General features: G+C 54.0%; 2 protein-coding genes across 2 annotated transcripts; one reads left to right on the forward strand and one right to left on the reverse strand.

Annotated features, from left to right (window-relative positions):
• Positions 1-6,549: 6,549 nt before the first annotated feature.
• LOC119108042 (monocarboxylate transporter 12) lies at positions 6,550-38,813 on the forward strand. Its single transcript, XM_037231626.1, has 11 exons — positions 6,550-6,582; positions 16,231-16,324; positions 23,497-23,733; positions 24,637-24,780; positions 28,850-29,055; positions 29,278-30,020; positions 30,080-30,363; positions 30,882-31,048; positions 32,294-32,516; positions 33,706-33,831; positions 37,580-38,813. The coding sequence occupies exons 2-11, from the start codon at positions 16,300-16,302 to the stop codon at positions 37,816-37,818; spliced, it is 2,394 nt and encodes a 797-aa protein (XP_037087521.1). The 5' UTR covers positions 6,550-6,582; positions 16,231-16,299; the 3' UTR covers positions 37,819-38,813.
• A 5,387-nt stretch (positions 38,814-44,200) lies between these two features.
• Positions 44,201-48,694, reverse strand: LOC119107786 (uncharacterized). The gene is made up of 3 exons (XM_037231334.1): positions 48,666-48,694; positions 44,792-44,965; positions 44,201-44,429 (listed from the first exon to the last, which is right to left on the reverse strand). Exons 2-3 carry the CDS (start codon positions 44,883-44,885, stop codon positions 44,224-44,226), a joined length of 300 nt encoding a protein of 99 aa, XP_037087229.1. The 5' UTR covers positions 44,886-44,965; positions 48,666-48,694; the 3' UTR covers positions 44,201-44,223.
• Positions 48,695-71,318: the final 22,624 nt, after the last annotated feature.

The following is a 71,318-nucleotide window of genomic DNA, read 5'->3' on the forward strand; positions in this document are numbered from 1 at the left end:
AATTGCTCAATGTCCCAGTCAGGGCGCGTGCGATATGTAGTATAATAATAAATCGCTGGTACTTTCAGATGAAGTGTCAAGTTATTGGTGATAGAATATACAGCAGAAATGCAACCATCGATTCGGGTACATGCCCGACCTACCAGCCAATTACCGGCCGCCTTCCCGCTTCATCTGGCGGGTCGGGCCGTAATCCTAAAGTACAGTTGGTAAATTACATATGGAATATCTCCACACATGCCATTATTTTCCCCATTGCTTCAACAAGGTGTCTCATGTGTGCCATGATGGGTTGCAGCATTCTGAGATCTCTCAGCTAACTGTACGCCTTATTCCCGACCTTTCCGAGGCTAACATTTAACATATTATGCGCATCCATCGAATTAATGCAGCCGACGTGTTCCTCATTTGTGTCCGAGACGTGCCAGCGTGAGAAGGCTGCCGCGCTTCGGCCGGTCTTGTGCGCGCACTACAGCGTCCACCCGTGGCCCAGCATCGGTCCGCTAGGCGTCCAGGCAAGCCTCAGGCAAATATCTCCCGTCTGCCGATCGAGCCCTACCAACAGAAGTATGCTGTGCAAGTGCTTCTTACTGGCTGCAACGGCTGAGCGAGCTGCTGAGTCACGTGGCCGCTGCACCCGAGAGAAGTCGACTCCCAGATTAGGTAATACAAAGCAGGCGATGCAGACAATTGAAATCCACTGAGTCAGTTGTACAGTACATATGACATGCAGTGGCACATGGTTGCCCTCTGACTGGTATCGCAGTCTACGTTGCAAAGGTACTGCAATGTAACCAAGACAGCCCGGTAGACAAATGAAGCCGTGAAACTCGAGGCTCATGGAAATTAAGCTGCCCCATGCATTCATTTTATCACTGCCCTTTTGCATTGCACCGTATCGAACTTAATTGTTACTGTAATCAAGATTTAGCAAATGCCTATTGTCAACCCCGCTTAGTCAACTCATGATACTCCGTGTCAGGGTGGAGGTGACGGCCCCAACGTAGCGGAAGAATATTGGCCGCAAAGCTAACCATTCTTATATCTCCTCAAGGGACCAGGGAAGGAGTTAGTGAGCCGGAAGCTGCCGATTGTTACCACTTAACGTTTGGCGACCATATTGCCGCAGTCCAGTTAGGCTGGTACCGTATCTCGATACGGCTGAAGGCGTATCATGATGTAGAACACACACATGGCCAACACTGGGTGCTGTCAACATTACTATGTGAGCAATGGTGACGAGGTACTCCTGGTGCGCGCGCTCTCCAAACAGTTGTTGGGCGTCGCTGGTGCGCTGACGCAACCGCCAGCGCCGCTCCAAACCAGAGCCACTGAGAGAACCAAAAAACACCGCCACGCCGGGCCTGTTCTTACAACAGGACGAGCGACACACCCACCGGCGGAAAGTAAAACACGCGGCTCTTTGCCATAATAAACACGCGGAAGCAGTAAAGCTCCATCCGACTTGCGGCGGTTGGTTGCGGTCCCAGATGGCCCGTAAGCACATAAACCATACGCTATATGCTGACAATGTGTGTATGCGCGAGGTGCTGTCCGAAAGTTATGGTTACCGCCGTGATAACAAGTCTGTATGTAAACTGAGCACATGCGCGTGTTATTTCTGATTAGTTTGGACAATAAGTCGTTGCTGTCTAATTGCATCCGATGGCCGCCGATTGCGCGTACGTAACTCGTTCAGGGGGGGGGGGGGCGATTTGATTATTTTGAAATACACTTGCATTCGTTAATTCTGCGTAGTGACGGTGAAACAACAGCAGTGAGTCTTCAGTGAAGTTTATAAACCGAGGCAGATACAACAGCAATATTCATCCGCAGGGCATGTATGCATGCATTCACATATGTTTGCAGTTGAGAACCCAACCCCCCAACCCCTAGAAAAAGCGGATGTTGACGCCCTTCCCCCGATTTACGTGACGTTGTTGCAGGGACGAAACGGGGGGCGAGAGACGAGTCACAAAACTTCAACAGGGGTCACAAAAACCTCGGCAGTCACAAAGCCTCATTAGGGGTCACACAACCCCATCAGCGGTCACAAAACCTCAGCGGGGTCACAAAACCTCGGCAGCGGTCACAAAACCTTGGCAGAGTCACAAAACCTCAGCAGGGGTCACAAACCTCAGCAGGGGTCACAAAACCTCAGCAGGGGTCACAAAACCTCAGCTCGGCGGCTCCCCTGAGCCTGCGCGAGTTGGCGACACTAAGCGCGTGCGGGAGTCGCCGGTAAGTCTGATAGCAACGCTCATATATGCATGTATAAGTAGGAATGTGTCACCCAGGCTGTGAACTAATGAACAAGCTCAAACAGACGTAGGTGGAAGACCAACCCGGCTCACATTGATGCTCCTTAGCGAATTATAAACGGTTTATAATGTATGGCGTTCTTGTTTTCCTGACTTAATGGATGGGATCTGAGATTTTTCAAAGGGCGGAAAGTGTAGGGGATTGCGTAACACAAGTTTATATAGAGTTTGGCTTGATCCCGGGAATTGAAAGTCCGAAAAGCTTAACTATGGAGCGGCTAACAGGGGCAAATGTCATGTGTCAGACAAACAGTATAACTCTAGAAATAGGTACCCTGCGAACTGTGTTTGCTTTGGACTTCTCTTTCAATAGCTGAAGGTGGAGAGGCATTAGGTGGCCAGTAACAGGGACTTTATTGTTAAATAATCTTCAAATTTGCCCTAGGATTGCAACGATGCCATGGGTTTGCCCTATGTTTATGTCACTGGGTACGGCTTTCGGTTTATGCGTTACTTTGCAGTTACATGTTGGATGAAAACAAGGTGTCGTATCGGGTTTTTTATAGCTTACGTTGCTACCATCGGAGCTTTCCGACGCACGGAGCAGCTGACCTGCCATTTTGCCATGGGGAAGGACGGGGGAAGGGTGCGCCACACAGCCTCATCTGCTGAGTGTGCTGTAAAGCTCCAATGACAACACTCATCAGATGAGTCTTAATGATGCCGCCTGTCTCTTCCTGGCAGAATGGGCGGGCGCTGCGAAGAATGGAGCCCATCACCTCTCGTTTCCTAGACGTGCTTCTTAATTACTACGCTACCGGCAGCCGTTAGTCGGCGTTATGCTGCACATTGTGACCTTTCTTCTTATTTTCCGAGCAAACAGTCCTCTGCCAGACCAAAAAGGTCGGGAAGGTACCACCTTCCCGAGAATGTCACCAGATTTTAAAGGGCAAGGTTTGCTGCCTGGCGTAATACGCGACTTTCCACGCTCGGTCATCGATGAGCGGACTCAGGCGGGCCACTTGGAATAACGCACCTGTGAAGATCTGGAGCCGCCTTTCGAAAATCCTTGTGTGTGACTATAGGCATGCATGTTGTCCGCAGAACTAAGCTCTAAATCTCAGCGTACGTCTGCTCTAAAGATCAATAATTTCTGAAAGGACTGTTGCTGTGGCGAACTGTTGTTTCAGCTGTTGTCTTGGCGTGCGGGTCACCACTCTTAAGATGTTAGTTATGTTACACAGTTCAATTTACGTTCTACAAAATCATTGCTTTTAACCAACTTCGTTACAAAATTGCTATAGTCAGGTGAGCACCATGGTAATCCGCATTAGCAGTTAGTGGAAGCGAAGAAATCATATCTAAATCTCTGTGGTACCTAATCCGCCACAGTATCCCCGGCTGAGACATAACAGATAAGATAGAGATCATAACGCCTTTATGAAAGCGCGCGCCAAAAGTTGCCATGTGTCAGTCTGGTGAATGTTTGGCAGTTACTTATGTACGGAAAGATTAAGGAACTTGAGACGAGGCATTAGTATCACGGATGGATGAACCGGACTGTCATCACCGTCCGTCTAGTGTCTTGTTATGTATTCAGTAGTTTGGCCAGGTAATTTCCTGGTCGTCACTAGGTGCTATTGAGTCATGAGAAGGACTGGATGGTGTTTGGCTTTCAGCCATATACGCATCACATGCTCTGCTTGGAATTGTTGGGATCGAGCCGGGAACGTGTGATCACGAGCCCAGTGCTCCACCAACTGAACTAACCGGAAAGGGCAGCATGTCAGTGTTGGAACTTGTCATTAAATATCGCCTGTGCATGGGCCGTACTGGGCTGATGGCTGCGTTTAGCGTACCATTGGGGTTGTTAGCAAATGTTATGTGTGATGCCTCCGCAATGTTTACGATTTCAGAGTTTTTGTGCTGAATTATCGATTTCAATTGACCAGAAGGTGCTGGTTGAACGCCGGTTTAATGGAAGCATCGGTTTTTAATTGACAAAGAATCATTCATGGTCATATGCACAGCTCGAAACGTCGAGTTCTCCAATATAACCACTGTTTGCTCCTCAACGTAGGTCGTCTAACCAGTATTCCTTGGTATATCGAAGGTCGATAGCTAACATAATAACTCTAACACCGCCAAAAACAGGAGTTAACAACACTTCTTTGTTATGTCGGGTCATGTCAAGCTGTAAAATTTCAGTTTGATCTCTGTTGACGATGGTTATATCATCCCATGCTGATCGGTGGCTATGCGTGTTCTACCACATTGGACCAAGAGTCCACCCCGGATGGTTTGCTTTTGTGCTCTCCCTGTCCGATCAACACAGGGTTGTGTGCCTTTGTGGAACCTGGCACCACTGCGTATGTCGTATATGCACTTATTCTTTTGTTCCTTGGGTGTCGGTGGTCTGGCTTTGGTTAGTGCTCTTCGGAGCGTTGAGCTGCTTCTGAAGGCTCCTAGCTATGCACTGTCTGCAGATTTTGCTGATGCTTCCTGGTAAGCTCTTTCTCTGAGTTAGTGGTACCGTTTCTGTTGGCTTTCCTTCGGCTCCCGTCCCTTGGACCGGGGTGTTCGATTACGAATCCAGTGCTCTACCACTGGGATCATCGGGAAGGTTAGTGCTCCCGACACACTGGGCTGACCGAGGAGGCCAGCGCCTCAGGTCAGCTTGGTAGGTCGAGTGCCTGACTCGTGATCAGAAGACGCCGGCTCGAATCCAGGCAGTGCCGATAAATGAAACTCTTGTCGTGGCGCTACATGACTGAAAGTCAAACACCATCCAGTCCTCCGCGAGATGTAAGAACACCTCACAACGGCATGATAGTTGACTAGCCGAAACGTTGGGTACTTATCAACAGGTCGAACGGGGCTGCCATTCCGAACAATTATTTCATCGGTGACACTAATGATCATTTCAGTCGGTTGGATGAACAGGCTAATTTCCTCGTGTTATCGCCATGTCAGTACATTATACAAATGAAAGGAAGTGACCTCTTCACGATTGACCCACAGTCGTGTTAAACATTACTCTTCACATCATCACTTCGGTTGACCTCAAAAACAAGGTGAAGCTGGGTCAGTGGAATGCGTTTCAGCATTTGGCACCTTTCCCCGTGGTTGTTGCTATATCCTGGGTTGTACGAAACGCAAGGGCGCCGTGGCGCACGGGCTCCTAAACCAGCTCAAACCGGCCTGCATCGGGATTTCGGGGTAGCAGAAACCTTTTTGTCATTCATTCATCAAGCGCGACGTGACGGTGAAATTGAGGAATAACCATATAAGATAAAAGATGCATGAATAACCATATTATGATATCAATCCTAGCCTAGTGTTGATAGTGGTGTCCATAATTGTGGCCAAGCTTTTTAGAGTCGGAGATAGATTACAATATTTAGCAAGTATCGTTCTGTACGTAATGTCGGTGCGTGTTTGCATCACATTATGGGAACTGTTTCCGAACGTTTATTCCAGTAGGTTTTGGGAGCAGGCCCGAAGGTTGTGACTCATCCTTTGTTCTGCTAGCCCAATCTAGCGTGGGCGATATACATTGAACGTATAGCTCTGCGATCGATGTCGGTTTGTTTTACGTACGTCTAAGCTGGTACGTCAGGTCTGTACGGTGGGGCATCCTGGCATAACCGTCTCGTCAACCTCCGCAGACTTGTTCGCAGATTTAGTCCTAGTCCGAGGAGCTGAGGAAGCGCCGTGTATTTAAGCTGTAAAATGGTTGTTTATACCCTTCAGATGAGGTCTATCATAATATACCGAAGTCTTAATGGTCAGTAATTCGACTATCGGTACGAATTGCGGGCACGCTCTTCGGCGATGACTGGAGATCGCGTGGCGCCTCCGTCGGGCGCAGGAAGGGGTGAGAGCTGACGGTCAGCGTCAGCCGTATCAGTTCTGCCCCGCCGCCGCCGCCGCCTCCGTCCCGTCTGAGCTGAGTCAGGTGAGCGCCGACGGCGTCATGGTGGGGCGATGCCGACTGCAGGCCGGCGCCGCCGCCGTCACCCTGCGCGTGTCCGGCCTCAGGTGGCGGCCGGCGCGCGCCGCGCCCGACGCAGCGCCAGCATCGATTCGACGGGCGCCTGCGCGCTGGCGGCGGCTGGCCGGGCGGGCTCTGGCCGGCCCGGCTGTGAGTGCGCCGTGTGCGGCGAGCGGCGACGTGATGCGCCGGCTGCTGACGTCAGTCCGGTGCCGCGCGGCTGGACGGCGCCGGCCGCCGGCGGCAGTGCGGCCCGCGGCGCCGTCCCAGTAACAGTCATGGGCAAACGTGCCCGGCTCGGAGGCCGCCGAGCACGACTACGAGGAGGTCAGTGTCCTTGTGGCGGCCCGGCGCGCGGCCGTCCACGCGCGCGCGCGCCATCGCTGGCTCGGTGCTGGGGCTCCTTCCCGCAAGAGGAGCTGCCGTGATGCTGTTTGGCACACCGCTGGGCCGCTCCTTTGGTCTCGGGCTCGCAGGACGCGCGCCCCTGACACCGTCTCGAGCAGCGCTGTACTGCGATCCGCTGGTGGACGCCGCTCCTGGGGCCTGGGTCTCGAGGCGAGACTCCGGCGCGCCTGCGCGTGGCGTGGCATAGCATGACACAAAGCGAGGCCTCCAGCTGTAGGAGGTTCGCGGCACCAGAACAGTTGCGGTTGGCATTGTCTCTTTTCAAGATAAACTTTATCACTGCAATTTTCGAAAGGGTGTCACTAATACTACCTTTACGGTCACGTACATATCATCATCCCTGCCGTCCTCTTGTCTTTGAATGGTTGAATGCCCTGAGGCCATGACGTCCCCTTAGTTGCTGTGGTCTAGTCCCGTCTACGAATTGACTATCGGCTTGTCGGCGCTAGACTCGCGGCTGCCATTATGTTACAGATGTTGGTGCTCGCTGATACCGCTTTCAGACGAGAAATGCATTAAATCGGCTGTTATTGCGGGGACCTTACGGTGCAATCAGCGGGTCACGAGCGTCAGCGTCCGCTGGGGACTTACCTGGTGGTGTGGGATGTAGGTCAGTAATTACGGAGTGTAGCCGCGTCCCGACATTTGAGTTGAGCCTGAGAAGTCGAGCTTTGGCAGTTCGAACTGTGGTATCGACCCATGCGTACGTTATTAATGCAATCGGAACGATTTAATAGGATTTCCCGCCCCGGCCAGGAAATGTTGCCGAGGCTGTGCGCATCCCCGGGTCCTGTCAGTATGAGTAAGGGCCCTTTTCCGAACGCTTGCTTCGCTTCAATGCTTTGAAATATTTCGAAATGTTTCCGAAAGTGTGAATAAATGTTCACGTCCGGAAAGCCTCAAATGAAAATTTTGGTTGCACTTGACTGACCTAAATTAGAAACGCAAGCAGCCGGAAACAGTTCAATTGGTAAATATGTGTGCATTTGATAGACATAAATTGCTCGTTATTATTGACTGATTTTCGCAGTAATGTGTTACTGCCGGTAACGAGGATGTCCACATCTAGTGTCAAGGGATCAACGGAGGAACAATAAATGGAATTATCTTTTCAACATTGTGATGCGTCAGTCATCGTTCAGCGCGTTCCGATACTTTCCCTACCAATGGCCTGAAGTGATTAAAAATTCGCACATTATTCACCGCAGATGCAAGTGCTGAGGCTTGCAACCTGCTGACAGTTCTAGCTATGCCTGTCCGCCGCCCGGTGCCGCATGACTCATGCCATTGAGCGGGTCAGCACCGCTCCCGGCCGGCGCCGTCCGGCGGGACGCGGCCACTCGCCTGCCGGCACCTGGTGACCGGCTGACCCGTGAGTGGGGCCCGATCCTTCGCGCCGGCCGCGCCGTGCCGTTCAGACGCGGGGACTGCGCTGGCGGGCCCGGGCCGGCCGACGGGACGCGACGGTAGCCGGCCGCCGCGGGACCCGGCAGCTGAGGACGGCGCCAGGTGACGGGAGGTCGCTCCGGCGCGCGGCGGGACGGACCCTGCCGCCGGCGGAGGCGAGCTGGCCGGATCGATGGCCGCCCCTGGCTCGACGGCATCGACCGCGCCAGCGGCCGTCGCCGGCGAGCAGGCCCGCTTGGTGACCGGTGACCGGTCACCGAGCTCACGACTGCCGCTGCCGGTCCCGCTGTGGGGGCGGCGGCGGCTGCGGGCGAGCCGCTCGACAGCGACCGCCGGGCGCCCGGGCTGGCCGGCCACCCGTCCGACCATTGGCCGCGAGGAAACAGGCCGGCTGGCGACCGTTCGTTCCGTGTCAGTGTGTCTCAGCCTGTGGTGGATGGAGCAGGCGAGGGTGCCTTATGGCGGCGCTGATCCTCGGTACCAGGCGTAGCTCCACGGGTGCCCGTTCTTCCCGTGTCGGAATGCGTCAGTCTGTGGTGGCTGGAGCAGGAGAGGCTGCCTCACGGCGACACCGAGCCTCGGTACCAGGCGTAGCTCCACGGGTGCCCGTTCGTCCCGTGTCGGAGTGCGTCGGTCTGTGGTGGCTGGAGCAGGCGAGAGTGCCTCGCGGCGGCGCCGAGCCTCGGTACCGGCGCCAGCTGGCCGCCGCTCGGCCGCGGGGCCGACTGTTCGCCGGAAAGCCGGTATTGGCGCACCACGGCCAGGCTGCTCATGTTCGTCGCGCAGCATTAACATCGCGACGTGCCATTGATCCGATCGCGACGGCGGATATAATGATCGGCTGATGCGACATCAGCGTGTAACGACCGTGATAATGAGTGCTGCATAAGCCTGGGCTTCAGTGTACGATCCTATATGTCGGCGCTTGGGGTGAGGATGCGTTTTCAATTATGTTTAGATTAATTCTTTTCCTTTTCGAACTAGTGGTGGGAGCAGTTGTCATATGGGACCAAATGGGAATAAGTGCGACGAAAGCCAGCCAGCCAACGATGCTTAACAATTGCACTTGCTTGCCAAAGTAAAAGCATCGCGGATTAAGTCATTGTTTGGGCTGCCGTTCCCGTCTGGCGTGCTAGTATGTACGCCACGTTCGGATCCGCACGGCCGTCGTCAGGTATTGTGGGAGTCTTCTGGATGACTGAACAATACCTTATTTTCAGCCATGTACGCGTCACAGCCTGACCTATTATCTTCTTGAAATTGATGGGATTCGAATCAGGATCCTCTTATTGGGAGTCCATTGCTGCACCAATTGAGCTAACCGGAAAGACGGTTAGTTCTGTGGCTCGAAGGACGGTACGGTTGACCGGTCCCTCCGGGTTTCCTCAGTTGGTGCAACAGGACTCGCAATCAGAAAATCCTGGTTCGAATCCCAGAATTCCAAGGAGAGAATTCGGGTTTTGACGCAGCACCTGGTTGAAAATTAAACATCACCTAGTCGTGCTCACGACTCCACAACATCTGACAACGGTCAGGGAGTTACCTGGCGGAAGCGTTGTATACCTATCAGCACAACAGGCGAGGAGGATGGTCTTAACAATAACAAGTATAACAACTAACAGAACATGTTTGTCATGTTAATACTCATGTATGTTATCACCAATCCCTCGACTCAATCCTTCCGTAATGCTGTAATCTGGCTTCAAAAATATTATTGCGTACGCTTTAACGAAGCGAGACTGGGAGGTGCAAAACACGTTTCATTTCACTACAATACGCACGCACGCACGCACACGTACGCACTCACACGTGCCCACGCACGCACGCACGCACGCACGCACGCACGCACGCACGCACGCACGCACGCACGCACGCACGCACGCACGCACGCACGCACGCACACACACACACACACACACACACACACACACACACACACACACACACACACACACACACACACACACACACACACACACACACACACACACACACACTTTTCTTACCACTCGCTTTCTTACCACAAAGCGATGACACAAAGCCCACTAAAATTGCTACGCAGCGGGCATATACGACCGCACACAATCCACACTTTAAGTCCTCGCTTGACCCTGCCCCCTTTTATGAATACACGCGCAAGCTGGACCCTAGCGCGGGCCGTTGACGGCCATCCAGAAGCCGTTGAGTAGGGGACCTGCAGTCCCCGACGTCCGGACGGCTGGTGGCACGTGTCTTATTCGTGCACTCGTTCTGGTGGTGAAATTGAATCCTTGCGCTCGCTAACTAGATCACAGATGTGTTTGTTTCTGGCTACGTCGCTACCTAGAAGTCCAATGTGGGTCGCACTGCGTCGTCCAGTTATTTTCACCAGTGATGCGACCCCTTTGTGTGACTGCCTTGCAGAAGTGAGCAAGGACCCACGCTTCGGCGTAGTGTTTTGGTATCATTGACACCCAAAGCATGGCGTATGCACATTACTATTACTTCACGTCATTTCTACTTCGAACTCGCTGATTAATGCGGCGTTGGTCCCGTGTGCATGTACAGCTTTGCCAGTCGGACACGTTCGGCTGGATGAACCACGTGACCCGTGGCATAGCTGGCGGTTTGTTTGCGTGCAAGACGTGCCAGTGCGGCAGCCGGCCAAACAGACCGAGCGCGCACCGTCGGCCGAAGACACGGGCTGCCGAGACGACCACGGCCTGTAGCGCGCGACAGTTCCTTCCGAGTCGATCTCGGGCGGGCGGCGCGAGCTCGCTCTAGTGCGCGCCTCTCCCACGCGGGGCCCGTCGTGTGTGCACTGACGCCATCACTCGAGTGATGCCCGTTTGGCGCAGCATCCAAACTGAGTCGCAGAATCGCAGCATCCAAACTGAATCGCAGAAGGGTCGCTGGCGGGGGCGGGCGGGGGCGGAGTTTCCCCGAGCCACGCTACAGGTGCTCTGGCTCCCCGCCAGCTGACCGCTGTCTGCCGGCTCGGCCAGACACAGCACGCCCGGGTGGTTGAACTCGGCGGCGTTGAATCATGCGGCATCTCCTTGTGTTTCGTTCTGGTGCGCCCGCTGGTCGTCGGCGCGCTTCGTCCGTGTTTCGTCTGCTCAGAGCAAAGTACCGCCCTTGTTAGAGGGGATAGGTGTCGCTTAAAGCTGTTTTATTTTGTAAGACGGTACTGTTAACATTCCTTGTCGGATATCCAGGAGAAACGAGATATACATGCATTGATATTTCGTCCACATGCCTGTCAGTCAGCTGTTCGCGGGCGTGAGGCCGCCATCTGTTTGCTACCTGGGGGTCAGTTAGCTGCAGGCGGACGTAGCCAGCTGTCTGTGTCTGCTGTCTGCCTGCTGTCTTAGGGTCAATCGGCTGCGCGTGGATGTGGCCAGCTGTATGTGTCTGCCAGCTGTCTGCTGTCTTAGGGCCAATCAGCTGTTCGCGGGCGTGGGGGCCGCCAATTGCCTATGTCTGCCGGCTGTCTGCCGTTTGAGGGCAGTTACCTGCACGTGAGCGTGGCTAGCTCTCTATGTCTGCGGGCTGTCTGCTGTCCGAGGGTTAGTCAGCTGTACGTGGGCGCGCGGCGGCCGGGTGGGCGTGCCGGCGGAGCTGTGCGGAGTCCAAGGTCCGGCCCGTGCCCGTTTGTACCGGTCTGATCCGGAATTGACGCCCACCCTCTCCCCATCATCTTCTTTCCGAAGTCTTGGGCGCGTTCTGGCTACAGTTTATCTCGAAGAATTATCCGCAACGTCGGGAAATTTTCCGGAGTAATGTTCGGCACTGCCAACACGGAGAAATATCGCAGATAATGATCCGTGCAGGGCAAAAACCCTGGGTAATTTTAAGAACATATTAAGGCGGGGGATTATTTTTCAACATGCCTATCTATGACCGCTGGCCATGTATAGTGCATGTGAGACAAAACTAGTGGATCATTTTCGAACCTGCCGAACGTGAAAGGAAAATCTGCGTGGATGATTATCGGAGAGATTAGCATTCGTTGAACAATCTTCCCTCGGCCGCGCGCGCTTTTGGTGTCCTCGGGAAGATCCTCGTCGGCTTTCTGACAATCAATGGAGGCTGACCGCGTGTCGACCCGCATACTCAACAGAAACGCTTCGTTCAGGCCTTGTCAAAGAAGGTCACTTATGCCTCGCGATTTTTGAGGGCTACTAATTTATGAAGCATGGCCATCGGATGTTTTCCACGACTTCTGTACGCGAGAGTAATGACTTGACTGGGTGAGCTGGGTATCCGTGGCGGCCGTGCCCTCTGTGTTACACACTATGACATTGCTCTGAAAAGTTTTGGGGGTGGTAAACTGCATCTTTTGAATTATTGTGCATCGGGGATTCTTTTTTCGCCACGTCTAACTATGACCGGTTGGCTGTGTAAGGGTCTTCCTAATCAGGTAATGCCTAACATATCATTATCAGATAATTGTGGATGGTAACACTCCGGGAATATTTTATACCGATTTACGTTTGCATGGCATGGTCTACAAACCAAGCACCAGCAACGCACCAGCAACCAAAATGCCTTCAAAAACGAAACGTGGAGATGGTTTGAGACAGCATGCAGTCGTCACGCCTTGGAGTACTCAGGATTCTCGGTCGGAGGTCTGTGTGGCGATGGTTTGAGACATCATGCAGTCGTCAAGCCTTGGAGTACTCAGGATTCTCGGTTAGAGGTCTGTGTCGGTGTCCGATCCGTGGCAGCGCAGCTGGTGGCCGAACTCCGCCCCGGTGGTCCGTCGCCAGGCGCCCCCGGCCTCGCCCCTTCCGGCTTTCCCGCTCGCCGCTCGTCGCTGCGCGGTCGGTATAGTGGCCGCCGTCCACTCGAGCCGTATCTGCAACGGCAGCCGATAGTGACCGGTGGGGGCGATAGGAGCGGCCTGCGGCGGCAGCACGTCAGTGTCCGCCGCGCCGCGCCACGATGGCCTCCTCCGCGTCGGCGCCGGTGGCCGTGCCGGGCCGCCGGACACGCACCACCTCCGAGGCGGTCGCGCGAGGGCGGCACGCCGCGCTCCCGGCTACGCACCATCTCCGAACACCAGGTGGACGACGAGCCCGTGGAGCTGGAGCCGTTCCTGGCCGAGCACCGCAGTCCTGCCGTAGGTAGCCGGTTACGCTGCCCTCTGTAGGCAGCCCGGCCACGCTGGCCCTCTGTAGGTAGCCCGGTCACGCTGTTCCGCCGTAGGTAGCCCGGCCCGCGCTGCCCTCTGTAGGTAGCCCGGCCACGCTGTTCCGCCGTAGGCAGCTCGGTCACGCTGCCCTCTGTAGGTAGCCCGATTACCGCCGTTCCCATGGGTAGCTGGGCTGCAACCGTCATCCATGTGTAGCGCGGCTATGCTGTCCACCATGGGTAGCCGGACCACGCTGCCCCTAAAGGTTGCGGGGTCTTGCTGTCCTCCATGGATGGTGGTGTTATACTGTCCTCCGTGGGTAGCCGGGTCACGCTCTCCTCCGTAGGCAGCCGGGTCACATTATCCTCTGTAAGTATCCGGGTCACAGGCAAGAAAGGTGCGAAAAACGGCAGATACTCCCATAAGATGTATGGCATATTTGAGATGTGAGCTCCAGCCCTCAACATTATGTATTGGCGATTGACAGTCAAGGCAGCGAGCAGCGGCCACAGCATGTGTGACAATTTGCATTCATGATTGTTGTTCTATAGTTAGGTGGTCATAATAAGTGAGGATATTTTCTTGACATGCTGTTCATGCTCTGTGTTTTGTCATTGGCTTGAGTTCCTGGCCGATGTTGGCGGCAGATGGAGGATACAAAAGCTCAAGCCACATTTCCGACGATGTTTTGGACCTAGAGTTAGCTGGAGATCGTTTCATTCTTACTATTGAACGGTGTGAAATGGATGAGAAGCGTCATTGTAAAGCCATAATGTAATAATCACAATTTAATGGCAATGAGCCGTCAATGTAATACAAATACCGACAGCAGCTACCCGTTTGATGATGCCGATGATGATATCACGTTTAATGTGACAAGGTATATAGGTAGGGGGCTAGGTGTTTGCCTGCCTACCTACCTAAGTAGGTAAGATGCTATCAACTATCATCGTTAAATCCGGAAGGCAACAGTGTTCCTCATCTCAGAACCGGTGTTTTCACCTGACCACGATTCATATATGTTTTTTTGATGAGTATTAGTATAAGTAATAATCAAGAGTGAAATTAAACAGTCCCACATAACTCATAACGATATGTGCCTAGGGCGGGCCTAGAATTTCACTAAGTTAAGGCTTCTGAACTTTTGAGGTTACATTATGGAATGAAACACGACAATATTTCATGAGGAGTCCTACCTGGACTGTGCTTTGTTCTGGAATTTTCGTATCACGTGAGCTCGTATGTTGAACAATGGCTTAGCTAGGGTTCGTTCGTAATTTACCTTTGCATTTTGGCTATTGTGTAACTATGCCCTCCGGTTACGCACTGGTCAGAAAGGACGACCCCTCACCGCTGGTGACGCTGTGTTTAGCTTAGTACCCTAAAGGGAAACATCCGTTTGTTCAGGCTTTGTTTTTTCAAAATATTTCTGAACGATTATAACGTGATTGTCAACGACACCCGACTCTAACACGGTGCGTTGTCGAACCCTCCAATCCAGCGCCCATTACTATTGGTAGCTACGGTTACACCCAATCAAAAGAACCCTGCCCGTTTATGCTTAAAACAGTGTATGGGCGACCCGCAGTTATCGTTGAGTAGAATCGGGCTATCGTGCAGCGGAGCATAACATTTTTTTAAAGACAACCCCTGCCTGAAGTAGCATTATGGTGAAGTCGATGACGATTTGGAGCACTTGTTAACGGAATAGGACGATGTTTTTGATGTTTTGGTTCGCGATTACTGAGGTTGTCCCAGGCATAATTTCCGAATTATTCCCGATTTTAATGAAGTATGCTTTGACGTTCAGTGTCTTCACTATTTTTCCTATATGCAAGCAAATGCAAGTCAGCACTAAAGCGAGTCTACCACTTCCGATCAAACCAAGAACTACCGATTTTCCGATGGATGCCGTTGGTGAGTTGACTTGCGTACGCCTCGCAAGTAACCACTTCGTGAATTCGGTGACTCTTGGTTCGTGAACTCGCTTTATGATACTATGTCCTGGCCATCTCGCGATCTGCGGCATGGTTGACTGCATGCTGCTAGTCAATGTCGAGTGAACTCCAAACGGAAAGTGCTGAACAACTCGCCAAAAGCCTCATTTTAGTCGTTTAAATATGTTGAACAAGCGTCCTATCCTTACAACCCATGAGAAACCATGACACGTGTGCCACTTGTCTCGCGTGACAGCCTCGGCTCTATTAGTGGGCTTTCAGATGGAATGATGCGATAGAAACCTTTCATCTTATGTTAGGATGCCGGCCAAGCCGCTAGATACGGTGGCCTTTCGGCTTGACGCGGCGCTAGATTGGAGCAGAGCGAAGGCTCCGGTGCCGCACAGCGGCTGAAATAGAACCGTCGCCGGGTTTAGCACGGCCGTGTCGGCGGCAGGATCGCCCCGGCCGACCCGGCCGCCCCTCTGACGGCTGAGCGTAAGAGCGAGTCGTCCGTCCCCGAGCGCTTCCACCGTCGAAGCCGCCAGCCGTGCCGTGCGAGGCGTGCGGGGCTCGGCCGGGCGCCGGCGCGTGCCGTGCGACCGAGCGTTGCCGGGCGCGGCCCGCCCGCCGCCGTGTCACCGGCGACCGTCGGGACGCGTGCCGACGGCGGCGCCGGAGGTCACCGCCGCAGGCCACCGGCGGTGCACCATCCGCTGGCGGCCGCTGCTGACAGTCGTCCGGCCGGGAAATCCGGTGCACCGTCCGCTGGTGGCACCGCTGACAGTCGTTCCGGCCGGGAAGTCCGGTGCTGCAGACGGCCGCAGGAGCACAGCGCGCGCGCCACTTAACGCTGTCGTCTTTGGTTACGTTCTGGCTTTTGCTGGAGCTTTGTCGTCCGCTCTGCTGTCTTGCTGCGGTTGCCGTCTTGTTTCATCCGGCGGGGCTGTTTTCCCGTTCTTTTATTTTAAATCGCGTGGTTCATGCTGTGCTGTTTTACGCCCTTGCTTTAAGCTGTATCTTTCATTTGCCAGTGTTCTGAGCCGCGGTGAGAGGTGCCACTTGTCTCTGTTTCGCCCGTTCTGAGGCTCGCCCTTCTTTCTGCAGGGCGAGAAAGGCATCGTGATCGGCATTCGCCACGATGAGAACTCCAACCCGTCGTCGCCGTCCTCGCCGATGGCGCCGCCCGGCGTCAGACAAGGGGGGGGACCGAGCGGGCGTCGGCTCCGGGCAGCGAGCCCACGCCAGTGCCGCTTCTCGGGCGGGGGCCGCCTGCGCTGATGGGAATCCGCGTGGCGTAAGCTTCGTTCTGGGTGCTGTGAAAACTATGTGAGACGAAATGATGTAGCGTAGGTGTTCCGGAGGTCGATTGTATGATCTTGCTTATGGAGCTTATTGCAGGAACGTCGCTTTAGCGCCGTAACGTTGCATTCGGCTGAGATGTAGGCCCTCCATTATGCCGCGGACCAGTGGAAATCTGTACAGCCGGGCTGTGGGAGGAGGGCGGGGGCGGGCGATGGTTTTCAGCAGCCCAGGCCGGCTCGTTATCGAGAGATACTGCCGACCGGAACACGGCTGGGCTGGAGACCATCAGCTCAGGCCCTTGGGAATGATCGGATATGGAGCATACCCACCGTTCTCAGGATAGAACGACACCCTTTCGACGCCATGCATGGTGGCCTTTCGTTATCTTTGTGGAACCGGCATGCGTGCAATTTTCGACCGAAGTATTCGACTGCAATCTGTCTTCGTGGCGTCGCTGATCGGTGCCACTGTAGAGAACTCGCGCTCACGTGAGGCTCCACTGAGCGCGGATACCGGGGGTCGCGCGCCGGCGCGCCGGCTGCCGCCCGTCCCCGCCGACCGCGGCGCCGGCCGCGGCGGCGTCCGTGTACACCCGATGACGGTCAGTGGTGTACACTGTACAGGCGCCGCGTGTCTGCCGGCACTCTCGGCCGGCGACTGCGGCCATTGTTGGCTTTAGCCGGCTGTTTTGCTGGCCGAGATGAATGAGACATCTGGGGCGGCGTAAACGGTGTCCGGCCGACAGGGACCAGGCCGCGGCGCCTGACACTGCGCGGCCCACGGGTGGGACGGCGCTGCAACAATGAACACTTAGCCACGAGCTGCCAAACAGCGGGCCGCGTTAACTGCGTGTCGTTGACGGCCGTGTCGGCACCTGTGTGGAGAGCGTTGCAGCTGACGACGGCTGGGAGGACCGCAGCGTTTCGCCGGCCCCTGTCTGGCCGCCCCGGCGAAGACGCTACCGGCGCGGTCAGCCCGTCGACAGGGCACGCGTGGACGGCGGACGGCGGCGGGCTCGCTCACGGGCACTCGTGCCGCATGCGGGAACGTGCCGGTGGCAGTAAGCTGTACACAACGGCATTGACACGGTCACTCGAGGTCAGGATATTATGTTGTAGGGCTACTCTCCGATGGTGTATTAATTCTCTGTTTGTTTGTTTGCCACTATGGCTGTTGGACCATACTCTCTTGATGATGATGATGACTTCATAGCATCACGGTTGCGGGGCAGTTTTCTTCAAAAGGATGCGCCTTCTTTGGACTTACGCCTGAAAGCTGCCTAAAACAAACCAGTGGGATTCAGACTTGGCTTGTTATGGCACCTCGGTTTTGGCTAGCCGGCACCGCGTAAAGGCGTTCACCGCGAGCGAATGGAGTTTGTCTCACTCGGCCCGAATTGCATATCTCCGAAGACAAGAGCATTTTCGTCCGAAAAATTTACGCGCTAATCGATGCGCCAACACACTGAAGCTCTTGTATGTAAATGCGGCGTCGCAGATCATCGGAAATATGTAAACAGTGATTCATGTTAACGAGTGTGAGGGTACGCTCTGGTGAGTTGGCTCTACTCAAAGGAGCTTGCAAAAGGCCCGACATTACAGCATGCGTTTGTCTGCGGGACACAAGCGGAAGAAAGCTTACCTGGTTTTGAGATGAACGTTAGGTCATGATCATTTTTCACTGAGTTAGAGATCAAAATAAACCGATCGCGTTACTCCTGGTTAGCGCGGGCCAGATTTTGAACGTGGGTATCAATCGTAGATTACTTATGATGGTTTAATGACCCCATGTCACCGTCTTATTGGATTACAACGCGTTGGAATATTCAAACAACCATGTACGAGCACGGGACGTGGACGTCACAAGCTGGCAGGGTATGCCGCATGTTTGTAAACGATGTCAGCCACGAAGTAAAAATCGTATATTTGATCGATGAAAGGGCAAACAGCTGCGAGTGGTGTGAGCTAGGGCCAGAAATGCGCGAACATCCTTCTGTCTTTACCCACCATCGACGTTGATTAATTTGCGTGCCTTTTCGAGTGGGGTTGTGACGAAATGAACCGTTGGTTAGATGTCGACAACAATTGGAGAGTGGGACACAACTGGCCTCGCCGCAGGCTTAGTTGCAATAATGCTGATCTATAGGGCGTGATGTCTTGCACCGCTTCGGAGAGGCATGTCCGCTTCCCCTCCCCTTCCGATATTCGCCTTTAACATTTGTCCAAAATGTGCAACAGTTCTCAACAAGACAGCTTATGTGTTGTTCTATGCATGCGCACAGAGATGCACATAGTTCATACAAGTCATGACGATTACAACATGAACGCTTTTCTGATCAAGGATCAAGTGTGGATACGACAGCATTGTAATGGCTGCAGGGACCTCAGTGGACGTAGGGCCCGGCTGTCCTTTTTCAAAGTCTTTCTTTTCCCGTTCCGCACTCCCACTCTTCAGTCACTCTCACAAAACACGAAGTCTTAGCAACGGAAAGTGGCGACGGCTCTCCATGGGAGAAGAACATTGCTGGAAATTGCTCTTGTTGGCAAAGAGAATTACTCCACATGGAACAGCTAGAAAGAGTTCACAGAAAAAACAACAAGATGCTCGTACTGCTCCGTCTTCGCTGCACAGTGTGCGGAGATCTTGTGGCGGTGTGACACCGGGACGGGTTGAGGTCAAAAGGTCAGACATTAGGATCGAATGGCCCTTGATGTGACCTTTGAAAGACCTTTGATGTGGTCGTGGTAAAAACTGCCCAGCTAGCAGTCAAGTTCAGAGCGACAAGCTACGCTGCAGACGCAGTTTCTTCTAGATCCCAGATAACAGGGCATTGGTTTTCCTTTACAGCCGTCAAATTGGCTGTGAAATATATGCAACGTACAGACTGCTGGGTTCGAAGTGGACATTGTCAGAAGTAGATTCTGAGTGAAGTCAGTACCACGTATAATTCACCTGTGTATTATACGCGGTACTGTACCGCGTATAATATGATGCACGTGCCAGATGACCCGTAACCCGCACCGAGCAGGTGTTTTACTTACATTTGTCAAACGATGAGGCCCGACGGATCCCCTTCTTGTCTGGAAACCAAACACGCTGGAGCCTAGCGAAGAACGTCATAAGGTCGGCTACTCAAAAGTGTGCGAAATATTTCTGTCAGTGGGAGTGGATTTGAAGAGTCAGACTAGCCCGTCGAGGAGGCATTACAGAATTAAGACATAGCAATGACTTCATAATTATGTCCTGTAGTGGACAGCGTTAACACATGACAACATCTGAGGTTTTGTCTGCTTTCGTGCCTTTTGTATATGGGTTAGACACCTGAAGTGTAAAACGTCCCAAACGTTCCTGTGGTCCGGACCCGCCGACCTCAGTGGTCATCACGCCGATGGTCCGGACCCGCCGACCTCAGTGGTCATCACGCCCACGGTCCGGACCCGCCGACCTCAGTGGCCATCACGCCGATGGTCCGGACCCGCCGACCTCAGTGGTCATCACGCCCATGGTCCGGACCCGCCGACCTCAGTGGTCATCACGCCCATGGTCCGGACCCGTCGACCTCAGTGGCCGTCACGCCCATGGTCCGGACCCGCCGACCTCAGTGGTCATCACGCCCCCATGGTCCGGACCCGCCGACCCCAGTGGTCATCACGCCCATGGTCCGGACCCGCCGACCTCAGTGGCCGTCACGCCCATGGTCCGGACCCGTCGACCTCAGTGGTCATCATGCCCATGATCCGGACCCGCCGACCTCAAGTGGTCATCACGCCCACGGTCGGGACCCGCCGACCTCAGTGGTCATCACGCCCATGGTCCGGACCCGCCGACCTCATTGGTCATCACGCCCACGGTCGGGACCCGCCGACCTCAGTGGTCCATCACGCCCATGGTCCGGACCCGCCGACCTCAGTGGTCATCACGCCCATGGTCCGGACCACGCCGAACTCATTGGTCATCACGCCCATGGTCCGGACCCGCCGACCTCAGTGGTCATCATGCCCATGGTCCGGACCCGCCGACCCTCAGTGGTCATACCCACGCCCATGGTCCGGACCCGCCGACCTCAGTGGTCATCACGCCCATGGTCCGGACCCGCCGACCTCAGTGGTCATCACGCCCATGGTCGTGGCAGCGAGGAGAGCGGTGGCTGCATCGCTCTTGGCACGCTGAATGGTATGCGTATAGTGGCCGGTTTGTGGGTGCGACGAGCTCCTCTCGTTATGCTAGGGCGGCATCAAAATGTGCTACGGTAGCATGCATCAAACAATTACAGGAAGTCCTTCCGAATGCATATTTTACGGATGGCGTGCGCCATCCACCCGCCCGACCGCGAAAGCAATCCACTTCACCTGCACAGAAGTCATCACTTCACTTGTGATCTATGAGTAGCGGGGACTTAGAGTTGTGACAAAAAGTGTGATAAAGCTTGAAACATGGATAAGACAGTAGTATTAGCCTTTTCCTCGGAAAAAAACAGGAGAAGTGAGATATAGTTAGGTTGATATTTCGGCAACATGCCTCTATCGAAACAATAGCAGAAGTGAAGACTTTTGCCACAGGAGTAGCATGAATAGCAGAAGTGAACACTTCTGCTATTGTTTCGATAAAGGCATGTTGCCGAAATTTCAACGTAGCTACATCTCCATTTTCCTGTTTCTTTTTCCGAGGAATAAGGCTAATACTACCGTCTTATCTATATGAATAATGTCCTCGCTAATACACTGATGAACTCACGTAATTTAGTGCTTGAAACCATGTTATTGAACATTTCAGCACCATGCCTTTGATGCTTTAAGAGCTATTCCTGAGAAACCTGGGCGAGACTCGGAGCCCCTGGCCACCGTTCGGTGAGGGCTCAAACATGTCGAAGCGTTCCACCCTTTAGTTCTCCGCAAAATAACTCATATGGGCGTCTATATTGCTGCGGGTGATGCAAGGGGAAAATTAGGTAGTTTCTTGCTTTGTTGTTTGATGTCAAAATGCGTTCCTATGTGCTTAAGGGAGGGGGAGGGCAACTGCCATATACGGCCATTGTGGTATAATCGCTTTCTTAAGGTCGGAGGTCCGTTATGTAGCTCCCTCACACGTCAACAGGGCGGCGCGACGCCTTGCATGGGCGTTTATGACGGCAATTGCTCACGTAGCATGGCAAGCGCGGTCAACCGGCCTAACGAGATACACTGCCGACGGCCATAACCCAGCACTGGTCTTGATCCCTCCCATGGGTGTTCGCCAGACGCCGTCACGCAGCCAAGAAACAGGACAGTGCTAATTAGAGGCTGGCGACAATCGCGATGTGCTCTGTAGCACCGCAGTGCCGCGGTTTCCGGCCGGTGGAGCGCCTGCTGGTCCCGGACGCCCGGCCCGGGCAGGACCGGTGAAGGGCTTGCTGGTCCCGGATGCTCGGCCTGGGCAAGACCGGTGGAGCGCCTGCTGGTCCCGGAATCCCGCCCTGGTCCTGCCGGGGCCGGGCGTCCGGCTGTCCCGTGGCCTCGCTCGGGTCCAGCGCAGCCGTCTGGCGGGCAGGCGGACCGCTGTGCGAGCTTCCCCGGCTGCAGGCAGCAGCGGCCCGGTGTCGGGGTCGCCCCGCTTGTTCGGCGTCAGCTGTTCGCTGGCGGCGCTATCGATTGCGCGTGGAAGCAGCCTAAGGCGGAGCGGCGCTATGGGAGCGGACCAGCCGACAAAGGCTCCGGGCTTGCCGCTAAGGCGAAGCGGCGCTAACAGAGCAGACCAGCCGACAAAGGCTCCAGGCCTGCCGGCTGGGCCTCGGTCCAAGCATGGTTGTTTGGATTTCTTCTTTCTTGGACAGGTTTGCTTGGTTCATTCGCCTTTCATCCTCATTCGCACCTCATGCTGAACCTCTGCAACATCCATCTCCCGACACGCTGCATGCATCAGCCGCGAACAGGTTTACGGCCCCCGCCCCCTCATGGTGGGGGTCCTGCCCGAACTCCCCGCGGAAACCCGGAAGGGGTTCCTGCGCCGAGCGGTGTCGGTAGCAGGGAGCTGCCAGAACGCATGTAGTTTGGTCTCACCACTCCCCACTTTCCTTCATCTAATAACCACATAAGGCTCATTGCCAGCTGAAAGTGCTTTTGCTTAAAAATCGAGCTCAAGAAAAGCTGTACTTTTCTTTAGAAGGTTATGCCATGTTACGAACGAACCTGGCTGAAATGCCAGGAGCCCTGTAGCATACATCAAGCACACTATCATGGCTGAGGCGAAATATGATGGGCACCAAATGCTGTGAAACGAGGCGTCAAATAAGCGATGAGTGTCTCATAGCAAGGCGAAACTTATGTTGTTATATGCAGCTTGATGCACTCACAGATGACCCACCACCCTCAAACGGAAATGTGCCCGAAAGGGTTCTTTATGTCTGGTTCCCTGGGCAGATAGGAGAATCGCGTCTTGGTACATTGCTTCCGTTAAGTAGAAAAATAATCCCGAATGTTGAGCGTGTGTCACCGATGATGACAAGTAGCCATTGAAGTTCGTTACATCTTGCTTGTTACCTGTTACGGGCCTGTTACGGCTATTGACTTGCCGTGAACGACACCTGTGTCTCCAGATGTCGTCTGGGTCTCTCATTCCGGATAACATGTTGTTACGTAGTTTAAAAAGACGCTTTGTGGCTCCGGTACGGTATGTTGGAGACGCCGTCGTCTCGCCCCGCCTGGGGCGCGGCACTCGTGTGTGCTCCGCTGTACGTGCCTGCCAGTCGCGCCGTTCGGAGGCGCCCGTAGCGCCGGGTCAGCCGGCGTCTCCTCTACTCGGGGACTTGCGGCGGCACGGTGCCCTCTGCTTTACACACACACACACACACACACACACACACACACACACACACACGCAACGCACGCACGCACGCACGCACGCACGCACGCACGCACGCACGCACGCACGCACGCACGCACACGCACGCACGCACGCAACGCACGCACGCACGCACGCACGCACACACACACAGGAGTGCGCGCGGCCGTGCGGTCCTCTCCTGGGCAGCCAGGCGTCCCGTGCGTCAGTACCCCCGCCCCCCTGACCTGTGCCCTCCTTCGTGGGCCGCAGGGGACAGTATCGCCGACGTGCACGTGGGCGAGCTGGACTTCACGGAAGTGCCGACCCCGCCGGACGGAGGCTACGGCTGGGTCATCGTCTTCGCCTCCTTCCTCTGCAACATGATCGTGGACGGCATCGCTTACAGCTTCGGTATCTTCATGCCGGCCTTCGTGGAGTACTTCGGCGAGGGTGTCGGCAAGGTGGCCTGGGTGGGCAGTCTGCTGAACGGCGTCTACCTCAGCGCTGGTGAGAGCGGGCAGGGCGATACCGCTCCGGTGGCTCTGGAGGAGTGTGAATCGTGTGCTCCGGTACGCGGGTCGTTTCAAATGTGTGTTCAGCAGGTGTTGATAGGTCGTGCGGCTGCGCAAAGTTATAACCAGTCTGTATATGGCTCAATATAAGTGTAATTGTTTGTCAAATACTTTGATCATAAGCGCAGCGAGACTCCGCACCGTCTACTATCCCAATCGTTAGCTGGCTGAATGAAAGAGAGTGTGATCTCGATTATTTCAACCGAGATGTTCGATTTTCAGTGCTTTGATAAACGTATACGGCTGTCGGCCAGTGACCAGGAGTCCGTGTACCGACAGGTCCGGTCGTCAGCGGACTGACGAACGTGTACGGCTGTCGGCCGGTGACCAGGAGTCCGTGTACCGACAGGTCCGATCGTCAGTGGGCTGACGAACGTGTACGGCTGTCGGCGGGTGGCCAGAAGCCCGTGTACCGACAGGTCCGATCGTCAGTGGGCTGACGAACGTGTACGGCTGTCGGCGGGTGGCCGGAAGCCCGTGTACCGACAGGTCCGATCGTCAGCGGGCTGACGAACGTGTACGGCTGTCGGCCGGTGACCAGGAGTCCGTGTACCGACAGGTCCGATCGTCAGCGGCTGACGAACGTGTACGGCTGTCGGCCGGTGACCAGGAGTCCGTGTACCGACAGGTCCGATCGTCAGCGGACTGACGAACGTGTACGGCTGTCGGCCGGTGACCAGGAGTCCGTGTACCGACAGGTCCGGTCGTCAGCGGGCTGACGAACGTGTACGGCTGTCGGCCGGTGACCAGGAGTCCGTGTACCGACAGGTCCGATCGTCAGCGGACTGACGAACGTGTACGGCTGTCGGCCGGTGACCAGGAGTCCGTGTACCGACAGGTCCGATCGTCAGCGGACTGACGAACGTGTACGGCTGTCGGCCGGTGACCATCGCCGGCGGCATCATGGCCGGCACGGCGTTCCTCATCTCGACCACGGTCAGCAGCGTCTCCTGGCTGATGCTGGTGTACGGAGTCATCGGAGGTAGGTGACGGACGAGCGCGGTGGGCTGGACGGCTTCTTCAGCCGGCCTGGTGGCCGGTGTGGGTATCTGCTGGTGTGGCTCACAGCTGGGATGACTCGTTGGCTATCAGCAGGGCTGTTGCAAGCTCGGTGGTAGTCTAACCGCGTTTGCGTGAGTTTGATGAGTAAATCAGAATCGTTCCGGGTTTTGCCTGTGATGTTGACAAAAACGGCTTAAAGGCCTCGGCTGTGTCAGCATGGTGGCATCGTGATACATTTATTGGTCAGATGAAGGCCGTGAATGTGTCCCTAAGTTACACACGTGTAAATAATGTGTATTGGGTGCCATCTCCATCACAGCGAAACTGGTCCTTACGCGCTTCCGGTCACTTGCCCATCTTGTCCTATTCATCCAGGACGTGACTTGCCCCCTCCCCCACCCCTACCCTCCTGCTCTTCCTCCCTGTCCCTGTCTCCGCCCTTTCTTTCCCGATCTAGAAACGTTCGTTGTCTCCATCTCTGACCTCGGCCTCGCTCTCTGTCTCGCCTTCTTTTTGTATCTCTCTGTCTTCGATTGGTCGCACATTCGCCCCATTCCACTGCACCGACACGTGGAGCTCAGTTCTTCACCTCGGCCGCCCGGGCGTCAACTGCACTCTTCACTGTTCAGCTGGGCGGCTTTGTTCGCACCCCCTGCCCCTCCCCGTCCCGCCGCCGCCCGTGCCGTCAATATCTGGCGGGTGGTGAGCCGCGCCCGCCGCGCCAGGTCAGGCGGCGGCCGCGGCGGCCGAGGCCGTGGCCGGCCCGCCGGGCGGTGACGAGCTGTGCCGCAGCTGCGCGGCCACACTGACACCATCCCGCCGTAATTACTGCTGCGGACCTGCACGCCGCACAGCGGCAGCGCCGGGGCTGGGTTCCGGCCACTCACCTGTGGGTCCCCGCTCTGGGATCTGGGTCCTCCATCAGTCGGATCTGGGTCCTCCGTCAGTGGGGTCTGGTTCCTCCGTCAGGGGGCCGGGAGGGTCTCCCGTCAGTAGGAGGTGGGCTCCCCGGTCAGTTGGACATGGATCCCTGGTCAGCGGGATGTGATTCCCGTCAGTGGTATGCGAGTCTCCTCAGTGGGATGGAGGTCCCATCAGTTGGATATGGGGTCCCGTCAGTTGGCTGTGGGTCCCCGTCAGTGGAATGTGGGTCCTCTGTCAGATTAAAGTGTATCCCCCGTCAGTGGGATGTTCTCCTCCGCCAATGGGATGTGGGTCCCCACCACTAGGATGTAGGCTCCGCGTCAGTGGGATGTTGTCCTCCGTCGGTGGGATGTGGGTCCCCTGCCAGCGGGATGTGGACCCACCATCATAAGGACGTGAGTCCCCCGCCAGTGTGATGTGGGTCCCCACCGGTAGCATGTGGGCCCCCCGTTAGCGAGATGTCCCGTTTCAGTTGGATGTGGGTCCCCGTCAGTGGGATGTTGTCCTCCGTCAGTAGGATGTGTCCTCGTTCAGTGGGATATGGGTCTCCGGCCAGTGGGATGTGGATCCCGTCAGCGGAATGGGAGTCCCCTCGCCAGTGGGATGTTTGGTCCCCCTGTCAGTGGGATGTTTTCCTCTGCCAGTGGGATGCCGGTCCCCCGTTAGCGGGATGTGGGTCCCCGTCAGCGGGATGTTGTCCTCCGCCAGTGGGATGTGGGTCCCTCGTCAGTGCGATGTTTTCCTCTGCCAGTGGGATGTCGTTCCCCCGTCAGCGGGGTGTGGGTCCCCGTCAGTGGGATGTGCGTCCCCGGCGGCGGACGGGGTGTGGCTCGCTCAGTCGCCGGGATGCGGCCGGATCGCCCTGTTGACGGGCGCCTTGTTTTTGGCAGTGTGTGGGCGCGATGTGATTGGTGCTCAGGATGTAGCCAATCGTTGGGTCGCGGTCGCCCCACCGACGGCCGGCCTCGCGCGGGGTTACGCATTCAGGCTGCTCAGCCGCGCCGGGGCTGTTATCACTATGCTGTTCACTGGTGCCTTCGTGATAACGCTAACCGTGACATTTCTGTCGTCACTTAGATTGGGTTTGAAGTTTCCTTACTTGGGATATGGTTGATAGCAAGCTGACAGGGATTTCTGCTTTTTACATCTTGCAATTTCGGGCTCGCGGAATGTTTGTAATGATGACATATTGTCCCCCAAAGCGGCGCCGGCTGTGCAGTTGCCCTGTGCTGTACGCGGATGAACCTGCTTGATTTACACATGGTGTCCTAGGCTACCGTTGCCATTCTACTGTAGACTACCCAGGGCATCAGCATCAGCATGGAGTAGCTCTTCGGCACCGTGAAGCACTTTCGTCGGTGCCGTCACAGGGTTGGCACTTGTTGAATCATCCAGGTACTCTCCACCTTGTCGATGAAGAAGGATAGGAACGTTAGGGGTTGTCTCGTTTGCTGGCACGATGGCTGAATCTTTGTTGTTTTTCGCTTGGTTTTTGTTCGAGTGGTGGAAACACGCTAGCCTGACTTGGGAGCTCCCTGTTTTAAGCTGATGACCTATGCCTGAGCCTCCGCGTGGTGTGGCTTCCGGCGTCGTCAGTGGAATCCTGGCTAACGGCCGCCCGCTCCGATGTCCCGAGGTCGCTCTCGAGCGCCTCGGGCCAGGCGCGGCCGGGACGTGTCAGCCCGTCCCACCTGGTCACTGACCTCGGGTCCAGTGAGGCCGGGCGAGCCCCCTTCCCCGCCCACACCCTCCCCGTGAGCAGGAGCACCGGGCGACAGCGCCCTTTGTGCCGGCGCCGCCCGGCCGGGCTGTGACTTTGTCCGCTGCTCGCGAGCGACGGTGTGGTGCGGCCCGGTTGATACGCGCTCCGTCGGGGGGCGGTGCAGGGGGGACTGGGACAGCCGACGGTCAAGGCCGGCCGCTATCGATCGGCCACCCTTCGCCGGGCCGCTCGACAGCTGCCCTCCAAAGATAGTTGCCTGATTGATATGGACGGACGTCCCGCGCGCCGCCGCCGCTGCCTCGCCGACGGTCGCGGCGCGGTGTGGTGATGGCGTGCGGGGGGTGGGTGGGTGTCGCCTGCAGGCCGCCCGGCCAACGGTCCTCCTACAGGGCCTCCCACCGGTCCTCCCACCGGGCCTGGTATCGGCCGCGCGCTGACCGGTGCCCGGGGACGGGCAGCGGCAGGTCGGGAGGTCTGGCGCAGAATGCCGCTGGGTCGGCGGGATGAGATCGGACGGTGGACGAGGATGGCGCCGCGGGCAGCGTGACGCTCCCGGCGGCGTCGACTGGGGTTTAATCACTACGGCAAACAACGCAGTGTTTCTTGTGCAGTCAGCCACAGAAAGGGGATCACTTCACATGCTGCAGTTTTGTTGTCGCGAAGCAACAACAAGCCTGTAACGTAGGTCCATAAATGATTATATATATATGATACATTTGTTGTTTTCTTCCTCACTGTCTACAGAACGAGCAAGTTGATGGGGATCAGGATTCGATGGATTTGACCCACGTGCCCGCCAGTCTTGACTTACTGCGGCGCATGAGGAATTCCAGTCATTGTGCTGATAGTTGACCGTCGCGTTAACTGAGACCTCGTAACGTGACGTTGATGAGTCGCCTCTCCACCCACCGTTGTAATGGCTCAGAGTGATGTCTGTGGCCTAACGTTATGTACACCTCCCTGCTTATTTTATGTTGCCCTAGAGACGTTCGCCAAGCGAACCAGTGACAAGATATTGCAATAGCATATTTAGATCGGTACCCATCTACTTGCAGTATGGTATCATTTTCGCGATCATGATCTCGATACGAGACAAAGCGTCCACAAATAGCATGCATACTTATCCGTGTCCAAAGTTAGCGCTACGTGTCACCTAGAGTCACGTGCAGAGCAGCTGACAGCTGCTGATGACTCTTTGTTTCATGATAAAACCCAGCGTGATCATCAGCGATATACGCTGTTTATCGCGCTGGTAGGCTGCCACGGCAGATAAGCACCGTTTCGGGGCGTGGGGCATGGTACGATACTCATGGGATGCAGCGTTGGTGGGGTGGGCACGACCGAAGCTGGGCTGGATGTGTAAGGCAGCGGCACCAGCTGACGACCGCCCCTCGTGCTCCAGGTCTGGGCTTCGGCCTGATCTACCTACCGGCGATCGTCACCGTCAACTACTACTTCGAGTCGCGCCGCGCGCTGGCCACCGGCATCGCCGTGTGTGGGTCTGGCGTCGGCACGTTCGTCTTCGCCCCCTTCGCCTCCTACATGCTGGGCCAGTATGGATGGAAGGGTGCCAACATGATCCTGGCTGGCATCATCTTCAACGCCGTGGTGCGTTCCATTGGGTAGTTTACGCGATGGGACGGGCCGGTGTGCGTTGCGGCCGTGCATTTGAGATTTGCGAAGACCTTGGCGTTGTGTCATGACTCCTTATCACTGCGAGGTCATGGTGGTTTCGAAGGCAGGTCAGCACGCCCATTCCAGGTGCGTGGGGCGCGGGGGCTGCACCTCTCCACTGACGCCGCCCGGTCCTGACTCGACCCATGCCGCCAGGTGTGCGGGGCGCTGATGCGTCCGCTCGTCTACAAGAAGCCCAAGGCGAGCCAGAAGCCGCTGCTGCAGAAGATGGCCGAGGACAAACAGCGCCAGTTGAAGCGTGGTTCCAACGTCTCCGACAGCTTCTTTTTCGTCCAGCTGCCGGACGGCACGCTCGAGCGCCGGCCCAAGTGGAAGATGAACGCCGACCCGGGCGTGCACTCGTCGCTGGCGCTCAACGAGTTCGGCTCGCCGTCGGCGGCGCTGCCGACGATCGCGGAGGCGGCGCGCACGGGCGGCTCCAGCTCACCCGAGGAGGGCGCCGCCGAGCCGCGGCCGTCCCAGCCGCCGCCGCCGCCGCCGCCCGGCTCGCTGGCGCCCGCCGCCGACCGCAACGGCCATTGCCTGCCGGCTGACGCCAAGGACGGCCCGGCGGCCGGCGAGGAGCAGCAAGCCGAGAAACCGGCTCAGGAGGACCCCGGCGACGGCGGCGACGCGCCTGCCCGCAAGGATGGCCCCAAAGCCAACGCCAAGGAAGGCGACAACGACTCGGAGAAGGCCAGCGACGAGGAAAAGAACGACGTGGTGCCGGAGCTGCCGGGCGAGGACCTCGAGCTGGGCCGGCGCGGCAGCAAGAAGGAGGTGCGCACTCGTGCCGTCAAACGACGCAGCAGCGTGCCCAAGGGCGAGCCGCCCGCCGCCACCAACGGCGCCGCCATGCCCAAGAACGTGTCGACACCGTCGTTCGGCCAGCAGCAGCGGCGCGGCTCGGGCGCCGCGCGCGGCCGGCCTGCGCCTGAGCGCCTCGGGCAACAGCCTGAAACCCGGACCTGCGCCGCTTCTCGTTCCACAACCGGCGCGGCACGGGCCCCAGCCAGGAGGACCTCTGGCTGTGCAGCAACACGAGCGTGAGCGCGGCCGGCTCGCGCGGCTCGCTGCCGCGCCCCGGCGAGATGTTGCGCCCTATGAGTCGGCGCGACATCTTCTACAGCGGCAGCATCGCGCACCTGGCGCAGTACCAGAGCCAGCGCAGCCTGGCCTCGTACCGCGCCTCGGTGCTCTCGCTGCCCCGGGACGGATACGCCGACCAGCAGCACGACCCCAGTGAGAGACGCACCGGCAGCGCTCGGCTGGCTGGGCTTCACGCTGTGGAACCGCTGGGGGAGGGAGCATATTCATGTCGGTGGAATTCGGGTCATGGTGGGCATATCAGTATCTTCTGTAACGGATTTATCCTGGTGTTCGTTTTGTATTGCTTGCGTTGAATTCACTAGTCACAACATATTTTGCCCCCCCCCCCCCCCCTCCCTCTGTGAAAAGGATTCCCTGTCTCTGCTTTTGGAGTGTCACTACTGCTATCGGATTACCATTCTATTGTCACCCTGTTATCTAATGCATGGATCCAGCCATTCACAGCCAAGGAAAGGCTGGATTTACGTGCTAATCACGGCTTACAATAGTAAAGCCTATAAGTGTAAAGACTATACATGTATCACGATCTGTCTTTGTTCTGTAACTGTGGCCCCTATCACCACTCAATCAGTGTGGTCCGCTATGTCGTGGCGGCGGCCGTTCTCGGCCGGACCCCGTTCCTACCACGCGTCGGTGTGCCGCCCCGGCAGACTCCTGGGCGTGCGTGCTGCCGGCCGGCTGCGGCGTGCTGGCCGAGATGATCGACATGAGCCTCCTGCGCAACCCGCTCTTCATCCTCATCTGCGCCAGCAACGTCTTCGGCATGCTGGGCTTCTACGTGCCGTTCGTGTACATCGTGGACTCGGCCATGATGAAGGTGCGGGCGACGGGCCGGGGCGGCGGCCGTCGCCAGTCGCGCGCGGCCGGCCGGTCTGTGGGCACCGGCGGTGCGCTCGGACGGACGACCCTGACGCCGGCCCTGAGAGTGGCGGGCTCAGCCAGCCGCGTCATGCCGGCGCTGTGTGTAGCTGGCGGTCCGGGTGATTGCCCGGTCCAGACCCGCCACCGGGGCAGGACCCCGTGTCGCCGGTGCCGTCCGTCCCACCTCCCGACGGGATCTCGTGCCCGCCGTGCCGTCCGTCCCACCTCCCTCCCGACGGGGTCTCGTGCCGCCGGTGCCGTCCGTCCCACCTCCCTCCCGACGGGATCTCGCGCCACCGGTATCGTCCGTCCCACCTCCCGACGGGATCGCGTGCCGCCCGTGCCGTCCGTCCCACCTCCCTCCCGACGGGATCTCGTGCGGCCGGTGCCGTCCGTCCCACCTCCCGACGGGATCTCGTGCCACCGGTACCGTCCGTCCCACCTCCCTCCCGACGGAGGCCCGTGCCACCGGTGCCGTCCGTCCCACCTCCCGACGGGATCTCGTGCCGCCGGTGTCGTCCGTCTCACCTCCCGACGGTGTCCCGTGCTACCGGTACCGTCCGTCCCACCTCCCGACGGGATCTCGTGCCACCGGTACCGTCCGTCCCACCTCCCTCCCGACGGAGGCCCGTGCCACCAGTGCCGTCCGTCCCACCTCCAGACGGGATCTCGTGCCGCCGGTGTCGTCCGTCTCACCTCCCGACGGGGTCTCGTGCCACCGGTACCGTCCGTCCCACCTCCCGACGGGATCTCGTGCCACCGGTACCGTCCGTCCCACCCTCCCTCCCGACGGGATCTCGTGCCACCGGTACCGTCCGTCCCACCTCCCTCCCGACGGAGGCCCGTGCCACCGGTGCCGTCCGTCCCACCTCCCGACGGGATCTCGTGCCACCGGTACCGTCCCGCCCCACCTCCCTCCCGACGGAGGCCCGTGCCACCGGTGCCGTCCGTCCCACCTCCCGACGGGATCTCGTGCGGACGGTACCTTCCGTCCCACCTCCCTCCCGACGGGATCTCGTACCGCCGGTGTCGTCCGTCCCACCTCCCTCCCGACGGGATCTCGTGCCGCCGGTGCCGTCCGTCCCACCTCCCTCCCGACGGGATCTCGTGCCGCCGGTGCCGTCCGTTCCACCTCTCGACGGGCCCCATACCGCCGGTGTCGTATGTCCCCTCTCGTTAGCCTGACTGTGCTGCCGGACAGGGCGTGGAGCCGGACTCGGCGGCTTTCCTGCTGTCGGTGATCGGCATCACCAACACGCTGGGCCGCGTCATCTCCGGCTTCATCACCGACTTCCCACGCGTCGACGCGCTCTTCGTCAACAACGTCTGCCTGATGCTCAGCGGCGTCTGCATCTTCCTGATCCCCTTCTGCTCCAGCTATGCGAGCTTCGTTGTCGTCTGCGTGGCTTTCGGGTTCTTTGTCGGTGAGTGGATTCGATCCCAGTGGCCGATGGCTCTGGAGTACGGTTCATTAGACGGATGCCGACAGATTGTATTGCATGCGTTGCTGCCTGCGTTATACTGTGTTACTGGCATTATAGTCACTGGCGGCATTGGCAGCGGTGCTATGAATAATTTGCGAACGTGACATTCTGATAGCTAATGGAATTCGGCCTATGTAGTAGAGCTCATCTGGTCTCGGTTGGCATTTGCTTCGTATCTTGATAGTTCTTAACATGGTAATGTTCATGGACCAAAGGTGGTGATGATCCATGAGATAGCACATGAAGCCTGTTCCATTGACGTTGGTGGTACGCTGTGCATGTTTCCTGTCCTTGCTTATATTGAGAGGCGCACATCAGGCTCACCTAGTTTCTGTTTTCTCGATGTATGCTTTGCGGTTCTAACTGGTCACAACACCACAATGTAAAACGTATAGAGCCGCCTGACAAAGGTGCTAAGAATCTGACCAGTCAGCACGTTTGTTAGTCGCTGTGTGTCAGTGTCCACCCATCTTATTGAGATGCTCAAAATAGCTAGACGACAATCATGCAAGGACGAATTGTAGAATTCCAACCGGTTTGCATGCCACGTAGTCCAGGCTCATACCTAGCACAATACGTCCAAGGGTTTGCGTCGCCCTCTGCCGTGCCTTCTGTACGAAATCCCGTCTCGCGGCTGTGCGTCGTTGCTGTGAGTACCGCAGCGACTGGCTGCGGCTGGCTTGGCGTGCGATGACACGGCCTGCTCGGTCTGGGCCGCAGTGGTCGGCGCCGGCCCGGCGGCGGGCGCGGTACCAGTGTCTGTGTGCGCGCTGTTCCAGCCTCCTTCATATCGCTGACTTGTGTCATACTGGTCGACCTGCTGGGCCTGGATAAGCTCGTCAACGCGTTCGGCCTGGTGTGCATCTGTCGCGGCCTCTCTGCCATTGTAGGGACGCCGCTTGCAGGTGACGTCCCGGCGGCGCTCGGCCGCACCCGCGCGCCCCGCTGCGGCACGCTGCCCCCGCACCGGGGCGCGCTTGGCCGCACCCGCGCGCCTCGGTGCGGTGCACCGCCCCACACCGCACCGCACCGCCACCACCTGCCCCACACTCCGCCCCGGCACGTTTACAGGAGGCGCGCCGCCGCCGTCGCCGCCGGGTACGGTACGATTGACCCGCCTCTGTTGCAGCCGGATACATCTCGCTCACCTGTATCGTGCTGGTTGACTTGCTGGGTATTGACAAGCTGTCGAACTCGTTCGGCCTGCTGATCCTGTTCCGTGGTACAGCGAGTATGGTTGGCCCGCCCGTGGCAGGTACGTGGACCGGCCAGGGACTCCCCGCCCGCCCCTGGGTGTGCCTAGTGCCCGTAGTCAGCTGACTGATCCGTGCGTTGTGAGCCCGCCGCGCCGTGTACGTGTACACCTCAGGTGTTGCACTGCGAACACCTCTGGTGGTAGTGAATGGGGAAACCCCAATGTCCTTGGAGTATGTGTGCGTAGATGAACTGTGTTGTAGCATCTAGGTGCATGCAGTATCCCAGGAATGGAATGTGTTCTTAAGTCACGGTACTAGCAAAGCATGCGATCCCAAAAGTATAGCTGATTTGGTTTTCGTTCACCGTGGGCTGGGTAATTGTTTTTCATAAGCGCATTCTGAGCTATGAAAAATAAAGGTATAGTATGCAGCTGCACGTATGTAGTCTGGTATCCTCGTTTTGTAAAATGCTAAGCTTCTTGTGTTTCGCTCGTACGTGCCAAAGGGTTCGTAAGGCTTTCTCTGTCAAGCATTGGTAAAAGCATGAACTGCGGGATTTCTGCGCATCATAGTGGTCCAATGAAATAATTTTCGAAACCGATGTTGCGTTCTCCAAATCATGTATCTGTATGAGTAATGATTGTTTATTCGAACATAGACGTTTGAACACAATTAGTTTTATTTGCACGGCATAATGTGCTGCTATGGGTGCAGGCTGCTTACGCCGGCCATATTGTGTTTATCACCTTAAAAATAGCACTGAATAATCCAGTCGTATAGCTAAGGCTGAGTGCTTCTCCATTGTTAATGAGTTCGACATGATTAATGGCATGTTTCTGAGCAAGCGAGTGTCCTTATCTTTGATAATTTCAGACACCTGTAGATTTCGTTTGATAGACGTTGTGGTACCAACTTTAAGCTCGTTCTTGTATGGCTGATGTGTTTAAATAGAACCGTTTTCGGATAGCGTCATCGATGAGCCGAGGCACCACTGTACTAGTCCTGTATCACATGCAGTTTTGCATGTGCAGACTGACCGCGAGAAACGGTTGCGACGTACATGAAACCGTTGCAAATTTACCGAAACTTTGTAATTGTGTACGTGTGGGAACTACCATGTTTTATTTCAGCTTTTATGCTGCATTGTGAAGTAAAACAACCTGTGTTACGAATATCTTGAAACCCGTTGGTGATGTGAGGTGTGATGCCAGTGCGCCATCCTCTCCCGCACTGTCTGTGACGTCTGCATGGCGCGGCGCGTGCTGTGTGCATGTGCGTGCGTGTGTGCGTGCGTGCGTGCGTGCGTGCGTGCGTGCGTGTGTGCGTGCATGCGTGCGTGCGTGCGTGCGTGCGTGCGGCCTCATCTCGCTGGGATGACACCGAGGAGAGATGCGGGGTCCTGGGAGGGCCCCAGGTAAAGAACGCCGGGTCCTTGGGAGGAGACGCGGGGTCCTGCGAGAGCCCCTGGGAGAGATCCTGAGTCCTGGGAGGGTTTCAGGGAGAGACGCCGGGCTCTGGGAGGGCCCCGTGGAGAGGCGCCCGGTCCCGGGAGGGTACCGATTCGGAGTGCAGCAGAGCAGGCTGTCGCCGGCGGTGAGTTAAAGCGGTACTCTGGTCAGTTTTTCAGCCTGTGGGGCGCGGCGCGGTGGGGCGCAGGCGCCGCCTGTCCGCCGGAGCAGGGTAAGCGGCCCCGTCCCTCCCCGTTCCCCACCACCACGCCTGAGCAATGCCACTCACACCAACGCTCCGCCCAGTCCAGTCACTGACCCCAACTGCCACAAGCTTTCCGGCTATGGCAGCGAGCTGGTGCTTCTCACTCTTGGCTGTGGGATTTATACCACAATTGCATTCTGTATAATGCTTGTAAATGTGGAACTTATAGCTATCCGCGACTGCCTCACAAGCGCCTAGTTTCTACCCGCACAATGTCGCTGCCCTACAGGCGCGCCGGCTGGCAGCTTAGTACGGAAATAGTATGCGGTTTTGTTACTAACATTTCCTAGAACCACGTTTTGTTGGCTTTAGATTGGACTTGCCTGTTATACCCTGCGTTCGTTAATTTCCAACTGTGGCCAGTTTCATAAGCGAATAACTCTTTACCGTTTTGGTGAGCGCAGTTGGGACGGACACATAAAAAACTCTGAAATTTTGTGCCTTCTTGTTCGTCTAAGATTTAGCAAGTATGATCGTTGTAAAAATTTCCCCCTCGTCCTTTGCTAAGACAGTGTGATCTAATGCGTGACACTGCAGTTTCGCTTTATGAAACCCACCATTATCGGTCGGATTGTCTGATTTCCCCGTGGAACTCCGCTATTTCAACTATGTTTACCACCTTGACTGCACGTGCCTTTGTTTTCACGTGTCCCTCTGTTTGCGTAGTTCATATTGTCGTGTTAGCTCGTGGATGCGTGTCGATCGTTTGAAGCCTGGCATCGTTGTGCTCCCCGCCACTGGACCCCCGGCTCGGTGTTACCATAGCCACCTGCTACACGTCAGGCTGTCTGGGGGTCGCGGTATGGTGCTTGCGAGCTGTTCGGAGGATGCTGCTGGGGGCGCCCCGTCCGGGGCACCTGCTGCACCATGCTCTCTGGGTCGGACCGTATCAGGGGGTGCTGCTGCTTGTGGGCTGTGTTCGTGCTGGAGCTAGTGCGCTGCTACGATTGCTTACCTGTTCCCGAGCTGATGCGAGCTTTCGATGTAGATGGGGGAAAAGCTCTATGGAGAGCTTCGCCACAAACCCGTCGCGGAATTTGATTAGGATAACCCGCTCACGTTTAACACCTATTAGATAGAGCCCGCCTCCGACAGACCGGACACGGTGGATAAGGACTCACTAACCAATCTAGATTATGATAGCAAGGGAAACAACGAATGTCGCACTGGTTAGGCTCAGTGTTCTACTAATGCCGGGGTGGCACCCTATTGTAGCGCGCCTCTGGCGGGGTGCCGGGAGGTTTTCCAGCTCAGGAGCCTGTCGACAGGTCGTCCTGTAGAAGGGTTGCCTGACTGAAGGGGCGCGGCGGTGGTTTGCATTTCGGCACGGAATGGTATCTGGAGGGCCGTGGTGACGGTTTGTAGCTCGGCATTGAATGAAATTCGGGACGGTGCGGCGGTGGTCGGTAGCTCTGCATTGAATGGAACCTAGAGGGCCGCGGCGGTAGTCTGTATCTCAGCATTGAATAAAATCTGGAGCGACGCGGCTTTGGTCTGTAGCTCGGCATTGAATGAAATTCGGAGCGGCGCGGCGGTGGTCTGTAGCTCGGCATTGAATGGAACCTAGAGAGCCGCGGCGATGGTCTGTAGCTCGGCGTTGAATGAAACCTCGAGGGTCGCGGCGGGGGTCTGTAGCTCGGCATTGAATGGAACCTAGAGGGCCGCGGCGATGGTCTGTAGCTCGGCATTGAATAGATTCGGAACGGTGCGGCGGTGGCCTAGCTCGGCAATGAATGTTGTCGCGTTGGTCTCTGTCTGCCTGTTTGCCATCCGTATCCAATCATCCACAAACCTGTCCGACCCAGAACTGTTTCACCTTGTACTAGATCCTGCCCGACCTCATCGAGTTCGTTTGGTGGTTCTTCGCTCTTTAGCTCTCTACGCGCCTTGTTTGAAGTGATTTGAACCTTTGTCCCGACCATGGGTCCTGGCCCTTCTGCGGAGCCTGGGATGCGTGTGGTCTGTCGGTGACGTTTCGGTGGCCCCTACTCTGCGTCCTCGCGGGTCCCCTGACCGGCGCCGCCCCTTCTGACCTGTGGTGCCCCAGCTTGTGATGGATTGTCCGCCGCTCTGACCCGGTCCTGTCCGCGACAGGCGCCCTGTTCGACTACACGGGCGACTACGACGTGTCGTTCTACGCGGCCGGCGGCCTGCTGCTGCTCGCCAGCGGTATCAGCTGCCTGGTGCCGGTGGCGCGGCGCGTGCTGGAGCGGCGCGGCGGCGGCGGTGGCGGTGGCACCGGCGCCGCCGTCGGCGGCAGCCCCAGCTCGCCCGCCTTGCCAGAGGTCATCGTCAGCGACGAGAACGACGGTTCGCCAGAGGACGCCGTCTGAGTGAGAGACACTGGAGGCCACGCCGCGCGTGAAGGGCGCGGTCGACTAGCGGACAGTATTCGAGGGCAGCCCGAGCCGAGCACGCGTCGGAGGGCGGCCTCAGGGGCCAAACGTCGTGGGACCTGGCGGAGCGAGCCGCACAGGAGCCCCGCGCCAATCAGGACGTGCGTGTGCCGGCGGCTGGGCGCGCTCGTGGTCTGCGCGCGCGCCACGTGTGGATGTCGCTGGTAATGCGGGCGTCGCGAGCGGGGGTGGCCGCGGAGCGGTCCGCTCCTGTGTCGGACGCATCTGAGGCGCGCTGGCTGTCAGTGCCGACGCCGCTTGTGGGCGTGCTCCCAATGTCAGTGGACGCCTAGGAAGATGGCGGGGTGGGGGGGGGGGGTGGGGGGATAGAGCCGTGAGATGCAGCAGAGCTTTGCGGGGCCTACGGCCCCCCACTGGCTGGTCAGCGAGGTGTTGACTGAGCGTGCGAAGGGGATTGGCTGGGATGAATGAGGGCGTGCCGCCCGGCTGCGTGCCACGTGGAGGTGATGCAACTGTGATACTCGGTCCTCCCCATCCGAGGGCATTTGTCGAGACAGCGTCTGGACACGCCCCCAGTCGCAGGCCCCGACAGACGTCCATAGCTGAGCAGGGCTGCGGCGGCGGGCGCCGCAACCGTCAGAAGTGCGCCGCCCTCGACGCAGCTGTATCCGCTCGCCGTGGGCGCGGCGCAGAGCCGAAATCGCAGTCCCCGGGCACGCGCCTAATCGTAGACTCACTGTGTTAGGCATTGATTGTGAAGCTGCGATTTGGGGCCCTCAAATCGTCGCGCCGCGCTGTGTGCCGTGCAGCACGCTAGCCGAAGTGGATGAATGTCCAGACGCGTGCGCGATTTGAGTGCCGCGGGATGTTGTGTGTCCGGAAGCCTGTGGTATTTGTCGTGTGTCCAGAAGCGAATGGTGTTTGTATCATGGCGCACCTCCAATCGCTTTTAATATAAACATGTGGAAGATGACATGCCTATGTTGCTCACAGTCGGATGGGCGATTGACCTGGAGGCCCCTGCTCCTGCCAAGGCACTGGGACGATCTCCATAGTACGACTTCTGAGCCGCCACCGGTGTCATTACTGGAGGAGCATGGCTATGGTGGCCGTCCAGCTTAGAATGTCACACCACGTAGCCGCTAGGCTCCCGCGATACCCAGCAGACGATATTTGCTAATTTTCCCAGCAAAAAAGAATGCCCTTCCTGCGCCAGTAACGCGAAAGCCATCAGGACTTGTTCAATTGTTCAGATCACTTGTGCTCGCCTTGTGCTTACTTGTGATCGCAGTGCTCGCCCTTCCTGCCAGGGTGGGAGGCAGGCGACGCCATATAGCCTCAGCAGCTGAGTGCGTCGTAAAGCCCCAATGACACACACACAGATCCCTTGTGATGAATGCGACCGCCGTGGCCAGGTGGTAACAGTGCATGTCCTTTTGATGGCGGTCGGTTTGGTGAAATTTTAATTGTGCGAAATCGGTCCAGAGTGCGATGTGTGATTGCCGCATGGCTTCGTCCCTTCGCGGCTCACGTATCACGTTCTCTTGGGCTTTTCACGCAAAAATTGGTGCTCGCGTTTTCCAAACGCAGACCAAAAGTACTTTGCTCAGCAGACTGTGCTGCTTTCAGTTTCACTACCAAAGTTCGTTCTAAGAGCTCAGCAAGCATTAGTGTAATCTGTCATTTTTCCTCTGGTGCTCATTTACCTTCATGTCACGTACGCTCCAGTTGCAAGTCGGCATCATATTTGAAAATATCCATCGATATTTTCTATCGCTGCCATGGTGTTGATAGAGATGCACGGGAAGACAACTGGCCACGCAGCAGTCTTCGTTGATGGTGCACACCTGGTGCAGTCTTAGTGGGATGTATTTATCATGGAATATCACTGCTATATGAGCCGAGACGACATCCTCGCCCAGCATTCACCACGTTGGCGCGGAATCACGTGATGGAAGAGGGTACGCTGGTGACCGTCGGGATTAAACAGCAGCCCGCAACCCCAGACAGATAGAAAGCTTGTAATGAAAATATCCGATATTCATTGTACCACCATTGTACCACGAGGTACTCATTAAGATCATGTTGTGCGAAAGCATGTGTGAAATTAAACATAAAGCACTCCCCGTGAGTAATGTGATAAAATCGTCTACCACTATTTTCTCAAATACAGTTAGGCAGACGCCCTCATGTTGGGAATGCTTGTTTTCATCGTCTGTTTAAACGATGGACGTGGACGGGCAGAGGACGCCGTTCCAAACCGTTGTGCCTCTGAACGAGAAGTGACGCTCCCCTGCTTCAGTTCGGACGCGTGTCAAACGGATTGGCCCTCGCTGCCACGTGTCAATGTCGCTCACGACGCGGGCTGATCGAGAGAGCGCTGCTAGCTGAGCTGGCTCTCCAGTGGCCATGCTATTTTATTTCCTTATGCATGCTCTGTACTGAATGAGTTTACTCATGCTCAGCCAGCCCAACTGCCTCCGGGTGGCACTGGCATGCCCGTCCTTATGAAATTCTGCTATCACTCTGGCCGAAAGTACTTTTCAAATGCAGCACCTATGCAGCGGCGTCTACAGTACCTTCAGCAGTGATGCAGTAAAGCACATGCGCTATCGCTAACGATTGCATCGTTTCGCGCACAATAATGTTGGGCATTAGATTACGACGATTAACTTTCGCAACTAGGATCCGTATGCACTTCTGCATAATTGCACGACTGATTTCCCATAAGATCCTGTCTGGAGTAATTCAAAGAGGGGGTATTTGGGTGTTTTCGGGGTATTTGGGTGTTTGAGCATTTGGGTGCAAAAACCTGATTGTTTTTCACAAAGAAAAAACCTCAGGTATTTGCATCTTCTTTGCTGTGCTAACGAATCGATGGTCCACGCGAGCCTACACGGCGGAGACCTCCGATGCGCTGAGCTTTTCCTAAGAGCTGACTTTTTCCTGATTATTGGATAGGCTCTTTGCATTCCGTTGTTTGCGAACCTTGAACTGAATAATTCAAAGGCTCCCTCCATGACAAGCCTGGTTACATTCCGTGGGCCTCGTCTCACAAATAGTTGAAAGTCATTCACGTGCTATATAAGCTTTGTGACAATGGCAGACGATTACGCTCGTTTTTGAAGGTACTTCACACAATGATATTCATTGATAAGCCCTAGTACACACTGCAGCCTATGGGCATCGGAAAGAGCGCGGTGTCTCGAATTTTAACCTGTTACGTGCTGGAAATGACCCTTGACGCAATACTGTACTGATGGTGTAACGCGACATGGCATCTCAGTGCTATCAGCCACCAGTAGTGGCAGATAGTCACATATCTCTGATAGGTCAACCAAGCACATCAGCCTATCTAACCGACATCCACCGATCGAATGCACTACCTGACATGCTCATCAGGGGTGTCACGTTTTCGACTTTGGCTGGGGCGGCGCAGCCAATAAGGTTTACTTGACCTTCCCCAAACCAGATTTACTCCGCATTTCGGCCACTTAAACTTGTGTTCTCGATATCAAGGACTGTATTGTTTTTCAAACATCTTCCGAGGCAAGGTGGCTTTACGGAAGAATGATTGCTGAACCGTGTGAAGTGGCACTGAGCTCGTACGTCCCCAGTGAACATGTGGATAACTTGGACAGCGTGCTTGAAGGCTGACAACCGGACGGGTTATCGGAATGCCCATCTTGTCGTTCACTCTGGGACGAGTCCCACGAAATGGGTTAGTCGTCCTCCCCGACGCCTTTTTTGTGACGCAGTCAGGTGCGAGATATACCGCGGAACTGTAATCGAAACCCGCGGTCACCATCACACCGCGCTATGTGTTAACCCCCCCTCCCCCATGACCCCCAATGAGTACTATGAGAGCAGTCCGTATACCACAGCTGCGGAGGGCGATGGGCACGTCTTCTGATCCCCAGTCGTGTAAGTGCATCGTGCCAAAATATGTCATCGCTCCCGTGAGATGGTTGCCCGGAATACCGAGCGAGGTCCACCGCCTGTGCGGCACATTCTCGATTTAAAGACGAGGGCGTATGCTCATAGTAGCCCCAGTGGTTCAAACTAACGTGGTTTTGAGCCCCATTATTCAATGTTCTGCTCGGACAGGGAAACCTCACCGTTCGGGTAGGGGTAGCTTCGGGGGGTTTGAACACTGGATGAGGCCAGCGGCCCATCCAAACGAATACAAATAGACTCATTAATAAGAACACAAATGTAGTTGTAATTTGTCAAGTATATTTGACATATATTTTTAACATACAAGTATTTGCATGTGCGTCATTGGCGAACATCTGTTTTTAGCAGCGATTTTCGGCACGGGGTCTGAGTAAGTCACTTTCGGAACAGAAGAGACGAAAAAGAAAAGATGAAACCCCACAGCAAGCCGCTGGCAGCGATGGACCAGGGTCACGCCAGGGTCACAGTGCAGTACATACTGATTACTTCCCTCCAGACAGAAACCCTAGTATGAAAGCAATGTTCGTGGGGGGACCAACGGTCATAGGTCACCTATGCCGGCCGCTGCACTGCCACGGCTGCACGTTCTCCTAGACGCCAGACCAAAAAAGGGACGAGAGCGGGCCCCATGTGTCGCAATCATACTTAAGCCGGAGAAAAAGCTGGCAAACAGCCTGACGTTGGGCTTAGGGCAGGTTCAGATGCACACCTGCGGAGCACCCCGATGCCTCCCTCCCGCCATATCGCGCGACACACCTACCAGAGCTATCACCTCAGTCGTTGTAATTTATATTCTGCTTGCGCTCGTAATTATATTATTCGTAATAATATCGTAATTACGTAATTATATTATTTATATACGATATAATTACACATTCGTTCGATCATCAGTGTCGTATTTCATTCATCGCAACGATGTGGCGTGACGCATAGCACTGGCTTGCAATGGCACGCTGAATGTTAGATGATTCTATTTCCGAGCTAAAGTGGCTACCGTCAGCATAACATGTGAAAGATTAGGGAGCAATCACTTCAGTCACTTGCTCTGCAGAACATTTAACGTGATTGTTTGTTTGGAATATCACATAAGAGGACGCTTTTGGGGAAAATGGCTTTAAATGAATGTAAGTGATGGCGCGATGGTTCAAACTTTACCCCTTTTTGCGGACCGTTTCGACCCACACATGCATGGATATCCTTGCTCGAGGCTTGCCTTGACTATGTAGAGCCCCAGTACGACGAAGAAATTAAATGAAGGGATATTTGTCATGTCTGTTACATTGCTCACACTTCTCCGTCCATTTCATCTCCCGCGACATCACTCATACACTAGATGCCCTGCGGGTTGGTGATAATGCTCGCTCGCTTTTCGTAAATATTGCCTATATATATGCAGATATATATATATATATATATATATATATATATATATATATATTTATTTATTTATTTGTATACATACATATATTACATATTTACATATATATATATATATATATATATATATATATATATATATATATATATATATATATATATATATATGTATATATATGCATGTGTTTTATGTATATATTCGGTTCTACACCAAATATAAGCTGTGTGTCTCCCCACCCTAGATATCTCGGAAACTCGTTTTCCAACATCGATGAACAAAACACCATTTTATTTGTTTCAACGAGTTTTCATTCCAAGGTGGAAGTCTGGAGTGCCTGTGGGGAATGTTTCTCTTCATAAAGCCTGACACAATAAGCGCATGGTGGACGCATTTAAGTGTAACAGTGTACTCACCATTTCGCCGAAGATATTGATACGCAACACGCATGCTCTAAATAACCATACGAATAAATCCGCAATCTTTAATTCACCTCCAAAAACACGTCAGTGTGGCGCGCTAACTTATGCTTCTCACCCTGTAAGCACTGAGAAATAGCTCCCAAAACGATGATCTGGAACCGCCCCTGCCAAGAAGATTTGTTTCGTATTCCAACACAGCGTCCTTTCAACATATCCATCCTGTGAAAGTCCTCAAAAAATTCGTGGCGCTGCAGCGAACCGTTGATAAGCGAGCAAAAATCATTACAGAGCAGATAATGTGCACACTCTTCCCACCCAGAGAATAAGGTTGCAGTACAACTCTATGTTATGTTAAGGGAAATCTTTAACAAAATTAAGCGTCTACTAAGACGTTCAGCTGGTGCCTACTGCCTACTGACAGTACGTCCACGCTTGTTATTTCACGCGAGTCCGTCTAAAAATACCGGAGCGTGCTGGGCGGCAGCAAAAGATGCTCGTACCGCACGTGCTAGAGCATGGGCATGCGAGCCCCGTCAGCAGACCCCATACACAGGCCACCGCAGTCGGCCAGCGGGCTCCAAATGACGAACCAAAGCAACACACACACACGGTCAGATTATCCGGACTTCACCCGACGCCCCAGAGCGCTGCGGCGAGCGTAAGCAGAAGCGTAAGTGCGCAAACGGTCCGTGAGGTGGCGCCGTTGCAGCCATCGTAGTTGCAGGTCAGCACACAGCCATGGAGAGTCTCGTTGGCGAACTTGAAAGCCCCACACTGCGACTCCATGTTCTTCAGCACGCAGTTGCGAATGACGAGGACCTCCCCGGTCCGCGCTGAAAACCAGCACGGCGATGCAAAACTACGAAACGTCATCGCCTCTGAGCGATAGCAGTACGGCACCGTCATAAACTGACACATTTACAGCAGCAAGTACCACATTTTAAGCTGCCTCAGTGCGGCCTGATTTTCCTGTGACAAGTTACACTCGTCGTTGCTTTAAACATTGTTCTCAGCGCTGCAAACGTCGAGCGTTGCAAATACACTCGCGATCGATGAGCACGGCCGACGGGACGATTATCTGATCTCGCGGTGTCGCAATGCCCGGGATCCCACAGCCTTTCAGGGTTCCACCCAAGCCCCACCCGAGCTTGAATCCATACCTGCATGCCCCGACGTTGAACAGCGCCCCACTCACTTGACGTGCCGGTCAGCTTTACGCAGAAGTTGGCTGGGAACTCGCCCACGTGCTTCTGCTTCGGCACCTTGCAGGCGCGCACGTACGTGGACATGGCCGGGGAGAATGGGTCGTGGCAGGCCGGGTTCGTACCGTTTCGGGACGAGCACTTGTAGCAGTTGATCTCACCCCGGGCTGCGGCGGGAGCACGCCACGTTACGCCACGGTCAGTTGATCTCACCCGGGCTGTGACCGGAGCACGCCACGTTACGCCACGGTCAGTTGATCTCACCCGGGCTGCGACCGGAGCACGCCACGTTACGCCACGGCCTGCACCGGTGCACCACAGCAAAGCTGGTGCGCGCCAGAATACTCATGCCCGTGCGTTTGGAGGATTTCTTCTGTTTTTGTTCAAGACTCGATTTTTTCCACTTCATTTTGGTTCTGCCACGTGTATCTACAGTGTCGACAATGGATTGCCAAACAGGTATTTTAACACCAGTTGAAATGCAGGATCACGCGTTTTCTGGAAATTGTTTTACGATGGTTTCACCCACACGAAAACATGTGCTAAATGCATAGGCGCAAGAAGGTTTCAAAAAGTGCTTTGGGCAGGATCAGGATAGACAATAAGGAACTTAAGTGGGGAGCAAGCCTAGTGACCATGGGGGTAGGGATGGAGTAGAGCCGAAGTACATTGTCTGCCCTTAATAAAATGGCACATTTCGGTAGTAACTAAATGTCGTGCTTGCTATGCTAGATGTAGATATACATTTTCCACTGGTGCACAATCTTGCCTATTTGACTCATCCATGATATTCGGCAAATAAGACGTACCGCTTTCCTAAGATTAGTCGTCCATTATTCGCCCATTCCTTGAGAAGGCGAAATTCAGCGAGTGGGTAGGCATTTTGAGTCATTGGGTGTGCGTCTGCTTCAACTGGGTGGATATCAAAATACAGCCTGGACATAAGCTGGTCAGAATTTTAAACGACATTTTTTATCTACGCTGATTCAGAGAATTTTGAGTCACTTGCCCAAAGTGCACCAAAGTTTTCATGCACCTAGGCTTCACCGGCTACGTTTCAAGGGATACGACCTGTCGCAACAACTTAGGCGGCAACAACGTGACGTAAACGCCAGGGGGCGTGTGTGTCATGACATTCACACTGGAAATTATGAATAGGACTTTATTGACCCGGGCATAATTATCCTGTTGCTAATCCGCATTATAAGTTGGACTCGAAAGCAATGTATCGATCACGAAATTCGGAAGTGATGGTTATATGAGGAGCACGTTGGTCAAGCAGAGTCACAAATTATTGAACCTTAATGCCAATGTGTAGCGGCCATTCTGGCTCTTCAAGATTCCGATTTTGAAGGAAATAAACATTCTCTTGCTGTTGTCAGTCTATTGGGGATAAGCTAAAGATACATCTTACATATTTATAGCAACCTAACGGGCGTGTGAGACCAAAACGTCTATGTATGAGCTGATGACCCCATACATAGATGGGCTCTTGTGCTAACATGGGCTCTTACGCCCATGTCTGCCGATAATGGTAACTTTGCAGATGGAGGAGGCTGGACTTAGGACTTTCAGAGCAGAAGTGATTACGTTGAAAGGCTGATCACATTAAAGAGGAAGGGAACATCCGGCATAGAAGCTCTCATCGTACAGGGTCAGTGCCCATAGGACTTTATGGAAGGTGCGACTCATAGTCGTCACAGGTTTCTCGTAAAGACGTTTGCGAAAGATGCCGTTCTCGGCTAAGACGGCATACAATCCCAGCCAGGAAATCGCTTTGTGGTTGGCATTAGGGAAGGCAGACTCTCCTTAGACGCAGGACGCTACGTGGGCGCTATCTAAGCATGAAGAGCCACTCCGGGCCACAGGACAACAGCGTATTAGCTGTGCGCTGACGTCATGCTCTTTGCCAGCTGAAGCTCGCATAAACGGCCCGGTGGCCCCCATAAAACAGGGACGGTGCGCACCAGAACTTGTGAAAGGTGCGACTCGGCGCAGTCGTCCTAGGCTTCTCGTAAAGATGTTTACGAAAGATGTGCTCGGCGAAAACGGCATAAAATCCCGGGCCAGGAAATACCTTTGAGAAGGGACAAGGGCGCTATCTGGAGGACACTAAAGATGAGAGCCCCCTACATCGGCAGAAAGGGCGTCCAGTTATTCGCTTTGACCCCTCACCCGAAGAAACCGAACGCCTCGCGTAAAAGAGCCTGACGTGCCGAGATGAAGAGGCGTGAACATTGCAAACGTGTGTTCAGGGTTCCTAAAACTCTAAATTTGGCAGCATATTAGGCAGCAGTACTCCACGCCAACCATGTGTGCCACTGGGGAGCATAAGTAAGGCAAAATTCGGGGCTTAAGTTGACAAGCGATACGACGAACGAATGCAGCGTATGATGCGGCGGGGTAGAGCAGACGTGGATTTGCATTGAAGTTGAAAGGTTATAAGGACCTGTGGAAGCAACGGCAGCTCATCTTAGGGGAGGGATGGACGAATTTAAGTCGCATTTAAAGTCAGCTTATGTTGCAAACCAAAAACAGATTGGGGGAGTAGGCAAGATGCTCGAGAGGGCGTTCGTGACCCAAGTCGTGTCAAACGGGTGTAGCAGGGAAAGAACCTTTTCACGGACTCTATGTCTCTAACCTTAACCAGAGCAGTGAAATGGTCCTAACTCCATCCCGGGCAGTGAAGTATCTATGTGTCTCACACGGAATTGGCGAGCATGACACTTGTATACAGTCTGGAAGGAGCACACGGTGCAGCACATTACTGAGTGAGGCTTTTTTTGCAAGATGGCCAGGTTGCCTGAACATATGACTAGCATCGAATGAAACGGATATGAACATAACGAACCTAGTTAGTGTCCTAAAACTACCTTCAGTGGTCTTCCAAGCCACTAGAGCTCTTGCAAGAGGATTCTAGAAAATGTCGCGAAAGTTGCAGGATGTTGCAACAGCAGTTATTGCTTAACAAATCAATATAGCGCCCTAAAACTACCTACAGTGTTCTTGCGGTGCATAAAAGATCCTAAGCACAAATTTTCTAAAGTGCTGCAAAAAGTTGTAGGAGGTTGCAAGACTGATATACTGCAAAACAAAGCGGCATAGCACTCCAGGACCACTTTCATTCTTGTTGAAGAACCCGAGAGACCCTAAGAGGCCATATAGGAAATGTTGCAAAATTGCACGAATCATTGCACGAATCATTGTAAACCACGGCGTGCAGCCCTCTGCAACGTTACACATGCAACGCGTATCCGAGGGTGCTTAAACTAGGTTCATAAACTGCTCGTCGCATTATAAGTGATGCCTAAAGTCGAAGCGTTCACTTAAATCACCTCACTTGTTCAGGTGAACAAGGAAAGCTGTAATCGATAAACCAATGCAAATTGTCTTCAGACATGTCAAGAATAAATGCTGTGAGAGGCACTCACAAACCACAAACGAATTGCAACCCAAAAAGGTTTTTGGTGTCTTCTTACTCATCATATCTTGATTAGGTATGCATTAACAGGTCCTTAAAAAAGGATAAAAAGCTATCGTTAAAAAGTGTGGGGCATTTAAGTCTAACAAAAGGTCACCAGGCACCTTTTTTTCTCAAGGAATACCCAGCGTGATGAGGCTTGAAATGGAAGAATAAATCATGTCCTGAACGCAGTGGTGATATCTGTCCAAAAGAAAAGCACATGGAGCAAGACCGTGACGTAGTCAGATGCACCGCTTATGGCCTGAAGCTTTGTCCACGCGTCCGATGAAAGCTACTTTTAAACTGCGTCAGACACATGTACAAATGCGTACATGTGAACAAAAGCTCATGCCCGAGAAACTACAAGCACTGAACGGCAAAATTACAAGGTACAAGACACTCACCGAATGAAAGCGATACAGACAACAGCAGCAGCAGCAGCGTCAGACACGTGACACCTTCCTGTGTCATGGCGGTCACGCCAAGAGCAGACGGTCAGCCAGGCAGCGCACCCCACCTGCGGATGTGGTGAGGGGCGTTAGCATATGCCGCGAGCCGCAAGGAATAGACACACTGAAATGAACAGGGAATGAAATTAAGCGGAGTTCGGCCAGGACTGGAACAACACCCACCCACACCCACACCCACACCCACACACACGCACACACACACACACACACACACACACACACACACACACACACACACACACACACACATATATATATATATATATATATATATATATATATATATATATATATATATATATATATATCCGTAGAGGTCTTGCTGGGTGCACGGGTCGGACCGGCGCCGCTGGCTGGTGAGCGCCGACCCTTGCCACGACTCAAATACATATATATATATATATATATATATATATATATATATATATATATATATATGCGTACATACAGACAAATAATGGACCATAGCACAACAGATCAGAAAAGTCGGTTACACATAAGCACATAAGAGGAAGCACGTGCGCAAAAAGTCATATTCACTTGACAAGGTACACAATCGGCCCAGATAACCCCGTATCTGGGACATTATCGGGCATTATCGGGGCCGCTGCAACAAAGACGCACCAGCCCAGGGCACGGCAGGTCGCCGACTGGAGGTCTCGGCCCGGTGCAGAGGCCCGGTGCAGAGGTCTTGCTGGGTGCACGGGTCGGACCGGCGCCGCTGGCTGGTGAGCGCCGACCCTTGCCACGACTCTGTCTGATCGGGCTGAGCCATCGCCCCGGCGCGCGGCAACGGACCGAGTCGATGCCCGCACGTGGGAACCGACACGTGCAGGTGAGCCGGCACGCAGCGACCTTAATGGACAGTAAACGGCCTGGTGCCGGTCACCACCAGTCACCAAACCTGCGTTCCAACAAACGGTTCGGTTGGCGTGTGTACTGAACTGAACCTGCGCGGGCGGGAAGTATGGTTAACAGCGAAGCAATTATTTTCCGGCGCCGCACGATGGCTTAACATGGGTACTTTGCGTTGGAAAATAATGGAATGCTTCTTGAGCCGCGTTTTTAAGACGTCAGCTATTTGGATGTACCCAAGACCTCCGTAAAAAGCACACCCGTTTTGCAGTATGCATGAATCAATAAAGCCTAGAATGGATCTAGGTATGAGGTGCATCTCAACGAACTTCGTGTATTTCTTACGGCTACTGAACATCATGTACTGGCTTCGACCTTCGTTACAAACGTAAATGTTTACCTTGTCCATCAGCCAGTAGCGCTCAGGGTTTGTTTATTAACCCAGTCGGTGATCTCGAATACTCCTGACGGCAATGCACTGCACAGCAAATGCAGACATTGAAAACGAAATCAAAAGACATGTGTAACGAGAAACAAAAACCAAACCTCCAACAAAGTGGTCAAAAACATGACTAACTGCTTGACTCTGCTTTTGCAATCACAAGTCTCCATCTTAAAAAGTGGATGAACGCATCGTTCATGAACCATCCAAGGAAGTGAATGTGACGTGCACCAACACGGCAGAACAACTTCAACTCACCATCTATTGCAAGAACAGAACAAACGGTTCGGAAACGGAAAAATGGTTCAGCAAGAAATGCAGCTATTGACACAAAACTTTCGATTTCCCACCTAGCATTAATTCTTCACACTTTTCCAGCATAAAATATCGTTGTTTTGTCTCAACCTTTAACCAAAAAATGGCGTTTTACTCATGTCACTACATGTCACACACTGTGATTTGTATGAACAACCAAGCATTCAGTAACACACCAAACAGGAGGATCTCAGTGAAAAAACATAGCATTACATATCAAACGGTAGGAAATTGCATGATGTTCACGACTGCCATGTCATATTTAAGGCGTGTTAAATTTCCTCCTGATTCTGAATGGATTATGAAGGCCGCAGTATTCTAACAAGACCTTGCAGCACGTTAACCTTTGTTGTAATGTTTCACAAAACCAGAAAGTAAATGTGACTTAAAGAACTCTGATCAAATACAACATGATGGGGTGCAAGTCGACATCTCTGTTTACATACCATATGCTAAGGTTCACGCAATATAATAGAGTTGAAGACATAGCTATTTTACATACAATATGATAGGGTTCACACGATATGATAGAGCTTAAGTCGACATCTCTATTTTACAGCGTTACATGACCGTAAATGCAATGACCCTCACGGTTTGACGCGGCCGGCTGAGCTTGACACTCTGATGACTGCTAAAACAACCTAACCTAACCTAACCTAACCTAACCTAACCTAACCTAACCTAACCTAACCTAACCTAACCTAACCTAACCTAACCTAACCTAACCTAACCTAACCTAACCTAACCTAACCTAACCTAACCTACAACCTAACCTAACCTATCCTGACCTAACCTAACCAGAATGCACACTGAAGAACAATTACAGTGCATTCTGCTGCTAAAAATAATCTGGGAACATATGTTATATGAGTGATTTCATTATTCCATACGATGAACGTCTCCGGCTTGACCTTGGTAGAACCGCCATTGGTTTCGAAAGTGACCTAGATGCAGACTTGAGGGCAAGAGTGTAGTTGCGGAAAATGAGTTTAGGACAGAGATGGTGGGAGGGGGAGGGGGGTGGAAGTGAAAATTACAATAAGCGGGGTTCTCCCAGGACATGACACTAGTTTCTTCTCAAATTTAGAATGCTGGAGCTCTCATCTCCCAATCTCAGCTAAATTTCAAAACATTTACACTGTATAACGCTTGCAAAAATAGTCCAAAGGTGTGCGTTCATGAGGAAACTGAATTGGCCTCGTGATGAACTGCTATGGTTTGACCTTGATCTTGACTCGGTATCGGTATGTAACTTACACGATTCTCTAACCCCGCTTAAGAGTGCTGTTTGGCAGAATAAGTCTTGCTGTACAAGTGGGCTCGATAACCCATGATGTGAAAAGAGCTATATTGACTTTTGACCCATCTTTGACCTATTATTTCAACATGAAAGCAAAATAAAGTTAAATCAAAATAAAGTGCCCCCGGACCGTCTTCTGAGGAGCTTTCCAATGCCATGTAAATCGTTCAAATTGGGCGATAGGTTCCGGAGGACAAAGGCGACGGAGCCTTCTCCCACTCCGCCCTCGTGGGGCATGATCGTTTGCCGACCCCATCGACGCAAAGGATATCTTTCGGCTGCTAGGAACCAATCCACTCTGGAACATTTCTATCATGTCATGTTCACCCCAAGTCTGTCGTTTCAGCATGATGTAGTGGCCACACCTATTCCTATAAGCATACGCGTTTAGTGTTACATCATCAGTATTTCATGTTTGTCCAGGAAAAATGAACATGGGCTATCCAGTTCATCTCGAACACGAGACATTATGTTCTGCTATGTTGACTCACTTTCATTCACGTTGCATTTGCTGCGAAGGCCTTCTTCTCCGGCGGCGTGCTTACTTTATACAAACTGCATGCACACAAGTGTACTTTGATGGCACACGCAGTCTGACTGAACTTCCGGGAAAAAACGGAGAAAAGGCCACATGAAAGCCGAATGGTTACAAAACTCTGTGTGATGCGCTCCCCTCACGTGTAGGAGGCCACAATGGGGCTTCAACCCTAGCACTTCAAAACTGCTCGAAGTCCTTTATTTTACCCGGACGGATTCCAGCAATAATAATAATACGAAATTCCGCCAGCGCCCTGGGAGTGGACATCATATTGTGCATGTACTGTGATTGTCTGAAATGTCAAGACTCGCCACATGCTCATGCAAATATTGAGCATCCTCCTCCTTTTACTCCATGCAAAGACATCATAGGCGGGAGCCACTGTTAGGTCCTGCTGTTTCATGGGTCGGGGAACAGGGGTACACTTGTTTTTTCTGGTACACTTATTCCTCCCCCTGCTTGTTTAATAGCTTCACATTAAGACAAGCATCACCATTTAAAAACACAATAGCCTTTCGTTCTTGCTTTTTCAGATATTGCAACTTTGTTACAATTTGCTGCTGTTTAAGCTTCTGCAGTGCTCCTGTTATGTGTACACTAAATAATGCGGATAATATAGTCAATACGCATTCTATGTGATGGCAATGGTTAAGCATGTACATCACTCCATACACACAACAAATGAATCGATGTGGTTGGGTTCCGACCAGAATGGTGGTCCGTGCACTCTTGCACTGGATCCCCATTGGGTGAATCAGAGTGGGCCGCGGGTCGAGATGGCAGCGAAAAGTTGCATTTCTGGTCAGGACATCCGTTGATTTTCCAGCATCATGCCAAGCCTACGGCGCGTACTAGATATTTTGGGCACATAAAAGACCCTGGATCCCTCCTATGCAGTGATGCACGCGTTAGGCGTATGCAGGTGTGTCATTGTTGCAAACCCAGCTAGCTCTACATTAACAGGCTGCGCTGTGTACTCACCTAGTGGACGAGGACCTCACATTCCATAAAACGCTTAAAACGTGGCCTTAGTGCAAATTCTTCACATGCAACCCCAAAAAGCCTGATTCCCCGCCAACCGCATGCCAAAAATATCCTGCCCAATGAATAGACAGCATTTCCGCCACTCGCCGACGCGCCCCGGTTGCGCTCATCGTCCCCGACGATGGTCTAGATCGGAAGTCGCCGGTCTAGGTCGCAAACGGCCTAGACCAGCTCGGCCCCCGGCCGCCGAGGACACACACACACACACACACACACACACACACACACACACACACACACACACACACACACACACAACACACACACACACACACACACACACACACACACACACACACACACACACACACATTGCCGGGCGTGACGCCGGAGCCGGACGGAGGGCGGCGCTCACCAGCGAGGTCCGTGCGGTGCGGGTGCGGCCGGGGTGCGGTGCAGCTGCTGACAGTCGGCAGCGGCCGGGCTGCGCGCCGTCGGCGGCCGCCGCGTCGCCTCGGACGCTCTCCGGACCGGCATTGATCGGCGCCCAGCCTCCGTCGCCATCGGATATCCGACGCCGCCAGACGGCGCGCCGCCGGCCGCTAGAGGCGTGCACGCGCCCAGCGTGACGGGTGACGCGCTCGGGAGAGACCTCTTTACGGGGATCGGGTGTTCCGTCATTTGCCTTATCCTTAGTGTTGCTCACATCAAGCCAAAATTAAGACCAGCGAGGGCGCTTTCGACTACTAGCCACCACCCCCCTGGACAGAGTAGCTTTAACTACTGGTCCCGTTTTACTCATCAATGGTCAATGGCTGCTGCAGATCAGGTTGAATGGTGCTGGTAAAGTTGGTTGGATGATGACATTCAAGGTTGTAACCAACAGGTTGGATCTACAGCTGTTGCTCTGGGCGATGCGTTTCCGAATGACTGAATTTGCTGTTTTCGGCGATGCTTTTCCGACGCACTGCACAAGGCTGTTACGAGTCGCTCAGGCACAGATGCTTGCAGGCCATGTGTTATCAAAATAACTGGGATCACGAGGTCGCATTGAACGTGCTGGTCTTCAAAAGTCGCTGAGAAGGCCTCAGGTCCGATCAGGGCCACCTCAGACAATGTGGGTCTTATGTCAATCAGAGACCACCAACATCGGACAGAAGACTCCTCGTCGGTCGGGGCCCAAGTGACCCATTTCTCAGGGAGGGACGGGGCCGCGGACCGCGAATCGTATTGGTCATGTCCCTGAAACAATGAGGGGCCTTGTATCGGTGAGGAGCCCGCACTACCTATCAGGAAGTCCTGCGTTTGCAAGGGTCCCCGAGTTGGTCAGCGGCACATATGCCCAACAGGAATCGGGACGGAAACCTGAATGCCAGAGGGCTTCTTGCCTTGGATGGAGGCAACTGCCAATGAAATGACATATGTAAACTTCCGATGAAAGAATTCACAATCAGACAATGGAAGGGCCCTGTGTCAGTCAGCGGCTCCATTGCCGAATGAGAGGCCCTCTGTCCCATCTCAGCCAGTGCCCCAATGCTCCGAGCTGGAGTCTCGGTGCCCATTATTGAATCTCTTATACCGGTTGTGGATAATTTGGCACCAGTGAAGACTCCTGAATGGATCTGAGGCCACCTGCCCCGGTCAAAGAGCCCGCCGCTCCCGGGAGTCACTCTTTTTCCATGGAAACTTTACATCTCGTTTATGCACGGCAACTCCTCGAATTGCCTTTTCCGACTCAATTATACCTTCAATTTATGTGAATGATGGCCAATTTTACGACCAACGTAAGACATACCATGAGCGTGGTCGAGGAGCACCAAGTGGTACAACAATAAAACTCCCACTGTCACGGTTATGCGTCAGACGGCCACTTGCCAAGTGAGGTTTAGCAGAGCACCAGCACAGACGAAGAGCTCCTTTTGGGAGATCTGCGCTCTAGCGCCGTTCTTTTTTATCTGAGAAGCGCCTCGCGCCATGTCAAGATTTCCACAGCCCATGCATTTGGTTTATAATAAGGAGACGCGATGCTTTTGCAGCTCAGATGTCACGAGTTGTAAGTTCCGAGATCGGTAAGCACATGACACATCGAGGGCCCGCGGTAAGCATTTTTTTCCCCTGGCTATCAGTGTCCCAACCATCTTAACCGGAATAATGTGATACTTAAGTGATGTATGACGCGATGAAGTCATGCCGGGACTCCTCCCGGTAATGGTAGGGTTCTTTAGCTGTGCAAGGACCCGTAACCATCCGATATCGTAATACTGCAGGTGCTTCCACCAAAGTTGGCGGCGTTACTTACTTACCCAGCTACATGGTATATAAATTAAATGATCCAGCATGATTATATCGGTCCGCAGGTGACCTTCTGTTGCATGTTAGAACCTTCGACAGTAAACAATCTCTGTAAGGCGGGTGTGCCTTCTCTATCAACGAAGATACACAAATACATATGTTATGTTGTTTTTTGTTAGAGGTGAAACCAGTTTGCCGATGTAGACACACAAATGGTTCATACTATTATTATCGTATCTTGCTAGCAAAGGGCGCTGTTGAATTTCACTGTTGTTTCATCATGGTTTCATTTTCTATTCTCATTTTTATAGTTTTCACCCGCTGGCTGCATCTCCAACACGTAAGAAACATTTGCACCACTGTCACGTGACCGAGAGGGCTCAGTGAAATTTTGAAAAAAACATTAACGCTTGTTATTTTTTTTTCAACCGACCTTGTTCACCGTAACTGAACTCCCTCCGGAGCTATACTTCACGTTCATTGTTTTACTCCGTGATCGGAACCCATTCTCTGAATTCTGAAAAAACCTTATTGGTCAAGGCTATTTCATGGTTCGTGTGTGCGGACGGACAAGCAGCATGTCAGCATGATTTTTATCAGTATCGTGCAAGATAAACAATGCCGAACCAATCACGCGGCTCGGCAATCTGTATATTAGTTTGCGTAGTGCTAATGGGTTGACCAGCTGCTGCCCAGACATAAGGACGTCCAGCCACCATGGCCTTCTGCATGACCCAGCTGTCGAAAGAAACGTCACTGCCGAGCTGAGAGCTGGACTATGTCGTGATGCCCGTCTGCCCGGTCCAGCTCTGGGAAGAGCGCGCTGCTGAGGTGCGCCCTCTGAGTTGAGAGTTACGAGCACGCCGCCATGCCCGTCTGCCCGGTCCAGCTCTGGGAAGAGCGCACTGCTGAGGTGTGCCCGCTGAGTTGAGAGTTACGAGCACGCCGCCATGCCCGTCTGCCGGGTCCAGCTCTGGAAAGAGCGCGCTGCTGAGGTGCGCCCTCTGAGTTGAGAGTTACGAGCACTCCGCCATGCCCGTCTGACCGGTCCAGCTCCGGGAAGAACACGCTGCTGAGGTGTGCCCGCTGAGTTGAGAGTTACGAGCACGCCGCCATGCCCGTCTGCCCGGTCATGCTCTCAGAGGAGCGACGAGGCCGGCTGGGCATGGCCCTCCTGTTGCTTCACCTGGCGATCGCAGCGCTAGCCCAGCTGCTCTACCTGCTGGCGCTGTACCTTCGTCAGCAGCTGACGGCGCGCGCCCTGCTGCTGCGCGAGTACGACCCAGACCAGCCGCACAAACTCGTCACCACGACGGCCATCATGCTGGCCGCCTTCCACGTACCCAGCGCCAAGATTTGCCAGGACATCGGAGACCGCACCACCAGGTTGGGGGGCGCAGCAGTGGGTCACCGGGTCAAACGTGACGACGATCTGCGGTCACCGGTCACCGGTTCACACGCGGGGCTGTGTTGTGAGGCCACCAACAGGCAACAGGTCATGCGCGAGGCTGTGGTGGAGATTATCACCAGGTCAGACATGGGCTGTGCCGGGCGTCGTCAGCTGGTCATGTGTGAGAGTCTTCCAGAGGTCACTACCAGGTCACATGGTGCGCTGTTCTGGATAGCATCAAGTCAGACACAGAGCCGCGTAAAAGGTCATCATCTGGTCACTCGCGGGGCTGTACTTGATGTCATCCTCAGGTCACACGAGGTAGTAGTAAACATAGGAGGTAAAGGGCGTAGAAGGTAAAGTACTGACTAGCAGCTGTTCGGCAACTGCCTTCGGTAGGCGGGCAACATCCTGCATCATGACTGTCTGCGGCTGGCCAGCAGCTGCGAATGATTGCCCCAATGTCTGCCTACGGCTGACCAGCAGCAACGAAGGCTGCCCCAGCAGCCGTGTGTAACTGGCTGATGTTGGCTTGCAGGAAGCGATGGCACGCCTGTTTTTTCGTGTGGCTGGTGGCCGCCATCGGTGTCAACATCGCCACCATGGTGCAGATGGCAGCACTGCTCTACCACCGAGTGCGCATCACCGACGCGTTCCAACTCGGGTTCCGGTAAGCACCGACCAACACTAAACCAGCGACAGACTCACGAGCTGGCCCAACACGCGATATTTGGCCTGTTAACAAGTCGGCAGACCGAACTGTGAGACAACTGACGAAGCGGTCGCAATCGAAACCGGTGATTTAATCCTAGCTCGTCAGATGTCAGTGACGATGGAGGTCTGTTCGGTGCCCACCTCAACTGGCCTTACTGGATCAGACTTTGGTCACATGAATATCTGCGAGGAGGATAAGGCCCATCACGTCAAGAACGGTGACAGTGGGCAATAAGATGCGGACGGGTCGAATTGTAAAACACGTTGGGTATGCCACAATGTGTATGCCATATATTTGATCTCTACGCAGCGCATGTGGTGTTAAGCGGATTATTGTGGGTGTCCCGCGACCCTCCGAGGTATGATATGTTACGGCTGGGTTATGTTGGGGAGGTGGGTGGGTGGGTGGCAAAATTAGTCTTGTCTGGTTCATAATAAACTCGATTATCTAACTGACAACATGTTTTCCCACGGCATTTCGTAGAACACGCTAACAATGACGCGGCCCATTACGAGGGTAGCGACGCGCTGTATCAGTATGGCGAGAACAGCACGATCAAGACGGCCGTGGATCGGGTGCAGCTGGAGGGGCGCTGCTGCGGCTCAGCCCTCTACCGTGACTGGTTCCGGCTACCCTGGGCCGACCCGGAGGAGGTCAACGACCTTAGCCTCTTCACTGGCGACCGGCACATGCGGGACGGCCTCTGGCTGGTGCCCTGGGCGCCCTGGAGCTGCTGCAACTTCACGCACTGGGGGCCGTGCGACTCGCTGTGGCTGATGGCGCCGCACCAGCAGACGGCCAGCCGGGTGGAGGAGATCGAACGGCGCATCGACGAGGAGACGACCCGCCTGCTGACGGACCGGACGCCGAGGCAGTACCGCGACGCCGAGGGTCGGCTGCGCTCGCCAGCGCAGGTGTTGGCGGAGCTCGAGAGCGAACAGCTGAGCAGGAGGCTGAGGCGGGGGCGCTGGCGCCGGCGGCGGCCGGCACGCGCGTCGTCCGGCCTCGCCAGAGCCTGGCGTCACTGAGATGGTCCCGCTGGGTAACGCCACGCAGCCTTCCAACCACAGCGGCGCCGGCGCAGCCCCGCCGCCCGCCTACGGCTACTACCTTGAGCGGCTCATCGGCGACGACTTCTTCCGCGATGCAGTGCCGGAGACTGTGTCGCTGCCGCGCCAGCTGTTCGTGACGACCCCGAACGCCAGCCGGCAGCGGCAGCGGCTGGCGCGGCTGGAGCGCGACTTCTACAGCCCGCCACAGCGAGCCGGCGTGCGCGAGCGCCAGCTAAACCAGCGCGGTTGCGCCCAGCACCTGACCGAGGACGTGCTGACGCTGCTGGGTGCCTGCTATGCCGTCTACCTGCTGGTGGTGGTCTGCCAGCTGGCGGTGGTGGCGGGCGCGCGTTGGCTGCAGACCTCGTGTGACCTGGCGCGCCGGTGGGGGCGGCCAGGAGCTGACGGCGCCCGGTTACCTGCTGTTCAGCTGGCCCTGCACTCTCGGTGAGGGCCAGGAGCTGCAGCCGCCGCCGGAGGACCCGGAGGCCATCTTCCACATGAACGACGAAGAGGAGGACATCATGGGCGGACTGGGACTCACCGGGATAAGGGACATGTACAACGTGACGCAGGGGTTGACGTCTGGAGACGCCATGGAAACTCTGAACGCCGTGCAGGACACCGGCGTGTTGGAGGGCACCCGCCTGGAGGGCGCTGCCGAACTGCTCTCGGTAGTCGGGGGCCGCCGGCGGCGGCGGCGGCGGTGGTGGCGACGGCGGCGGCGACGACGATTAGAGCGACGATGGCTGTCTGCGACGCCATGTCTGTCGGCCCGCTGTCTGCCGCACCATGTCTGTCGGCCCGCTGTCTGCAGCGCCATGTCTGTCGGCTCGCTGTTTGCTGCGTCATGTCTGTTGGCCGGCTATCGGCAGCGCCATGTCTGTCGTCCCGCTGTCTGCTGCGTCACGTCTGTCGGCCCGCTGTCTGCCGCGCCATGTCTGTCGGTCCGCTGTCTGCCGCGCCATGTCTGTTGACCTGCTGTCTGCCGCGCCCTGTCTGGCGGCCCGCTGTTTCACTTGCGCTAGTCACTAGAGCTGCGAAAAACCAACAGCGAAAGTGTTCATTACTTGCAGTTGCATTGGCGTGATGACTACACTTAAAAGTGCGTGGATGATGACTCGCGTGCAGCATAAAGCTTGCCACGTGACTAATCCTTCGGATTCTCGTGCGATAACGTCAACTCGATGCGCATTGGTTTATGAAGGTGGGCAGTTCCAGTGCTCTCAGTCTTTGGAAACCAGTTGCTGCTTACCTGATCCTGACAGACTAAACTCACATCATGCTGGTGGCTGCATGTTCCAATAATTTGACACACGCTAAAAAACGACGCGATGATATAACAAAGCGAGAACGACGCGATGATATAATGAAGCGAAAACGACGCGATGATATAACGAAGCGAAAAACGACGCGATGATATAACAAAGTGAAAACGACGCGATGATATAACGAAGCGAAAACGAAACGACGCGGATCGTCACGAGCTGCGATGTTTTTCTTGAAATTATTTGCATGCTTAATACGCTAACGGGCGGTTAACTGCGCCGCGCTTGAGTGAGAGTGGGGAGCATTATGACCCCTTGGTATCTCAAAACTAAGACATCTTGAGACCTCAAACTCATGGTGAAGCTAGGACATTATATGTACTCACCTTCGTTAAATTTGCAGACCACAGATTGTGACTTGTGTCAAGTAAGGTCAAGCAAGGTCAGGTTTCAGATCGGTGTCCGAAGTGCCCTGAGGTAACTCACGCAGTCAGCCTTAATCTAAACGTCACATATAAACCAAATGCCAATAATGTTCAAATCTGGTCGGTGATCTTATTTGGCATTTTGAACGCAAAAGTGACCAGAAGCCTTCGAAATTATTTTGACATTGGAATTTGCAATCGACGCCAACCACTACCCTGGTCGGCATTCTTCTGAAGGCGAAGGGTCAATCGAGATCACTTCTGGTGAGTGACCTCCTATGACCCTTATAAATCCAAAATAAGAAGCATTTTGATATCGTTTTGGTCCAGGAACTCGAAGTGAGAGTAAGAGCTGTCAACAGAAAAATTTTGGTATTAAAGAGATGTGATGAAATATCAAAGCACGGCCTCTTAATCAGCCCACCACACAAGACCCCGATGTCAATGGATTTAGTCGTAATAGTTCTAAGTTTAAAAGTGTTTCGTCTTAGAAGCACTCTCTTAAGTGCATGACTTCGTCTAACACCATGCTGTCGCATCATATGGATTCGCGATGCGACGAATCTCTATGGGAATCGCCTCAGCTCATGGGCAAAGCCTGACTTACACTTGCCACAGGTCAGTCTCCTCACAAGACATCAAATTTATTTTGTACTGAAATATGACGCATTCAGTTGCCTTCAGTTCTATAAAGTTTGGCGCACAGTTTTCTGAAGTTCGCAGCGCTGTTCGGACGCACGACACACTTAGATGCTGAGGATATATGGCGTCGGCTGCCCCTCACTCTGACAGGTAGGACGGGCAATGCGGGAAAACCGAACCCTGTGGTTCTGGTTTCCCAGACATGCAGCGGTTAACGCAGATGCATCAACCAACACACTACCGGCATCCTTTGACACCACTCACAAACGCATTGTGAATGACTTGTCTTTCTCAGCCCACTTTTCACGTGTCAAAACAAAAAGTATGCGAAGGCAAAGGACTTCCATCGGCGGGGGACAGAAGCTGGCCTCGCGCTGGTGGTGCGCCGCTGGTGGCCGCCATCGGTGCCAACATCGCCACCATGTTGCAGATGGCAGCGCTGCTCTACCCCCGAGTGCGCATCACTGACGCGTTCCAGCTGGGGTTCTGGTAAGCACCGACTGGGCTAAACAACACAGACTAGTGACTTGGCCAAGCACGCAATATCTTACCTGTTTACAAGTCGGCAGACTGACCTAACTGACGAATCGGCCGCAATCGGCACCGATGTTAGGGGCAGAGCTCGCCAGACATCGATACCGAGTTCCGGCCGGCGCGCAAGCCCAACTATCTTACTGGCCCAGCCATAACTAGGTCACATAATATTACCATGCAGATGACATTTGTATCATCGAGTTCAGTGAGAGCAAGCCATAGAAAGTAGCCGGGTTGAGTCTATCGCCTAATTTGGACTAAATTTCAGCGCCTGATACCATTAACCTAGCTAGTTCTAAAAAAGCTGCAATTTATACACGCAAAACACAATTTTCTTGCGATTCATTTGTTTTTCAAATGAATCATCATTCAACTGGTGTGACTTATTCCAAATAAAGACAGCTAAATAAGTTGCACGCTTTAAACGAAGCGACATTTCATACTGGACGGCAGGGTGGCAGCTCGGATAATTTCAGGACCCGATCCTAGCCATCTTCTTTACTGTTTGTTGAATGTGCGTGTTTGTTCAAGCTTTCCAGCGTGGTGCGCCCAGCGTGCTCGGCGGATCACAACACGAATGGTACCTTCTGGTGCGCCGGCTATGGAATGGTACTATCTGGTGCACCGGCTATGAAACGGTACCATCTGGTGTGCCGGCTATGGAATGATACCATCTTGTGTGCCGGCTGTGGAATGGTACCATTTGGTGCGCCGGCTATGGAATGGCACTGTCTGATGTGCCGGCTCGGCGGAAACACTTGTGCCGATTTCGAACCGGTCGGTGGCGCGTGGCACGTGTTCCACGCCGTCAGCCGTGCCTCTGAAGATTCCGATAATCAGGTCAAACGGAAATCGTCGCAGGCTGGCGTTCAGACAACATCATGGGCCCCGTTACGAAGTGCGTACTTTCGCGGTCGGCAGCCGGCTGCACCAACGAGGAGACCCATAGGCAAGTGCAAATATTTAGAGTAGGCCTTCCAAGTGCTGGAAACAGTTGACGAGCCAACCGAGAATCGGTGGTTCGAGATGCTGCCACTGGGGCTGTCGAACGGTGCCAACTTGAGGTGTTTCGTGCCAGAATACACGTGCGTTGCGCGAACTCAAATCTCAAATTATTTCCCCTTTTCCTTCGGGCCCAGTTGAAAGGGCTCAGATGGCACGGCCTGGTGCGATGATGCGCTTGAAGATAGACGTGGGGTTGGGTGATGAGTTTTGATTGCATCCAGCAGGTAAGCGACAGAACCCCATACGTGGTGCGTGATCGAAGATTATCGCCCTTGCGCCATTGTCGCCTACCTGCAACTGCCAGAACGGTAAAATGTGAAAGGCAGGATCGGTGTAATGCTTGCTAGTCAATGAGCACCCGCTTGGTGCTCCGAAAGAGACTCAACCTACGATGCATAGGGCGTCCGCGCTGCGGGGAGGGGTGCTCTCATTTGGTAGCTTTAGAAACTGTTTGCCTCAGACTTCACGAACATTTTGTTAGACACTACGGCCGCCTGCACTCACCCAGATTGAGGTGACCAGTGCCCAGATCCGACTTGCCTGCGCATGGAGCATGTTTGACTTCTGTTGCTCTGAGTCACGGAAGCCATGACCGAGAGACTCGAAATGTGCTGCAAAAGAAGATGCTCACACAAGGCATCCAGCGTCTCGCATTCACCTCCCACACGTCGAAGATGCACACTTGATGCACGTTTGGTGCCCGTGACTGTCGTTTTGGTCACCATTCGAGGATTATTCATGGCATGTTCATCGGGGTTAATTTTGTCCACGGACTAACGCCAATCACATTGCTTTGCCCCTAGTTACATCAGTCCAGGGTGGTGTCAAGGCCATGCGATTGGTGGCGCTGCCAGCCTGAATTGAAACAATTCCCGGTCAGTTGATGCTTCGTGCTCCATGCCGGAGACGTTTAGGAAGCGTCCGTGAATAAAATGTTAACAAAACGTTACTTGACAAGGTTTTTCATAGCTGCCACCATTTTTAGTCCCTTTCTAGTGCGGATACACATACTTTTTGATATATCGTTATAATTTCCGGCAATGAGAGGTAAAATTACCAGCATTTTATGCATGAGGTGACTTTTTTCTAACACAATTACTCACAAAACACCAAGCGGCGAAGTCTAGATGTGACAGGTGGTCAGACCAATTCACGAAGCTGCAATAGTTACAAAACTTTTCTCAATTATACATATAAGCATTCTGTGCTCTGCACACTTGAATTCTAGCTATTTTAGGGTTTTGAATTAGGACAATCATCCAAAAAGGTCTGCGTTGTGTCCTTGGTTCGCCTTCACGTAGCGTTCCTATGGCCTTTTTTCAGTCAGGCCGGAGTGTTGGTTGAGTTCACACGAGATGAGGGCGGGGGCGGGGGGGGGGGGGGGGGGGCGAGTCATTGACCAACTTTTCCGAGACAACCGGGTGAAGAGAAAATCATGCGGCAAGCCAATTTGTTGCAATGAGTGTGCTTCGTAGACAGACATGCGCCTGGCGACCAAAAACGATTTCAGAGTTCCATTGATATGGAACCCTATGGGATCACCGACCCACCCTCTGGATCCGGGCGCATGTCCGTCGCAGATCGACGTACAATACCATTACAAGATGTGAAGAAGGCGCTCCAATGACCAGAAAGCTTAGGAGTGGTCAGCTAGCCTAAGAAAAGACAAATTTTTAGATGAACACCCTGATGGGAACAAACGTGAGACAATCGATCGCTGGCAGGACCGTTCAGCCGCTGGGTTTCACCTGACCCAGCCGTACATAACCAAGGTGCTGAAACTGCAAGCAACATTTCGGTATCGGCGTCATAAGGCGGAATCTGACGTCACTGAAACCCATAGTAAAACGCGAAGCACAAGATGTCAAACACTTGGCACAGGTTGAAATGCGAAATGCGAAATGTGAAATCTTGAATCCCAGCGGGGCATGGCGATGAAAAACGAGAGCTGTGTTTCCTTTGATTGTCTATAAGGTCAGGCTAATGAGGCGTTGCACCGGGGTGAGCACTGTGTTTGCAAAATCGTTGCAAATTTGCAATATTTTCAAACATGGCTGGTTGAGGACTTCCAAGCCTTGCGAAGAGAATGAGTGCAGTCCCAGAGCTCTACGATGCTCGATGTTGCCGTAAATGACTTTTGCAACCTTCTGCGACATTTAGGAACAATTTGGAAAATTTGTCTTCAGGATCTTAAATGCCAAGCGAGAACGCTGAAGGTGGTTTTAGAGCGCTGTCTTGATTGCTTAAGTAGTTAACTGCCCTTGCAACATTCTGCAACTTTTCCAACGTTTCATGAAACCCTAGTAAGAAGTATGGTATCTTGAAAGACTGCTGAAAGTAGTTTCAGGACACTGCCTTTTCATTTGCTACTGGGAATGTCTTCATATATTCGGGGCAGCCTGGCCATCTCGCAAAGAAAACTGCACTCAGTAATGTACTGCACCCCGCGCTCCTTCCAGACTATTTATAAATGCGAAGCTGGCCAACTCCGTGGGAGACACATAGGTAGTTCGCTGCTCGGGAAGGAGGGTGAGATTGAGTGAGGGGCATAATGCTGTCGAGGGGAGTCCGTGGAATTGTTCTTCCCTGCTACCTCCGTTTGACACGCCTTGGGTCACGAACGCCCTTCGAGCATCTCGCCTGCTCCCCAGCTGTCTTCGGTTTCGACATCAGCTGGCTTTATATGCAACTTGAATCCGCCCATCCCTACCCTATGCTTAGCAGCCGCCTGCCTCCGCTTGCCGTTATAGCCTATCAACTTACATGCAAGTTCATGCATTCGCCCCCTCCCCCTTATCATCACACGCTGCACTAACACTACACGAAGAACTAGGAAAATATTGATACAGAAGTTCGCTTCCGCTAGGACAAATTTCGGAAAAGTCATGCTTTGGGGCGTCCATTTCTAGAGCGGGAGTCAGCAGAAGCACCATGACCTAAACGGCAGGCGTCCCATGCGAACTGGACGACGGCGCAAAAGTGACGACGTAAAAGGAGTGCACCGAGCCGCTGCACGGTGTGTCCGTGAGCCAGCTCACTGGTAAACTGTGTCATGCTCCTGAGGAGGGCAAGTAGTGACGTCACCTTATCTTGCAGCTGGCACGTTGCATGTGGAAACCGGCCCGGGAATCCGTCAAAACAAACTCGCTTGGAGGGACGGCGGCATCTGATCGGCTCTCCCCGTTTACAAACGTGGGGGCGCTGGCAATCAACCTGATTCAGCGATGGTTGGACGGCGCCGCGGTTCGCTCAGTCCGGGGGCGCTCATGCATGTAGGGCGGCGCGTGGCAGCCGGCGGGCCCTGCAGCCCCTCCCCCACCCGCTGCCGCCTCCGCGTCGCATCCGCCGGCACAGCCCGCTTACCGCGCGAACGAGCGACGAAAGCTGGCGGGTACTGCGCAGCCGTGGCTGCCGGCTGGCCGCGCTCCAGCGGCGGCGGCGCCGGGGCACGTGGGGCTGCCGTGATCGGCCCGCCGGCACGTCACAGCCCGCCGAGGCGGCGTGGCGAGCCGGCGGCCGTGATTCCTCCCCGGTGCGAGGGTGACCCGGGTGGCGAGAGGCTGCCCGCTGTCAGGGGGTCACATCAGCACCCGCGTGGTGGCGTTTGTGTGACCAATATCATGATTGAGGCAATTATGACATTTTTGTTTGGCGATTCTGGTGAGCGTTGACTTTACTGAGATCCTGTTTTACACATATTCGTCAAAAATTATATCAATGTTTCTTTGCGATCGTGCGTTTTAACACTCGAGCTATGAATAACTAACTGGACCAGGCTTGATGTCAGGGGGTAAGTGCCAACCGTAATTATCAAATACTAGATGGTTACAGACACGCTCTTTAAACACCCACCGTTGTTTGTGCAGTTGCAACAGTTCCGCACATCTGTACATCAGGTATTTCGCTCGTCAAGTGTCGAAATGTGACACGCAGGGCCCCTTCCCGACTATTGTGTGAGCAGTGTGTATCAACACTCACCTAGAGGGCAGGATCAGCTGAGTGAAAGTCTACCGCTGTCATCTTGCGGCGACGGACGGTCGCAGTGGTATAGCAGGACAATCGCATGAATGGCGTTTTGCCATGCCATAAAAAGTTTCGATGGTATGGGTATTTAGCTTTCATCAACGATGATGAGCGTTACGAAATCCCCTGTTTGGTTATTTCTATTATTCGGAGCCCTGCGGCATTAATCACCACCACGCCAGCTACTTAGTATTATAGGTGTGATATGACATGGTGACAGGTGATAGGTGACAATTTTCTCATGTTCTTTACGCGATAAACAAAACACTTGCCAGGTCCAGCGCAACAAACCTTGAGACTGTCGTGGGCTTTCAGAACAAGGGGCGCAGGATATGATATCAGTGTAACTCATCCTCGCGACGAAATTTAGCAAATTATAGAACTACCGCCACACGATAAACAAAGTACAGAAGGATGCATAAATGCCTATAATGAAATACAATATTCATGAGACATTTTAGCCGCCCAACTAACAAGCTGTTGGATATTTCTAGTGATATGATAACGCGATGAAGCCCGAAAATTGCTCTAGCTCTTAAACGTCCGGGACGTCGAAGTCTGATCCGGTTGCGAGTCGGAATAGCGGAACGCGATTAATTCATTGTGCAACCGTTGGTCGTGCCGGGCTGTTCTGGGCACAGTTGGCATGACATAGTAGGCCGTGCCATTTCAGTCCAGCCAAAACTCTTGTAGACGTGCATGTAACAACCAGATCAACATCACTGGAGCCGTAAGTGAGTGTTCCAACTTAAAAGCATCTTTCGAAAACATACCCAGGTGAAACATCAGGACCAGTTACGTTTCATGCTGGCACTGCAGCACCAGCAAAATATAATGAAAGGATTGTTCATAATCACTTTCGAGTCCGAATTACGCTGTGTGTAGGCGTAGGAGCGATTCCAAAAAATGAGCGGATGCTCAGGGTATAATCAAAGAAGTTTTGTTAGGAGGCAAGCCGGTGACTAAGCGGGAGTGGAGGGTATAAATAGAGGGCAGTGCAAGCTCTTGATCCGTCTTTTGGAAGGAGTAAATGTCACCGTGCTATGCTAGATATGCACCTACAGTTGTTTCCTACTGGCGCACAACCTTACATATTCGATTCATCTATGGCATTCGGCAGATAACTCAGCCTACTAAAGTTATTAGTTGATTTCAACGTTGTTTCTCCTGAAGAGGCGAAACTCTTGAAACGGAAAGGCATTTTTCGGTCAATGGGAAGACATCTGCACCTACAGTTAAGATGCCAAAATACGGCCTGTACATAAGCTGGTCAAAATTTCGAACTCGAATCAGCGGCCCATAGTCCACCAGAGTATTCGTGAGCACGGATTTCGTCGGCTGGTTTCAAAAGATCATGGGCGGAAACCAATTCACAAGCTTCAAATACTATATGCCAAAACTCTGCGGCAAAAGCCATAAAACCGGGGGTTATGCTGTAAAAAAACAAGTTACGGAATGAATGCGTTTCTTTTTGTGTTTCAGGAAGTTTGGGCAGTGGCATTAGTATTACAGAAAAGCTTGGAATCGAAAAACTTTAGGAAAAGCGCCGTAACCGAGCATACGAATGCAGGTGAATAATACACAACCTCGGAAAAGTATGTGAGAGCACCACGAGGAAGGGCCAAAGCACGCGCACGTGACGAAATTAGGCTTCTGGAAACACCGCACACATTACCCCCGACACTCATCAATAAGTTGAAACACTTCAAGTGAGCCAGCCCGCCCGCTTGGTTGGCAATCTCCCACGGCCAATTTGACAACCCCTTTGACATAACACAAAATTTCATGACGCAATCAATGGTGGCGTATTGAGAAGCGTATTTGCGAAATAGTGAAACTGTGTTCCCTCGAGGGCAGTCTTTTTGCATGTAAAAGTATACTGATAGTTGCAACTAAGCATTCATCATATATTATGCCTGCCTCAATATCTTCACATGTGGAACATTCTCTTTAATACATGTGTGACAAATGATGCTCCCAGCTGGACACCTTTGGGGTCTCCTTGGCTGATCGCACTCGTTTCAACTTCAAAGGGGATATTCTACATTTAGATGTGGTAACGCAAGCTTCAGATAAGGTAAGATAAGCTCAGTCTTAACTATGTGTGTACTTTTAAGTGGACAAGACTGCTTTTGATGACGCAATTTTCCTGTTGAGTAAATATGCTCCTCCGTACATCATTGCTTGGTGGCGTCATCGTATCTTGCGCAACATTGACTGAAAGCCAATTGACGGGCATCATGTCTGGAAATCGTACTCACGAACGCCAGATATGAACGACTTGACAATTACATTTATCTCGGGCCTTGACCGTCGCATTTCGATGGTACGGCAGAGTTTGAATGACGTTAGTATGGCGTCATGGATGCCTGGGTGACTGGAAATATTCTGCACGAAATCAACTGCACATCTTCGTGGGTATACAGCTCAGAAATTGGAGGGTTAGGCATTAAGAAGAGCAGTGCTGTGAACTGCACCGTATGATCTTTAAGATTGCTTTTTAAACTCAAAACCCGATAGGAATTTGGGACAATCTCCTTAAACTAGGACCCCTTGTCGACTCTATCCTTACGCCATGCACACCACTCGATCGTGCGGCAGCATTCATCCGTTTGCGCACCTCGTCAATTTGAAACGGCGGTTCGTCGCATGCATAAGCTGCATGTTTCACCTTCCGGCACCTTCTCCGCGAACATGACGTAGGATTCAGTCGGGACCATGCGGCACAAGTGAAAGACCTGTCTCGGTGTTGAGGGCAGTTATTCTTGCCGACGCTTTTTTGTGGCATTTTAGTTAAACTATCCCCGTATGATTGAGGATCAGAAGATATCCACACCACTCCCCGCATGTGTGACTTTAGAACCGCCTTTAACCAAGGTGCGGAATGATCTCCAGTTCACTGGGGATTTCGTTCGTGCGCAATACAGGTTTAACTTCTGGCCGTGGGTAATCCACGATCATTTTCATGTTTTCCCCGCCGTCGGACCATGATGCACCAGTTATTATCTCACTAGTATAGACGCAAAAAGACATCAATGCGAGGTTCCAAGTATTGTACTTTGAAAGTAAGATCATGCGTTTTTCGATAGACGTGTTTAAAATTGTTATTGGTGCTGTGTGCTCTGAAATAGCTGTCTGTTTTATACGCCTTGTTTTGTTGTCTGAAAGCACATACAATTTTCATGCTGATTCAGTTGTTCTCATAGGCGAGGCCGCCATCATGCGCGTCACTAGAGACAGCTTGCGACACAGCAGCCGACACAGTGGCATTCGCAGCATCCTTCCACAGAAGCGGACGATTGCGCCAGCCGCCCTGACACGTGCTGGAGCGGCGCCGGCGCCTCCCCGGCCTCAGCTGCTTCCCTAGTTCGTCGACGGCCGGTGGCGCCGCCGCCACGGTCACGTGATCGGTGCGTGGCCTCGGGCGCCGTGCCGAGCCGGGCCGGGCCGGGCGGTAGTGTGCTGCCGTCGCCGGGAGGGAGAGCGCCGAGGGATCCGACTGCCAGAGGCGACGCCCATCTCTGCCGTCCCGTACCGCTGCAGGGTCAGGAGAGTCTCCATTCGCTCGCCCGTTCATCCCGACGCAGCAGCGCTGGAGGCCAGCACGGAAGCCATGCCGGAACTCACCAGGTCAGTTTCCTGCCAGCGTCGGGCCCGTCTAGCTGGCGCAACCCCCCTGCCGGGAAATGGTTCTATTTTTAACTCATGCGAACCGCCATTCACTTGAAGCTCATTGGAGTCCGCCCGCTCGAACAGAAGTCGGAGGGCGGGGGGGGGGGGACGGGTTGATCGATTGCCCGATTGGAAACAGATTGCAGGTTGTAGCTACCACACAGTGTTGCGAGAAACCCGCGACTTCGGAATCCTCTCGACCGACTGATAAACGGTTCAGAGCCGGGGCCCTCTGCTCGATCCTCGAAGCCCCTGCGCGAGTGAACTAGTAAACAGCGTTGGTCATACAGCCTGACGTAAGTTGCTCCAGTGCCCCGGGTGTACCGTCTTCTCTTCGGACCTCGGACCATGATCCGGGTCCTTCCCCAATAGACCCCATTGCCCGCTGTGATGTAGGACATGGGCGCCGGTTACGTGGCCGGTATGACCGGGCGGTCTGCACGTTTGGTGTTCGGCTGGTGGAGGCATGTACCCTGGACAGTGCAGCTGGCGTCGGGCAGTACTTGCCAGCTGCCAGGGCGGCGCAGGGGGCACCGGCGTTTCTCGTGCGCCACGAGACAAAATCGACGACCGGTGACTGTCACTCGGCTATCTGAGAGGCCTTGGTCGAGCTGACCCGGTCGAGCGGACCCCGTGGCCAAGTGGATGGTCAACAGCGGGTATCGGCCGTCGCCTCCCCTCGCCCTCACCCCGCGACAGCGCTTCTCGGCGTGCTGCTCACGCTCTGTAACCACGCCCTGACGCATAGCCTGCACCGACATAATCCGCCAGGCCACCGTTGGCAACTGAGAACCCACGCTCCACTAGGCAATACTTCGTTTGCCACTGAGGGAATAACCGCGCAGGGTGTGTAGCGCATACCAGTGGTTGACGTGGTGATATTGTGGGTCAGTTAAGACAAAGTCCCTGCGCTGAAGCAGAATCGTCCGTAATTATGATGACTGAATGACCTGATTTAATCCCAAAGACAAGTTAACATAATTCGTTTCTCAGGGCAGGACGTAACACAGCTATAAAAAGATAACGATTGGCTGGTAGAGCGATTTAGACCTGCAGTTCGCAATGCCTATCGGGATCGTCATCTGTGGAGTCAGTTACAGCCTTAAGATATCTCGGAGTGGCACAGGAACGCCAG

Source organism: Pollicipes pollicipes, unplaced genomic scaffold (assembly GCF_011947565.3).
Source record: "Pollicipes pollicipes isolate AB1234 unplaced genomic scaffold, Ppol_2.1 Scaffold_6686;HRSCAF=7923_pilon_pilon_pilon, whole genome shotgun sequence".
NCBI lineage: Eukaryota > Metazoa > Arthropoda > Thecostraca > Pollicipedomorpha > Pollicipedidae > Pollicipes > Pollicipes pollicipes.

Excerpts from the sequence above, each read along its gene's own strand:
- LOC119107786 (XM_037231334.1), bottom strand. The coding sequence starts at position 44,885 with ATGTCCACGTACGTGCGCGCCTGCAAGGTGCCGAAGCAGAAGCACGTG. Across the intron at positions 44,430-44,791 it reads AAAGCTGACCGGCACGTCAA|CGCGGACCGGGGAGGTCCTC; the intron begins GTGAGTGGGGCG and ends GCTGGTTTTCAG.
- LOC119108042 (XM_037231626.1), top strand. The coding sequence starts at position 16,300 with ATGGCGCCGCCCGGCGTCAGACAAG. Across the intron at positions 23,734-24,636 it reads CGGCGTCTACCTCAGCGCTG|GTCCGATCGTCAGCGGACTG; the intron begins GTGAGAGCGGGC and ends GTGTACCGACAG. Across the intron at positions 30,364-30,881 it reads CGACCAGCAGCACGACCCCA|ACTCCTGGGCGTGCGTGCTG; the intron begins GTGAGAGACGCA and ends CCGCCCCGGCAG.